Source organism: Pseudophryne corroboree, unplaced genomic scaffold (genome assembly GCF_028390025.1).
Source record: "Pseudophryne corroboree isolate aPseCor3 unplaced genomic scaffold, aPseCor3.hap2 scaffold_674, whole genome shotgun sequence".
In the NCBI taxonomy this organism is placed as follows: domain Eukaryota; kingdom Metazoa; phylum Chordata; class Amphibia; order Anura; family Myobatrachidae; genus Pseudophryne; species Pseudophryne corroboree.
In genome coordinates this window covers 97,330-169,418 of record NW_026970261.1, presented here as the reverse complement: position 1 = coordinate 169,418, position 72,089 = coordinate 97,330, and the positions used below count along the sequence as shown (strand labels likewise).

Below are 72,089 nucleotides of genomic sequence, written 5' to 3'. Positions count from 1 at the left end.
AAAAATATGCTGGCAGAAAAATCCAATTGAGTGATTAAACAGCTCTTTATTTTCTGGCTTTATTTTTATGCTAACAAATTTGTTCTCTGAAAAGTGTCCGCAAAGCCAAGTCTCTGATTAACACCTTTGTATGGATGGTTTTTCACCTATTACTAAATTAAACTTGCTTCATTGGAAAGGCAGCAAGATGCATCCTCATTTCAATGTCTACTGAAATAATACAGGTTGACACCAGGAAACATTAACGCCACTGCATCCTTGCTGCTTTCTCATGTGGAAGTCTGTTTAATGTGAAAACAAGGTGATATCTAATTAGCACACAGGTAAGGAATTAAGAAAATCTTTATTTAAGGGTGAAGATGTTTCTCACAAAATCGTTGCCCCAATGCATCATTGAAATTCAAGCTGGAAAGATGATTTTAATATATCACTTGTACATTTTGTATTGCTCTTCTGGTGACAATGTAGTTTGTTTTTGTCAATTACCATTTTAATAATAGGGTAAAGAAAATGAAGTGGATTTTTGAAAGAAAACAATACTGTCAATATACTATTAAAACAAATTAAAATGGTAAAAGTTATTGTACTTTAAGTAAAAATAAAAGAGCCAAAATATCAATCCCAGTTTTGGATTACTTTAATTAACAAAAAAAAATGCATATAGCAGAGGATAGTTTCAATCTGCCTACCTCTGGGTTATGGGCCCAGCATGCTTCCATTGCAGTACTCTGCTGCACATGTAAGTGCAAGAGATCCTGAAGCACTCACTCATCATGGGAAAGTACCAATGTGTTTCTTCGTTGGTTGATGGAAGAAACATCTTACAAAAACTCTCCAGATTATTGACTTTTTAAAGTTTTTCTAGGAAACGTTTTAGATGAATGCTTATTAGCCTTTGTCAGTATGAACTTTTGCAAAGTGTCTCTGTGGCGCAATCAGTTAGTATGTATGGCTATTAACCAAAAGGTTGGTGGTTCAATCCCACCCAGGGACCTAATTGACCTTGTTATCAGATTTTGGTGATCTTTAAGTAGACAAGTCAAATTTCATACCCCCTTTTATGGTGTAGGGTACCTGGCCTTCTCTGATGTAATCAGAGTTAGATTTGATTCAGTGATTTTATAAAAACATCTAGGAAGCACAATTTAGCAGTGGGTTGCAGAGAAAAAGAAATATGCTGGCAAAAAAATCAAATTGCGTGATTAAACAGCTCTTCATTTTCTGGCTTTATTTTTATGCTAACAAATTTGTTCTCTGAAAAGTGTCCACAAAGCCAAGTCTCTGATTAACACCTTTGTAGGGATGGTTTTTCACCTATTACTAAATTAAACTTGCTTCATTGGAAAGGCAGCAAGATGCATCCTCATTTCAATGTCTACTGAAATAATACAGGTTGACACCAGGAAACATTAACGCCACTGCATCCTTGCTGCTTTCTCATGTGGAAGTCTGTTTAATGTGAAAACAAGGTGATATCTAATTAGCACACAGGTAAGAAATTACGAAAATCTTTATTTAAGGGTGAAGATGTTTCTCACAAAATTGTTGCCCCAATGCATCATTGAAATTCAAGCTGGAAAGATGATTTTAATATATCACTTGTACATTTTGTATTGCACTTCTGGTGACAATGTAGTTTTTTTTGTCAATTACCATTTTAATAATAGGGTAAAGAAAATTAAGTGGATTTTTGAAAGAAAACTATACTGTCAATATACTATTAAAACAAATTAAAATGGTAAAAGTTATTGTACTTTAAGTAAAAATAAAAGAGCCAAAATATCAATCCCAGTTTTGATTACTTAAATTAACAAAAAAAAAATGCATATAGCAAAGGATAGTTTTAATCTGCCTACCTCTGGGTTATGGGTCCAGCATGCTTCCATTGCAGTACTCTGCTGCACATGTAAGTGCAAGAGATCCTGAAGCACTCACTCATCATGGGAAAGTACCAATGTGTTTATTCATTGGTTGATGGAAGAAACATCTTACAAAACCTCTCCAGATTATTGATTTTTTAATGTTTTTCTAGGAAACGTTCTAGATGTATGCTTATTAGCCTTTGTCAGTATGTACTTTTTGCAAAGTGTCTCTGTGGCGCAATCGGTTAGTGTGTTTGGCTATTAACCAAAAGGTTGGTGGTTCAATCCCACCCAGGGACGTAATTGACCTTGTGATCAGATTTTGGTGATATTTAAGTAGACAAGTCAAAATTTCAAACCCCCTCTTATTGTGTAGGGTACCTGGCCTTCTCTGATGTAATCAGAGTTAGATTTGATTCAGTGATTTTATAAAAAACAGCTAGGAAGCACAATTTAGCAGTGGGTTGCAGAGAAAAAAAATATGCTGGCAGAAAAATCCAATCGAGTGATTAAACAGCTCTTCATTTTCTGGCTTTTTTTTATGCTAACAAATTTGTTCTCTGAAAAGTGTCCACAAAGCCAAGTCTCTGATTAACACCTTTGTAAGGATGGTTTTTCACCTATTACTAAATTAAACTTGATTCATTGGAAAGGCAGCAAGATGCATCCTCATTTCAATGTCTACTGAAATAATACAAGTTGACACCAGGAAACATTAACGCCACTGCATCCTTGCTGCTTTCTCATGTGGAAGTCTGTTTAATGTGAAAACAAGGTGATATCTAATTAGCACACAGGTAAGGAATTAAGAAAATCTTTATTTAAGGGTGAAGATGTTTCTCACAAAATCGTTGCCCCAATGCATCATTGAAATTCAAGCTGGAAATATGATTTTAATATATCACTTGTACATTTTGTATTGCTCTTCTGGTGACAATGTAGTTTGTTTTTGTCAATTACCATTTTAATAATAGGGTAAAGAAAATGAAGTGGATTTTTGAAAGAAAACAATACTGTCAATATACTATTAAAACAAATTAAAATGGTAAAAGTTATTGTACTTTAAGTAAAAATAAAAGAGACAAAATATCAATCCCAGTTTTGGATTACTTTAATTAACAAAAAAAAATGCATATAGCAGAGGATAGTTTCAATCTGCCTACCTCTGGGTTATGGGCCCAGCATGCTTCCATTGCAGTACTCTGCTGCACATGTAAGTGCAAGAGATCCTGAAGCACTCACTCATCATGGGAAAGTACCAATGTGTTTCTTCGTTGGTTGATGGAAGAAACATCTTACAAAAACTCTCCAGATTATTGACTTTTTAAAGTTTTTCTAGGAAACGTTTTAGATGAATGCTTATTAGCCTTTGTCAGTATGGACTTTTGCAAAGTGTCTCTGTGGCGCAATCAGTTAGTATGTACGGCTATTAACCAAAAGGTTGGTGGTTCAATCGCACCCAGGGACCTAATTGACCTTGTTATCAGATTTTGGTGATCTTTAAGTAGACAAGTCAAAATTTCAAACCCCCTGTTATGGTGTAGGGTACCTGGCCTTCTCTGATGTAATCAGAGTTAGATTTGATTCAGTGATTTTATAAAAACATCTAGGAAGCACAATTTAGCAGTGGGTTGCAGAGAAAAAAAATATGCTGGCAGAAAAATCCAATTGAGTGATTAAACAGCTCTTTATTTTCTGGCTTTATTTTTATGCTAACAAATTTGTTCTCTGAAAAGTGTCCACAAAGCCAAGTCTCTGATTAACACCTTTGTAAGGATGGTTTTTCACCTATTACTAAATTAAACTTGCTTCATTGGAAAGGCAGCAAGATGCATCCTCATTTCAATGTCTACTGAAATAATACAGGTTGACACCAGGAAACATTAACGCCACTGCATCCTTGCTGCTTTCTCATGTGGAAGTCTGTTTAATGTGAAAACAAGGTGATATCTAATTAGCACACAGGTAAGGAATTAAGAAAATCTTTATTTAAGGGTGAAGATGTTTCTCACAAAATCGTTGCCCCAATGCATCATTGAAATTCAAGCTGGAAAGATGATTTTAATATATCACTTGTACATTTTGTATTGCTCTTCTGGTGACAATGTAGTTTGTTTTTGTCAATTACCATTTTAATAATAGGGTAAAGAAAATGAAGTGGATTTTTGAAAGAAAACAATACTGTCAATATACTATTAAAACAAATTAAAATGGTAAAAGTTATTGTACTTTAAGTAAAAATAAAAGAGCCAAAATATCAATCCCAGTTTTGGATTACTTTAATTAACAAAAAAAAATGCATATAGCAGAGGATAGTTTCAATCTGCCTACCTCTGGGTTATGGGCCCAGCATGCTTCCATTGCAGTACTCTGCTGCACATGTAAGTGCAAGAGATCCTGAAGCACTCACTCATCATGGGAAAGTACCAATGTGTTTCTTCGTTGGTTGATGGAAGAAACATCTTACAAAAACTCTCCAGATTATTGACTTTTTAAAATTTTTCTAGGAAACGTTTTAGATGAATGCTTATTAGCCTTTGTCAGTATGAACTTTTGCAAAGTGTCTCTGTGGCGCAATCAGTTAGTATGTATGGCTATTAACCAAAAGGTTGGTGGTTCAATCCCACCCAGGGACCTAATTGACCTTGTTATCAGATTTTGGTGATCTTTAAGTAGACAAGTCAAATTTCATACCCCCTGTTATGGTGTAGGGTACCTGGCCTTCTCTGATGTAATCAGAGTTAGATTTGATTCAGTGATTTTATAAAAACATCTATGAAGCACAATTTAGCAGTGGGTTGCAGAGAAAAAGAAATATGCTGGCAAAAAAATCAAATTGCGTGATTAAACAGCTCTTCATTTTCTGGCTTTATTTTTATGCTAACAAATTTGTTCTCTGAAAAGTGTCCACAAAGCCAAGTCTCTGATTAACACCTTTGTAGGGATGGTTTTTCACCTATTACTAAATTAAACTTGCTTCATTGGAAAGGCAGCAAGATGCATCCTCATTTCAATGTCTACTGAAATAATACAGGTTGACACCAGGAAACATTAACGCCACTGCATCCTTGCTGCTTTCTCATGTGGAAGTCTGTTTAATGTGAAAACAAGGTGATATCTAATTAGCACACAGGTAAGAAATTACGAAAATCTTTATTTAAGGGTGAAGATGTTTCTCACAAAATTGTTGCCCCAATGCATCATTGAAATTCAAGCTGGAAAGATGATTTTAATATATCACTTGTACATTTTGTATTGCACTTCTGGTGACAATGTAGTTTTTTTTGTCAATTACCATTTTAATAATAGGGTAAAGAAAATTAAGTGGATTTTTGAAAGAAAACTATACTGTCAATATACTATTAAAACAAATTAAAATGGTAAAAGTTATTGTACTTTAAGTAAAAATAAAAGAGCAAAAATATCAATCCCAGTTTTGATTACTTAAATTAACAAAAAAAAATGCATATAGCAAAGGATAGTTTCAATCTGCCTACCTCTGGGTTATGGGTCCAGCATGCTTCCATTGCAGTACTCTGCTGCACATGTAAGTGCAAGAGATCCTGAAGCACTCACTCATCATGGGAAAGTACCAATGTGTTTATTCATTGGTTGATGGAAGAAACATCTTACAAAAACTCTCCAGATTATTGATTTTTTAATGTTTTTCTAGGAAACGTTCTAGATGTATGCTTATTAGCCTTTGTCAGTATGTACTTTTTGCAAAGTGTCTCTGTGGCGCAATCGGTTAGTGTGTTCGGCTATTAACCAAAAGGTTGGTGGTTCAATCCCACCCAGGGACGTAATTGACCTTGTGATCAGATTTTGGTGATATTTAAGTAGACAAGTCAAAATTTCAAACCCCCTCTTATTGTGTAGGGTACCTGGCCTTCTCTGATGTAATCAGAGTTAGATTTGATTCAGTGATTTTATAAAAAACAGCTTGGAAGCACAATTTAGCAGTGGGTTGCAGAGAAAAAAAATATGCTGGCAGAAAAATCCAATCGAGTGATTAAACAGCTCTTCATTTTCTGGCTTTTTTTTATGCTAACAAATTTGTTCTCTGAAAAGTGTCCACAAAGCCAAGTCTCTGATTAACACCTTTGTAAGGATGGTTTTTCACCTATTACTAAATTAAACTTGCTTCATTGGAAAGGCAGCAAGATGCATCCTCATTTCAATGTCTACTGAAATAATACAAGTTGACACCAGGAAACATTAACGCCACTGCATCCTTGCTGCTTTCTCATGTGGAAGTCTGTTTAATGTGAAAACAAGGTGATATCTAATTAGCACACAGGTAAGGAATTAAGAAAATCTTTATTTAAGGGTGAAGATGTTTCTCACAAAATTGTTGACCCAATGCATCATTGAAATTCAAGCTGGAAAGATGATTTTAATATATCACTTGTACATTTTGTATTGCTCTTCTGGTGACAATGTAGTTTGTTTTTGTCAATTACCATTTTAATAATAGGGTAAAGAAAATGAAGTGGATTTTTGAAAGAAAACAATACTGTCAATATACTATTAAAACAAATTAAAATGGTAAAAGTTATTGTACTTTAAGTAAAAATAAAAGAGACAAAATATCAATCCCAGTTTTGGATTACTTTAATTAACAAAAAAAAATGCATATAGCAGAGGATAGTTTCAATCTGCCTACCTCTGGGTTATGGGCCCAGCATGCTTCCATTGCAGTACTCTGCTGCACATGTAAGTGCAAGAGATCCTGAAGCACTCACTCATCATGGGAAAGTACCAATGTGTTTCTTCGTTGGTTGATGGAAGAAACATCTTACAAAAACTCTCCAGATTATTGACTTTTTAAAATTTTTCTAGGAAACGTTTTAGATGAATGCTTATTAGCCTTTGTCAGTATGAACTTTTGCAAAGTGTCTCTGTGGCGCAATCAGTTAGTATGTATGGCTATTAACCAAAAGGTTGGTGGTTCAATCCCACCCAGGGACCTAATTGACCTTGTTATCAGATTTTGGTGATCTTTAAGTAGACAAGTCAAATTTCATACCCCCTGTTATGGTGTAGGGTACCTGGCCTTCTCTGATGTAATCAGAGTTAGATTTGATTCAGTGATTTTATAAAAACATCTATGAAGCACAATTTAGCAGTGGGTTGCAGAGAAAAAGAAATATGCTGGCAAAAAAATCAAATTGCGTGATTAAACAGCTCTTCATTTTCTGGCTTTATTTTTATGCTAACAAATTTGTTCTCTGAAAAGTGTCCACAAAGCCAAGTCTCTGATTAACACCTTTGTAGGGATGGTTTTTCACCTATTACTAAATTAAACTTGCTTCATTGGAAAGGCAGCAAGATGCATCCTCATTTCAATGTCTACTGAAATAATACAGGTTGACACCAGGAAACATTAACGCCACTGCATCCTTGCTGCTTTCTCATGTGGAAGTCTGTTTAATGTGAAAACAAGGTGATATCTAATTAGCACACAGGTAAGAAATTACGAAAATCTTTATTTAAGGGTGAAGATGTTTCTCACAAAATTGTTGCCCCAATGCATCATTGAAATTCAAGCTGGAAAGATGATTTTAATATATCACTTGTACATTTTGTATTGCACTTCTGGTGACAATGTAGTTTTTTTTGTCAATTACCATTTTAATAATAGGGTAAAGAAAATTAAGTGGATTTTTGAAAGAAAACTATACTGTCAATATACTATTAAAACAAATTAAAATGGTAAAAGTTATTGTACTTTAAGTAAAAATAAAAGAGCAAAAATATCAATCCCAGTTTTGATTACTTAAATTAACAAAAAAAAATGCATATAGCAAAGGATAGTTTCAATCTGCCTACCTCTGGGTTATGGGTCCAGCATGCTTCCATTGCAGTACTCTGCTGCACATGTAAGTGCAAGAGATCCTGAAGCACTCACTCATCATGGGAAAGTACCAATGTGTTTATTCATTGGTTGATGGAAGAAACATCTTACAAAAACTCTCCAGATTATTGATTTTTTAATGTTTTTCTAGGAAACGTTCTAGATGTATGCTTATTAGCCTTTGTCAGTATGTACTTTTTGCAAAGTGTCTCTGTGGCGCAATCGGTTAGTGTGTTCGGCTATTAACCAAAAGGTTGGTGGTTCAATCCCACCCAGGGACGTAATTGACCTTGTGATCAGATTTTGGTGATATTTAAGTAGACAAGTCAAAATTTCAAACCCCCTCTTATTGTGTAGGGTACCTGGCCTTCTCTGATGTAATCAGAGTTAGATTTGATTCAGTGATTTTATAAAAAACAGCTTGGAAGCACAATTTAGCAGTGGGTTGCAGAGAAAAAAAATATGCTGGCAGAAAAATCCAATCGAGTGATTAAACAGCTCTTCATTTTCTGGCTTTTTTTTATGCTAACAAATTTGTTCTCTGAAAAGTGTCCACAAAGCCAAGTCTCTGATTAACACCTTTGTAAGGATGGTTTTTCACCTATTACTAAATTAAACTTGCTTCATTGGAAAGGCAGCAAGATGCATCCTCATTTCAATGTCTACTGAAATAATACAAGTTGACACCAGGAAACATTAACGCCACTGCATCCTTGCTGCTTTCTCATGTGGAAGTCTGTTTAATGTGAAAACAAGGTGATATCTAATTAGCACACAGGTAAGGAATTAAGAAAATCTTTATTTAAGGGTGAAGATGTTTCTCACAAAATTGTTGACCCAATGCATCATTGAAATTCAAGCTGGAAAGATGATTTTAATATATCACTTGTACATTTTGTATTGCTCTTCTGGTGACAATGTAGTTTGTTTTTGTCAATTACCATTTTAATAATAGGGTAAAGAAAATGAAGTGGATTTTTGAAAGAAAACAATACTGTCAATATACTATTAAAACAAATTAAAATGGTAAAAGTTATTGTACTTTAAGTAAAAATAAAAGAGACAAAATATCAATCCCAGTTTTGGATTACTTTAATTAACAAAAAAAAATGCATATAGCAGAGGATAGTTTCAATCTGCCTACCTCTGGGTTATGGGCCCAGCATGCTTCCATTGCAGTACTCTGCTGCACATGTAAGTTCACGAGATCCTGAAGCACTCACTCATCATGGGAAAGTACCAATGTGTTTCTTCGTTGGTTGATGGAAGAAACATCTTACAAAAACTCTCCAGATTATTGACTTTTTAAAGTTTTTCTAGGAAACGTTTTAGATGAATGCTTATTATCCTTTGTCAGTATAGACTTTTGCAAAGTGTCTCTGTGGCGCAATCAGTTAGTATGTATGGCTATTAACCAAAAGGTTGGTGGTTCAATCCCACCCAGAGACCTAATTGACCTTGTTATTAGATTTTGGTGATCTTTAAGTAGACAAGTCAAATTTCATACCCCCTGTTATGGTGTAGGGTACCTGGCCTTCTCTGATGTAATCAGAGTTAGATTTGATTCAGTGATTTTATAAAAACATCTAGGAAGCACAATTTAGCAGTGGGTTGCAGAGAAAAAGAAATATGCTGGCAAAAAAATCAAATTGCGTGATTAAACAGCTCTTCATTTTCTGGCTTTATTTTTATGCTAACAAATTTGTTCTCTGAAAAGTGTCCACAAAGCCAAGTCTCTGATTAACACCTTTGTAAGAATGTTTTTTCACCTATTACTAAATTAAACTTGCTTCATTGGAAAGGCAGCAAGATGCATCCTCATTTCAATGTCTACTGAAATAATACAGGTTGACACCAGGAAACATTAACGCCACTGCATCCTTGCTGCTTTCTCATGTGGAAGTCTGTTTAATGTGAAAACAAGGTGATATCTAATTAGCACACAGGTAAGGAATTAAGAAAATCTTTATTTAAGGGTGAAGATGTTTCTCACAAAATCGTTGCCCCAATGCATCATTGAAATTCAAGCTGGAAAGATGATTTTAATATATCACTTGTACATTTTGTATTGCTCTTCTGGTGACAATGTAGTTTGTTTTTGTCAATTACCATTTTAATAATAGGGTAAAGAAAATGAAGTGGATTTTTGAAAGAAAACAATACTGTCAATATACTATTAAAACAAATTAAAATGGTAAAAGTTATTGTACTTTAAGTAAAAATAAAAGAGACAAAATATCAATCCCAGTTTTGGATTACTTTAATTAACAAACAAAAAATGCATATAGCAGAGGATAGTTTCAATCTGCCTACCTCTGGGTTATGGGCCCAGCATGCTTCCATTGCTGTACTCTGCTGCACATGTAAGTGCAAGAGATCCTGAAGCACTCACTCATCATGGGAAAGTAACAATGTGTTTCTTCGTTGGTTGATAGAAGAAACATCTTACAAAAACTCTCCAGATTATTGACTTTTTTAAGTTTTTCTAGGAAACGTTTTAGATGAATGCTTATTAGCATTTGTCAGTATGTACTTTTTGCAAAGTGTCTCTGTGGCGCAATCAGTTAGTGTGTACGGCTATTAACCAAAAGGTTGGTGGTTCAATCCCACCCAGGGACGTAATTGACATTGTTATCAGATTTTGGTGATCTTTAAGTAGACAAGTCAAATTTCATACCCCCTGTTATGGTGTAGGGTACCTGGCCTTCTCTGATGTAATCAGAGTTAGATTTGATTCAGTGATTTTATAAAAACATCTAGGAAGCACAATTTAGCAGTGGGTTGCAGAGAAAAAGAAATATGCTGGCAAAAAAACCAAATTGCGTGATTAAACAGCTCTTCATTTTCTAGCTTTATTTTTATGCTAACAAATTTGTTCTCTGAAAAGTGTCCACAAAGCCAAGTCTCTGATTAACACCTTTGTAGGGATGGTTTTTCACCTATTACTAAATTAAACTTGCTTCATTGGAAAGGCAGCAAGATGTATCCTCATTTCAATGTCTACTGAAATAATACAGGTTGACACCAGGAAACATTAACGCCACTGCATCCTTGCTGCTTTCTCATGTGGAAGTCTGTTTAATGTGAAAACAAGGTGATATCTAATTAGCACACAGGTAAGGAATTAAGAAAATCTTTATTTAAGGGTGAAGATGTTTCTCACAAAATCGTTGCCCCAATGCATCATTGAAATTCAAGCTGGAAAGATGATTTTAATATATCACTTGTACATTTTGTATTGCTCTTCTGGTGACAATGTAGTTTGTTTTTGTCAATCACCATTTTAATAATAGGGTAAAGAAAATGAAGTGGATTTTTGAAAGAAAACAATACTGTCAATATACTATTAAAACAAATTAAAATGGTAAAAGTTATTGTACTTTAAGTAAAAATAAAAGAGACAAAATATCAATCCCAGTTTTGGATTACTTTAATTAACAAAAAAAAATGCATATAGCAGAGGATAGTTTCAATCTGCCTACCTCTGGGTTATGGGCCCAGCATGCTTCCATTGCAGTACTCTGCTGCACATGTAAGTGTAGGAGATCCTGAAGCACTCACTCATCATGGGAAAGTACCAATGTGTTTCTTCGTTGGTTGATGGAAGAAACATCTTACAAAAACTCTCCAGATTATTGACTTTTTAAAGTTTTTCTAGGAAACGTTTTAGATGAATGCTTATTAGCCTTTGTCAGTATGGACTTTTGCAAAGTGTCTCTGTGGCGCAATCGGTTAGTATGTACGGCTATTAACCATAAGGTTGGTGGTTCAATCCCACCCAGGGACCTAATTGACCTTGTTATCAGATTTTGGTGATCTTTAAGTAGACAAGTCAAAATTTCAAACCCCCTGTTATGGTGTAGGGCACCTGGCCTTCTCTGATGTAATCAGAGTTAGATTTGATTCAGTGATTTTATAAAAACAGCTAGGAAGCACAATTTAGCAGTGGGTTGCAGAGAAAAAAAATATGCTGGCAGAAAAATCCAATTGAGTGATTAAACAGCTCTTCATTTTCTGGCTTTATTTTTATGCTAACAAATTTGTTCTCTGAAAAGTGTCCACAAAGCCAAGTCTCTGATTAACACCTTTGTAAGGATGGTTTTTCACCTATTACTAAATTAAACTTGATTCATTGGAAAGGCAGCAAGATGCATCCTCATTTCAATGTCTACTGAAATAATACAAGTTGACACCAGGAAACATTAACGCCACTGCATCCTTGCTGCTTTCTCATGTGGAAGTCTGTTTAATGTGAAAACAAGGTGATATCTAATTAGCACACAGGTAAGGAATTAAGAAAATCTTTATTTAAGGGTGAAGATGTTTCTCACAAAATCGTTGCCCCAATGCATCATTGAAATTCAAGCTGGAAAGATGATTTTAATATATCACTTGTACATTTTGTATTGCTCTTCTGGTGACAATGTAGTTTGTTTTTGTCAATTACCATTTTAATAATAGGGTAAAGAAAATGAAGTGGATTTTTGAAAGAAAACAATACTGTCAATATACTATTAAAACAAATTAAAATGGTAAAAGTTATTGTACTTTAAGTAAAAATAAAAGAGCCAAAATATCAATCCCAGTTTTGGATTACTTTAATTAACAAAAAAAAATGCATATAGCAGAGGATAGTTTCAATCTGCCTACCTCTGGGTTATGGGCCCAGCATGCTTCCATTGCAGTACTCTGCTGCACATGTAAGTGCAAGAGATCCTGAAGCACTCACTCATCATGGGAAAGTACCAATGTGTTTCTTCGTTGGTTGATGGAAGAAACATCTTACAAAAACTCTCCAGATTATTGACTTTTTAAAGTTTTTCTAGGAAACGTTTTAGATGAATGCTTATTAGCCTTTGTCAGTATGAACTTTTGCAAAGTGTCTCTGTGGCGCAATCAGTTAGTATGTATGGCTATTAACCAAAAGGTTGGTGGTTCAATCCCACCCAGGGACCTAATTGACCTTGTTATCAGATTTTGGTGATCTTTAAGTAGACAAGTCAAATTTCATACCCCCTGTTATGGTGTAGGGTACCTGGCCTTCTCTGATGTAATCAGAGTTAGATTTGATTCAGTGATTTTATAAAAACATCTAGGAAGCACAATTTAGCAGTGGGTTGCAGAGAAAAAGAAATATGCTGGCAAAAAAATCAAATTGCGTGATTAAACAGCTCTTCATTTTCTGGCTTTATTTTTATGCTAACAAATTTGTTCTCTGAAAAGTGTCCACAAAGCCAAGTCTCTGATTAACACCTTTGTAGGGATGGTTTTTCACCTATTACTAAATTAAACTTGCTTCATTGGAAAGGCAGCAAGATGCATCCTCATTTCAATGTCTACTGAAATAATACAGGTTGACACCAGGAAACATTAACGCCACTGCATCCTTGCTGCTTTCTCATGTGGAAGTCTGTTTAATGTGAAAACAAGGTGATATCTAATTAGCACACAGGTAAGAAATTACGAAAATCTTTATTTAAGGGTGAAGATGTTTCTCACAAAATTGTTGCCCCAATGCATCATTGAAATTCAAGCTGGAAAGATGATTTTAATATATCACTTGTACATTTTGTATTGCACTTCTGGTGACAATGTAGTTTTTTTTGTCAATTACCATTTTAATAATAGGGTAAAGAAAATTAAGTGGATTTTTGAAAGAAAACTATACTGTCAATATACTATTAAAACAAATTAAAATGGTAAAAGTTATTGTACTTTAAGTAAAAATAAAAGAGCAAAAATATCAATCCCAGTTTTGATTACTTAAATTAACAAAAAAAAAATGCATATAGCAAAGGATAGTTTCAATCTGCCTACCTCTGGGTTATGGGTCCAGCATGCTTCCATTGCAGTACTCTGCTGCACATGTAAGTGCAAGAGATCCTGAAGCACTCACTCATCATGGGAAAGTACCAATGTGTTTATTCATTGGTTGATGGAAGAAACATCTTACAAAAACTCTCCAGATTATTGATTTTTTAATGTTTTTCTAGGAAACGTTCTAGATGTATGCTTATTAGCCTTTGTCAGTATGTACTTTTTGCAAAGTGTCTCTGTGGCGCAATCGGTTAGTGTGTTCGGCTATTAAGCAAAAGGTTGGTGGTTCAATCCCACCCAGGGACGTAATTGACCTTGTGATCAGATTTTGGTGATATTTAAGTAGACAAGTCAAAATTTCAAACCCCCTCTTATTGTGTAGGGTACCTGGCCTTCTCTGATGTAATCAGAGTTAGATTTGATTCAGTGATTTTATAAAAAACAGCTAGGAAGCACAATTTAGCAGTGGGTTGCAGAGAAAAAAAATATGCTGGCAGAAAAATCCAATCGAGTGATTAAACAGCTCTTTATTTTCTGGCTTTATTTTTATGCTAACAAATTTGTTCTCTGAAAAGTGTCCACAAAGCCAAGTCTCTGATTAACACCTTTGTAAGGATGGTTTTTCACAAATTACTAAATTAAACTTGCTTCATTGGAAAGGCAGCAAGATGCATCCTCATTTCAATGTCTACTGAAATAATACAGGTTGACACCAGGAAACATTAACGCCACTGCATCCTTGCTGCTTTCTCATGTGGAAGTCTGTTTAATGTGAAAACAAGGTGATATCTAATTAGCACACAGGTAAGGAATTAAGAAAATCTTTATTTAAGGGTGAAGATGTTTCTCACAAAATCGTTGCCCCAATGCATCATTGAAATTCAAGCTGGAAAGATGATTTTAATATATCACTTGTACATTTTGTATTGCTCTTCTGGTGACAATGTAGTTTGTTTTTGTCAATTACCATTTTAATAATAGGGTAAAGAAAATGAAGTGGATTTTTGAAAGAAAACAATACTGTCAATATACTATTAAAACAAATTAAAATGGTAAAAGTTATTGTACTTTAAGTAAAAATAAAAGAGCCAAAATATCAATCCCAGTTTTGGATTACTTTAATTAACAAAAAAAAATGCATATAGCAGAGGATAGTTTCAATCTGCCTACCTCTGGGTTATGGGCCCAGCATGCTTCCATTTCAGTACTCTGCTGCACATGTAAGTTCAAGAGATCCTGAAGCACTCACTCATCATGGGAAAGTACCAATGTGTTTCTTCGTTGGTTGATGGAAGAAACATCTTACAAAAACTCTCCAGATTATTGACTTTTTAAAGTTTTTCTAGGAAACGTTTTAGATGAATGCTTATTAGCCTTTGTCAGTATGGACTTTTGCAAAGTGTCTCTGTGGCGCAATCAGTTAGTATGTACGGCTATTAACCAAAAGGTTGGTGGTTCAATCCCACCCAGGGACCTAATTGACCTTGTTATCAGATTTTGGTGATCTTTAAGTAGACAAGTCAAAATTTCAAACCCCCTGTTATGGTGTAGGGTACCTGGCCTTCTCTGATGTAATCAGAGTTAGATTTGATTCAGTGATTTTATAAAAACAGCTAGGAAGCACAATTTAGCAGTGGGTTGCAGAGAAAAAAAATATGCTGGCAGAAAAATCCAATTGAGTGATTAAACAGCTCTTTATTTTCTGGCTTTTTTTTTATGCTAACAAATTTGTTCTCTGAAAAGTGTCCACAAAGCCAAATCTCTGATTAACACCTTTGTAAGGATGGTTTTTCACCTATTACTAAATTAAACTTGCTTCATTGGAAAGGCAGCAAGATGCATCCTCATTTCAATGTCTACTGAAATAATACAGGTTGACACCAGGAAACATTAACGCCACTGCATCCTTGCTGCTTTCTCATGTGGAAGTCTGTTTAATGTGAAAACAAGGTGATATCTAATTAGCACACAGGTAAGGAATTAAGAAAATCTTTATTTAAGGGTGAAGATGTTTCTCACAAAATCGTTGCCCCAATGCATCATTGAAATTCAAGCTGGAAATATGATTTTAATATATCACTTGTACATTTTGTATTGCTCTTCTGGTAACAATGTAGTTTGTTTTTGTCAATTACCATTTTAATAATAGGGTAAAGAAAATGAAGTGGATTTTTGAAAGAAAACAATACTGTCAATATACTATTAAAACAAATTAAAATGGTAAAAGTTATTGTACTTTAAGTAAAAATAAAAGAGACAAAATATCAATCCCAGTTTTGGATTACTTTAATTAACAAAAAAAAAATGCATATAGCAGAGGATAGTTTCAATCTGCCTACCTCTGGGTTATGGGCCCAGCATGCTTCCATTGCAGTACTCTGCTGCACATGTAAGTGCAAGAGATCCTGAAGCACTCACTCATCATGGGAAAGTACCAATGTGTTTCTTCGTTGGTTGATGGAAGAAACATCTTACAAAAACTCTCCAGATTATTGACTTTTTAAAGTTTTTCTAGGAAACGTTTTAGATGAATGCTTATTAGCCTTTGTCAGTATGGACTTTTGCAAAGTGTCTCTGTGGCGCAATCGGTTAGTATGTACGACTATTAACCATAAGGTTGGTGGTTCAATCCCACCCAGGGACCTAATTGACCTTGTTATCAGATTTTGGTGATCTTTAAGTAGACAAGTCAAAATTTCAAACCCCCTGTTATGGTGTAGGGTACCTGGCCTTCTCTGATGTAATCAGAGTTAGATTTGATTCAGTGATTTTATAAAAACAGCTAGGAAGCACAATTTAGCAGTGGGTTGCAGAGAAAAAAAATATGCTGGCAGAAAAATCCAATTGAGTGATTAAACAGCTCTTCATTTTCTGGCTTTATTTTTATGCTAACAAATTTGTTCTCTGAAAAGTGTCCACAAAGCCAAGTCTCTGATTAACACCTTTGTAAGGATGGTTTTTCACCTATTTCTAAATTAAACTTGCTTCATTGGAAAGGCAGCAAGATGCATCCTCATTTCAATGTCTACTAAAATAATACAAGTTGACACCAGGAAACATTAACGCCACTGCATCCTTGCTGCTTTCTCATGTGGAAGTCTATTTAATATGAAAACAAGGTGATATCTAATTAGCACACAGGTAAGGAATTAAGAAAATCTTTATTTAAGGGTGAAGATGTTTCTCACAAAATCGTTGCCCCAATGCATCATTGAAATTCAAGCTGGAAATATGATTTTAATATATCACTTGTACATTTTGTATTGCTCTTCTGGTGACAATGTAGTTTGTTTTTGTCAATTACCATTTTAATAATAGGGTAAAGAAAATGAAGTGGATTTTTGAAAGAAAACAATACTGTCAATATACTATTAAAACAAATTAAAATGGTAAAAGTTATTGTACTTTAAGTAAAAATAAAAGAGACAAAATATCAATCCCAGTTTTGGATTACTTTAATTAACAAAAAAAAATGCATATAGCAGAGGATAGTTTCAATCTGCCTACCTCTGGGTTATGGGCCCAGCATGCTTCCATTGCAGTACTCTGCTGCACATGTAAGTGCAAGAGATCCTGAAGCACTCACTCATCATGGGAAAGTACCAATGTGTTTCTTCGTTGGTTGATGGAAGAAACATCTTACAAAAACTCTCCAGATTATTGACTTTTTAAAGTTTTTCTAGGAAACGTTTTAGATGAATGCTTATTAGCCTTTGTCAGTATGAACTTTTGCAAAGTGTCTCTGTGGCGCAATCAGTTAGTATGTATGGCTATTAACCAAAAGGTTGGTGGTTCAATCCCACCCAGGGACCTAATTGACCTTGTTATCAGATTTTGGTGATCTTTAAGTAGACAAGTCAAATTTCATACCCCCTGTTATGGTGTAGGGTACCTGGCCTTCTCTGATGTAATCAGAGTTAGATTTGATTCAGTGATTTTATAAAAACATCTAGGAAGCACAATTTAGCAGTGGGTTGCAGAGAAAAAGAAATATGCTGGCAAAAAAATCAAATTGCGTGATTAAACAGCTCTTCATTTTCTGGCTTTATTTTTATGCTAACAAATTTGTTCTCTGAAAAGTGTCCACAAAGCCAAGTCTCTGATTAACACCTTTGTAGGGATGGTTTTTCACCTATTACTAAATTAAACTTGCTTCATTGGAAAGGCAGCAAGATGCATCCTCATTTCAATGTCTACTGAAATAATACAGGTTGACACCAGGAAACATTAACGCCACTGCATCCTTGCTGCTTTCTCATGTGGAAGTCTGTTTAATGTGAAAACAAGGTGATATCTAATTAGCACACAGGTAAGAAATTACGAAAATCTTTATTTAAGGGTGAAGATGTTTCTCACAAAATTGTTGCCCCAATGCATCATTGAAATTCAAGCTGGAAAGATGATTTTAATATATCACTTGTACATTTTGTATTGCACTTCTGGTGACAATGTAGTTTTTTTTGTCAATTACCATTTTAATAATAGGGTAAAGAAAATTAAGTGGATTTTTGAAAGAAAACTATACTGTCAATATACTATTAAAACAAATTAAAATGGTAAAAGTTATTGTACTTTAAGTAAAAATAAAAGAGCAAAAATATCAATCCCAGTTTTGATTACTTAAATTAACAAAAAAAAATGCATATAGCAAAGGATAGTTTCAATCTGCCTACCTCTGGGTTATGGGTCCAGCATGCTTCCATTGCAGTACTCTGCTGCACATGTAAGTGCAAGAGATCCTGAAGCACTCACTCATCATGGGAAAGTACCAATGTGTTTATTCATTGGTTGATGGAAGAAACATCTTACAAAAACTCTCCAGATTATTGATTTTTTAATGTTTTTCTAGGAAACGTTCTAGATGTATGCTTATTAGCCTTTGTCAGTATGTACTTTTTGCAAAGTGTCTCTGTGGCGCAATCGGTTAGTGTGTTCGGCTATTAACCAAAAGGTTGGTAGTTCAATCCCACCCAGGGACGTAATTGACCTTGTGATCAGATTTTGGTGATATTTAAGTAGACAAGTCAAAATTTCAAACCCCCTCTTATTGTGTAGGGTACCTGGCCTTCTCTGATGTAATCAGAGTTAGATTTGATTCAGTGATTTTATAAAAACAGCTAGGAAGCACAATTTAGCAGTGGGTTGCAGAGAAAAAAAATATGCTGGCAGAAAAATCCAATTGAGTGATTAAACAGCTCTTTATTTTCTGGCTTTATTTTTATGCTAACAAATTTGTTCTCTGAAAAGTGTCCACAAAGCCAAGTCTCTGATTAACACCTTTGTAAGGATGGTTTTTCACCTATTACTAAATTAAACTTGCTTCATTGGAAAGGCAGCAAGATGCATCCTCATTTCAATGTCTACTGAAATAATACAGGTTGACACCAGGAAACATTAACGCCACTGCATCCTTGCTGCTTTCTCATGTGGAAGTCTGTTTAATGTGAAAACAAGGTGATATCTAATTAGCACACAGGTAAGGAATTAAGAAAATCTTTATTTAAGGGTGAAGATGTTTCTCACAAAATCGTTGCCCCAATGCATCATTGAAATTCAAGCTGGAAAGATGATTTTAATATATCACTTGTACATTTTGTATTGCTCTTCTGGTGACAATGTAGTTTGTTTTTGTCAATTACCATTTTAATAATAGGGTAAAGAAAATGAAGTGGATTTTTGAAAGAAAACAATACTGTCAATATACTATTAAAACAAATTAAAATGGTAAAAGTTATTGTACTTTAAGTAAAAATAAAAGAGCCAAAATATCAATCCCAGTTTTGGATTACTTTAATTAACAAACAAAAAAATGCATATAGCAGAGGATAGTTTCAATCTGCCTACCTCTGGGTTATGGGCCCAGCATGCTTCCATTGCTGTACTCTGCTGCACATGTAAGTGCAAGAGATCCTGAAGCACTCACTCATCATGGGAAAGTACCAATGTGTTTCTTCGTTGGTTGATAGAAGAAACATTTTACAAAAACTCTCCAGATTATTGACTTTTTTAAGTTTTTCTAGGAAACGTTTTAGATGAACGCTTATTAGCCTTTGTCAGTATGAACTTTTGCAAAGTGTCTCTGTGGTGCAATCAGTTAGTATGTACGGCTATTAACCAAAAGGTTGGTGGTTCAATCCCACCCAGGGACCTAATTGACCTTGTTATCAGATTTTGGTGATCTTTAAGTAGACAAGTCAAATTTCATACCCCCTGTTATGGTGTAGGGTACCTGGCCTTCTCTGATGTAATCAGAGTTAGATTTGATTCAGTGATTTTATAAAAACATCTAGAAAGCACAATTTAGCAGTGGGTTGCAGAGAAAAAGAAATATGCTGGCAAAAAAATCAAATTGCGTGATTAAACAGCTCTTCATTTTCTGGCTTTATTTTTATGCTAACAAATTTGTTCTCTGAAAAGTGTCCACAAAGCCAAGTCTCTGATTAACACCTTTGTAGGGATGGTTTTTCACCTATTACTAAATTAAACTTGCTTCATTGGAAAGGCAGCAAGATGCATCCTCATTTCAATGTCTACTGAAATAATACAGGTTGACACCAGGAAACATTAACGCCACTGCATCCTTGCTGCTTTCTCATGTGGAAGTCTGTTTAATGTGAAAACAAGGTGATATCTAATTAGCACACAGGTAAGGAATTAAGAAAATCTTTATTTAAGGGTGAAGATGTTTCTCACAAAATCGTTGACCCAATGCATCATTGAAATTCAAGCTGGAAAGATGATTTTAATATATCACTTGTACATTTTGTATTGCTCTTCTGGTGACAATGTAGTTTGTTTTTGTCAATTACCATTTTAATAATAGGGTAAAGAAAATGAAGTGGATTTTTGAAAGAAAACAATACTGTCAATATACTATTAAAACAAATTAAAATGGTAAAAGTTATTGTACTTTAAGTAAAAATAAAAGAGACAAAATATCAATCCCAGTTTTGGATTACTTTAATTAACAAAAAAAAATGCATATAGCAGAGGATAGTTTCAATCTGCCTACCTCTGGGTTATGGGCCCAGCATGCTTCCATTTCAGTACTCTGCTGCACATGTAAGTTCAAGAGATCCTGAAGCACTCACTCATCATGGGAAAGTACCAATGTGTTTCTTCGTTGGTTGATGGAAGAAACATCTTACAAAAACTCTCCAGATTATTGACTTTTTAAAGTTTTTCTAGGAAACGTTTTAGATGAATGCTTATTAGCCTTTGTCAGTATGGACTTTTGCAAAGTGTCTCTGTGGCGCAATCAGTTAGTATGTACGGCTATTAACCAAAAGGTTGGTGGTTCAATCCCACCCAGGGACCTAATTGACCTTGTTATCAGATTTTGGTGATCTTTAAGTAGACAAGTCAAAATTTCAAACCCCCTGTTATGGTGTAGGGTACCTGGCCTTCTCTGATGTAATCAGAGTTAGATTTGATTCAGTGATTTTATAAAAAACAGCTAGGAAGCACAATTTAGCAGTGGGTTGCAGAGAAAAAGAAATATGCTGGCAAAAAAATCCAATTGAGTGATTAAACAGCTCTTCATTTTCTGGCTTTATTTTTATGCTAACAAATTTGTTCTCTGAAAAGTGTCCACAAAGCCAAGTCTCTGATTAACACCTTTGTAAGGATGGTTTTTCACCTATTACTAAATTAAACTTGCTTCATTGGAAAGGCAGCAAGATGCATCCTCATTTCAATGTGTACTGAAATAATACAAGTTGACACCAGGAAACATTAACGCCACTGCATCCTTGCTGCTTTCTCATGTGGAAGTCTGTTTAATGTGAAAACAAGGTGATATCTAATTAGCACACAGGTAAGGAATTAAGAAAATCTTTATTTAAGGGAGAAGATGTTTCTCACAAAATTGTTGACCCAATGCATCATTGAAATTCAAGCTGGAAAGATGATTTTAATATATCACTTGTACATTTTGTATTGCTCTTCTGGTGACAATGTAGTTTGTTTTTGTCAATTACCATTTTAATAATAGGGTAAAGAAAATGAAGTGGATTTTTGAAAGAAAACAATACTGTCAATATACTATTAAAACAAATTAAAATGGTAAAAGTTATTGTACTTTAAGTAAAAATAAAAGAGACAAAATATCAATCCCAGTTTTGGATTACTTTAATTAACAAAAAAAATGCATATAGCAGAGGATAGTTTCAATCTGCCTACCTCTGGGTTATGGGCCCAGCATGCTTCCATTGCAGTACTCTGCTGCACATGTAAGTTCAAGAGATCCTGAAGCACTCACTCATCATGGGAAAGTACCAATGTGTTTCTTCGTTGGTTAATGGAAGAAACATCTTACAAAAACTCTCCAGATTATTGACTTTTTAAAGTTTTTCTAGGAAACGTTTTAGATGAATGCTTATTAGCCTTTGTCAGTATGGACTTTTGCAAAATGTCTCTGTGGCGCAATCAGTTAGTATGTACGGCTATTAACCAAAAGGTTGGTGGTTCAATCGCACCCAGGGACCTAATTGACCTTGTTATCAGATTTTGGTGATCTTTAAGTAGACAAGTCAAAATTTCAAACCCCCTGTTATGGTGTAGGGTACCTGGCCTTCTCTGATGTAATCAGAGTTAGATTTGATTCAGTGATTTTATAAAAACAGCTAGGAAGCACAATTTAGCAGTGGGTTGCAGAGAAAAAAAATATGCTGGCAGAAAAATCCAATTGAGTGATTAAACAGCTCTTTATTTTCTGGCTTTATTTTTATGCTAACAAATTTGTTCTCTGAAAAGTGTCCACAAAGCCAAGTCTCTGATTAACACCTTTGTAAGGATGGTTTTTCACCTATTACTAAATTAAACTTGCTTCATTGGAAAGGCAGCAAGATGCATCCTCATTTCAATGTCTACTGAAATAATACAGGTTGACACCAGGAAACATTAACGCCACTGCATCCTTGCTGCTTTCTCATGTGGAAGTCTGTTTAATGTGAAAACAAGGTGATATCTAATTAGCACACAGGTAAGGAATTAAGAAAATCTTTATTTAAGGGTGAAGATGTTTCTCACAAAATCGTTGCCCCAATGCATCATTGAAATTCAAGCTGGAAAGATGATTTTAATATATCACTTGTACATTTTGTATTGCTCTTCTGGTGACAATGTAGTTTGTTTTTGTCAATTACCATTTTAATAATAGGGTAAAGAAAATGAAGTGGATTTTTGAAAGAAAACAATACTGTCAATATACTATTAAAACAAATTAAAATGGTAAAAGTTATTGTACTTTAAGTAAAAATAAAAGAGCCAAAATATCAATCCCAGTTTTGGATTACTTTAATTAACAAACAAAAAAATGCATATAGCAGAGGATAGTTTCAATCTGCCTACCTCTGGGTTATGGGCCCAGCATGCTTCCATTGCTGTACTCTGCTGCACATGTAAGTGCAAGAGATCCTGAAGCACTCACTCATCATGGGAAAGTACCAATGTGTTTCTTCGTTGGTTGATAGAAGAAACATCTTACAAAAACTCTCCAGATTATTGACTTTTTTAAGTTTTTCTAGGAAACGTTTTAGATGAATGCTTATTAGCATTTGTCAGTATGTACTTTTGCAAAGTGTCTCTGTGGCGCAATCAGTTAGTGTGTACGGCTATTAACCAAAAGGTTGGTGGTTCAATCCCACCCAGGGACGTAATTGACCTTGTTATCAGATTTTGGTGATCTTTAAGTAGACAAGTCAAATTTCATACCCCCTGTTATGGTGTAGGGTACCTGGCCTTCTCTGATGTAATCAGAGTTAGATTTGATTCAGTGATTTTATAAAAACATCTAGGAAGCACAATTTAGCATTGGGTTGCAGAGAAAAAGAAATATGCTGGCAAAAAAATCAAATTGCGTGATTAAACAGCTCTTCATTTTCTGGCTTTATTTTTATGCTAACAAATTTGTTCTCTGAAAAGTGTCCACAAAGCCAAGTCTCTGATTAACACCTTTGTAGGGATGGTTTTTCACCTATTACTAAATTAAACTTGCTTCATTGGAAAGGCAGCAAGATGTATCCTCATTTCAATGTCTACTGAAATAATACAGGTTGACACCAGGAAACATTAACGCCACTGCATCCTTGCTGCTTTCTCATGTGGAAGTCTGTTTAATGTGAAAACAAGGTGATATCTAATTAGCACACAGGTAAGGAATTAAGAAAATCTTTATTTAAGGGTGAAGATGTTTCTCACAAAATTGTTGACCCAATGCAACATTGAAATTCAAGCTGGAAAGATGATTTTAATATATCACTTGTACATTTTGTATTGCTCTTCTGGTGACAATGTAGTTTGTTTTTGTCAATTACCATTTTAATAATAGGGTAAAGAAAATGAAGTGGATTTTTGAAAGAAAACAATACTGTCAATATACTATTAAAACAAATTAAAATGGTAAAAGTTATTGTACTTTAAGTAAAAATAAAAGAGACAAAATATCAATCCCAGTTTTGGATTACTTTAATTAACAAAAAAAAAATGCATATAGCAGAGGATAGTTTCAATCTGCCTACCTCTCGGTTATGAGCCCAGCATGCTTCCATTGCAGTACTCTGCTGCACATGTAAGTTCAAGAGATCCTGAAGCACTCACTCATCATGGGAAAGTACCAATGTGTTTCTTCGTTGGTTGATGGAAGAAACATCTTACAAAAACTCTCCAGATTATTGACTTTTTAAAGTTTTTCTAGGAAACGTTTTAGATGAATGCTTATTAGCCTTTGTCAGTATGGACTTTTGCAAAGTGTCTCTGTGGTGCAATCAGTTAGTATGTACGGCTATTAACCAAAAGGTTGGTGGTTCAATCCCACCCAGGGACCTAATTGACCTTGTTATCAGATTTTGGTGATCTTTAAGTAGACAAGTCAAATTTCATACCCCCAGTTATGGTGTAGGGTACCTGGCCTTCTCTGATGTAATCAGAGTTAGATTTGATTCAGTGATTTTATAAAAACATCTAGGAAGCACAATTTAGCATTGGGTTGCAGAGAAAAAGAAATATGCTGGCAAAAAAATCAAATTGCGTGATTAAACAGCTCTTCATTTTCTGGCTTTATTTTTATGCTAACAAATTTGTTCTCTGAAAAGTGTCCACAAAGCCAAGTCTCTGATTAACACCTTTGTAGGGATGGTTTTTCACCTATTACTAAATTAAACTTGCTTCATTGGAAAGGCAGCAAGATGTATCCTCATTTCAATGTCTACTGAAATAATACAGGTTGACACCAGGAAACATTAACGCCACTGCATCCTTGCTGCTTTCTCATGTGGAAGTCTGTTTAATGTGAAAACAAGGTGATATCTAATTAGCACACAGGTAAGGAATTAAGAAAATCTTTATTTAAGGGTGAAGATGTTTCTCACAAAATTGTTGACCCAATGCATCATTGAAATTCAAGCTGGAAAGATGATTTTAATATATCACTTGTACATTTTGTATTGCTCTTCTGGTGACAATGTAGTTTGTTTTTGTCAATTACCATTTTAATAATAGGGTAAAGAAAATGAAGTGGATTTTTGAAAGAAAACAATACTGTCAATATACTATTAAAACAAATTAAAATGGTAAAAGTTATTGTACTTTAAGTAAAAATAAAAGAGACAAAATATCAATCCCAGTTTTGGATTACTTTAATTAACAAAAAAAATGCATATAGCAGAGGATAGTTTCAATCTGCCTACCTCTGGGTTATGGGCCCAGCATGCTTCCATTGCAGTACTCTGCTGCACATGTAAGTGCAAGAGATCCTGAAGCACTCACTCATCATGGGAAAGTACCAATGTGTTTCTTCGTTGGTTGATGGAAGAAACATCTTACAAAAACTCTCCAGATTATTGACTTTTTAAAGTTTTTCTAGGAAACGTTTTAGATGAATGCTTATTAGCCTTTGTCAGTATGGACTTTTGCAAAGTGTCTCTGTGGCGCAATCGGTTAGTGTGTTTGGCTATTAACCAAAAGGTTGGTGGTTCAATCCCACCCAGGGACGTAATTAACCTTGTGATCAGATTTTGGTGATATTTAAGTAGACAAGTCAAAATTTCAAACCTCCTCTTATGGTGTAGGGTACATGGCCTTCTTTGATGTAATCAGAGTTAGATTTGATTCAGTGATTTTATAAAAAACAGCTAGGAAGCACAATTTAGCAGTGGGTTGCAGAGAAAAAGAAATATGCTGGCAAAAAAATCCAATTGAGTGATTAAACAGCTCTTCATTTTCTGGCTTTATTTTTATGCTAACAAATTTGTTCTCTGAAAAGTGTCCACAAAGCCAAGTCTCTGATTAACACCTTTGTAAGGATGGTTTTTCACCTATTACTAAATTAAACTTGCTTCATTGGAAAGGCAGCAAGATGCATCCTCATTTCAATGTGTACTGAAATAATACAAGTTGACACCAGGAAACATTAACGCCACTGCATCCTTGCTGCTTTCTCATGTGGAAGTCTGTTTAATGTGAAAACAAGGTGATATCTAATTAGCACACAGGTAAGGAATTAAGAAAATCTTTATTTAAGGGTGAAGATGTTTCTCACAAACTTGTTGACCCAATGCAACATTGAAATTCAAGCTGGAAAGATGATTTTAATATATCACTTGTACATTTTGTATTGCTCTTCTGGTGACAATGTAGTTTGTTTTTGTCAATTACCATTTTAATAATAGGGTAAAGAAAATGAAGTGGATTTTTGAAAGAAAACAATACTGTCAATATACTATTAAAACAAATTAAAATGGTAAAAGTTATTGTACTTTAAGTAAAAATAAAAGAGACAAAATATCAATCCCAGTTTTGGATTACTTTAATTAACAAAAAAAAAATGCATATAGCAGAGGATAGTTTCAATCTGCCTACCTCTCGGTTATGAGCCCAGCATGCTTCCATTGCAGTACTCTGCTGCACATGTAAGTTCAAGAGATCCTGAAGCACTCACTCATCATGGGAAAGTACCAATGTGTTTCTTCGTTGGTTGATGGAAGAAACATCTTACAAAAACTCTCCAGATTATTGACTTTTTAAAGTTTTTCTAGGAAACGTTTTAGATGAATGCTTATTAGCCTTTGTCAGTATGGACTTTTGCAAAGTGTCTCTGTGGTGCAATCAGTTAGTATGTACGGCTATTAACCAAAAGGTTGGTGGTTCAATCCCACCCAGGGACCTAATTGACCTTGTTATCAGATTTTGGTGATCTTTAAGTAGACAAGTCAAAATTTCAAACCCCCTGTTATGGTGTAGGGTACCTGGCCTTCTCTGATGTAATCAGAGTTAGATTTGATTCAGTGATTTTATAAAAACAGCTAGGAAGCACAATTTAGCAGTGGGTTGCAGAGAAAAAAAATATGCTGGCAGAAAAATCCAATTGAGTGATTAAACAGCTCTTTATTTTCTGGCTTTATTTTTATGCTAACAAATTTGTTCTCTGAAAAGTGTCCACAAAGCCAAGTCTCTGATTAACACCTTTGTAAGGATGGTTTTTCACCTATTACTAAATTAAACTTGCTTCATTGGAAAGGCAGCAAGATGCATCCTCATTTCAATGTCTACTGAAATAATACAAGTTGACACCAGGAAACATTAACGCCACTGCATCCTTGCTGCTTTCTCATGTGGAAGTCTGTTTAATGTGAAAACAAGGTGATATATAATTAGCACACAGGTAAGGAATTAAGAAAATCTTTATTTAAGGGTGAAGATGTTTCTCACAAAATTGTTGACCCAATGCATCATTGAAATTCAAGCTGGAAAGATGATTTTAATATATCACTTGTACATTTTGTATTGCTCTTCTGGTGACAATGTAGTTTGTTTTTGTCAATTACCATTTTAATAATAGGGTAAAGAAAATGAAGTGGATTTTTGAAAGAAAACAATACTGTCAATATACTATTAAAACAAATTAAAATGGTAAAAGTTATTGTACTTTAAGTAAAAATAAAAGAGACAAAATATCAATCCCAGTTTTGGATTACTTTAATTAACAAAAAAAAAATGCATATAGCAGAGGATAGTTTCAATCTGCCTACCTCTGGGTTATGGGCCCAGCATGCTTCCATTGCAGTACTCTGCTGCACATGTAAGTTCAAGAGATCCTGAAGCACTCACTCATCATGGGAAAGTACCAATGTGTTTCTTCATTGGTTGATGGAAGAAACATCTTACAAAAACTCTCCAGATTATTGACTTTTTAAAGTTTTTCTAGGAAACGTTTTAGATGAATGCTTATTAGCCTTTGTCAGTATGGACTTTTGCAAAGTGTCTCTGTGGCGCAATCAGTTAGTATGTACGGCTATTAACCAAAAGGTTGGTGGTTCAATCCCACCCAGGGACCTAATTGACCTTGTTATCAGATTTTGGTGATCTTTAAGTAGACAAGTCAAAATTTCAAACCCCCTGTTATGGTGTAGGGTACCTGGCCTTCTCTGATGTAATCAGAGTTAGATTTGATTCAGTGATTTTATAAAAACAGCTAGGAAGCACAATTTAGCAGTGGGTTGCAGAGAAAAAAAATATGCTGGCAGAAAAATCCAATTGAGTGATTAAACAGCTCTTCATTTTCTGGCTTTATTTGTATGCTAACAAATTTGTTCTCTGAAAAGTGTCCACAAAGCCAAGTCTCTGATTAACACCTTTGTAAGGATGGTTTTTCACCTATTACTAAATTAAACTTGCTTCATTGGAAAGGCAGCAAGATGCATCCTCATTTCAATGTCTACTGAAATAATACAAGTTGACACCAGGAAACATTAACGCCACTGCATCCTTGCTGCTTTCTCATGTGGAAGTCTGTTTAATGTGAAAACAAAGTGATATATAATTAGCACACAGGTAAGGAATTAAGAAAATCTTTATTTAAGGGTGAAGATGTTTCTCACAAAATTGTTGACCCAATGCATCATTGAAATTCAAGCTGGAAAGATGATTTTAATATATCACTTGTACATTTTGTATTGCTCTTCTGGTGACAATGTAGTTTGTTTTTGTCAATTACCATTTTAATAATAGGGTAAAGAAAATGAAGTGGATTTTTGAAAGAAAACAATACTGTCAATATACTATTAAAACAAATTAAAATGGTAAAAGTTATTGTACTTTAAGTAAAAATAAAAGAGACAAAATATCAATCCCAGTTTTGGATTACTTTAATTAACAAACAAAAAAATGCATATAGCAGAGGATAGTTTCAATCTGCCTACCTCTGGGTTATGGGCCCAGCATGCTTCCATTGCTGTACTCTGCTGCACATGTAAGTGCAAGAGATCCTGAAGCACTCACTCATCATGGGAAAGTACCAATGTGTTTCTTCGTTGGTTGATAGAAGAAACATCTTACAAAAACTCTCCAGATTATTGACTTTTTTAAGTTTTTCTAGGAAACGTTTTAGATGAATGCTTATTAGCATTTGTCAGTATGTACTTTTGCAAAGTGTCTCTGTGGCGCAATCAGTTAGTGTGTACGGCTATTAACCAAAAGGTTGGTGGTTCAATCCCACCCAGGGACGTAATTGACCTTGTTATCAGATTTTGGTGATCTTTAAGTAGACAAGTCAAATTTCATACCCCCTGTTATGGTGTAGGGTACCTGGCCTTCTCTGATGTAATCAGAGTTAGATTTGATTCAGTGATTTTATAAAAACATCTAGGAAGCACAATTTAGCATTGGGTTGCAGAGAAAAAGAAATATGCTGGCAAAAAAATCAAATTGCGTGATTAAACAGCTCTTCATTTTCTGGCTTTATTTTTATGCTAACAAATTTGTTCTCTGAAAAGTGTCCACAAAGCCAAGTCTCTGATTAACACCTTTGTAGGGATGGTTTTTCACCTATTACTAAATTAAACTTGCTTCATTGGAAAGGCAGCAAGATGTATCCTCATTTCAATGTCTACTGAAATAATACAGGTTGACACCAGGAAACATTAACGCCACTGCATCCTTGCTGCTTTCTCATGTGGAAGTCTGTTTAATGTGAAAACAAGGTGATATCTAATTAGCACACAGGTAAGGAATTAAGAAAATCTTTATTTAAGGGTGAAGATGTTTCTCACAAAATTGTTGACCCAATGCAACATTGAAATTCAAGCTGGAAAGATGATTTTAATATATCACTTGTACATTTTGTATTGCTCTTCTGGTGACAATGTAGTTTGTTTTTGTCAATTACCATTTTAATAATAGGGTAAAGAAAATGAAGTGGATTTTTGAAAGAAAACAATACTGTCAATATACTATTAAAACAAATTAAAATGGTAAAAGTTATTGTACTTTAAGTAAAAATAAAAGAGACAAAATATCAATCCCAGTTTTGGATTACTTTAATTAACAAAAAAAAAATGCATATAGCAGAGGATAGTTTCAATCTGCCTACCTCTCGGTTATGAGCCCAGCATGCTTCCATTGCAGTACTCTGCTGCACATGTAAGTTCAAGAGATCCTGAAGCACTCACTCATCATGGGAAAGTACCAATGTGTTTCTTCGTTGGTTGATGGAAGAAACATCTTACAAAAACTCTCCAGATTATTGACTTTTTAAAGTTTTTCTAGGAAACGTTTTAGATGAATGCTTATTAGCCTTTGTCAGTATGGACTTTTGCAAAGTGTCTCTGTGGTGCAATCAGTTAGTATGTACGGCTATTAACCAAAAGGTTGGTGGTTCAATCCCACCCAGGGACCTAATTGACCTTGTTATCAGATTTTGGTGATCTTTAAGTAGACAAGTCAAATTTCATACCCCCTGTTATGGTGTAGGGTACCTGGCCTTCTCTGATGTAATCAGAGTTAGATTTGATTCAGTGATTTTATAAAAACATCTAGGAAGCACAATTTAGCATTGGGTTGCAGAGAAAAAGAAATATGCTGGCAAAAAAATCAAATTGCGTGATTAAACAGCTCTTCATTTTCTGGCTTTATTTTTATGCTAACAAATTTGTTCTCTGAAAAGTGTCCACAAAGCCAAGTCTCTGATTAACACCTTTGTAGGGATGGTTTTTCACCTATTACTAAATTAAACTTGCTTCATTGGAAAGGCAGCAAGATGTATCCTCATTTCAATGTCTACTGAAATAATACAGGTTGACACCAGGAAACATTAACGCCACTGCATCCTTGCTGCTTTCTCATGTGGAAGTCTGTTTAATGTGAAAACAAGGTGATATCTAATTAGCACACAGGTAAGGAATTAAGAAAATCTTTATTTAAGGGTGAAGATGTTTCTCACAAAATTGTTGACCCAATGCATCATTGAAATTCAAGCTGGAAAGATGATTTTAATATATCACTTGTACATTTTGTATTGCTCTTCTGGTGACAATGTAGTTTGTTTTTGTCAATTACCATTTTAATAATAGGGTAAAGAAAATGAAGTGGATTTTTGAAAGAAAACAATACTGTCAATATACTATTAAAACAAATTAAAATGGTAAAAGTTATTGTACTTTAAGTAAAAATAAAAGAGACAAAATATCAATCCCAGTTTTGGATTACTTTAATTAACAAAAAAAATGCATATAGCAGAGGATAGTTTCAATCTGCCTACCTCTGGGTTATGGGCCCAGCATGCTTCCATTGCAGTACTCTGCTGCACATGTAAGTGCAAGAGATCCTGAAGCACTCACTCATCATGGGAAAGTACCAATGTGTTTCTTCGTTGGTTGATGGAAGAAACATCTTACAAAAACTCTCCAGATTATTGACTTTTTAAAGTTTTTCTAGGAAACGTTTTAGATGAATGCTTATTAGCCTTTGTCAGTATGGACTTTTGCAAAGTGTCTCTGTGGCGCAATCGGTTAGTGTGTTTGGCTATTAACTAAAAGGTTGGTGGTTCAATCCCACCCAGGGACGTAATTAACCTTGTGATCAGATTTTGGTGATATTTAAGTAGACAAGTCAAAATTTCAAACCTCCTCTTATGGTGTAGGGTACATGGCCTTCTTTGATGTAATCAGAGTTAGATTTGATTCAGTGATTTTATAAAAAACAGCTAGGAAGCACAATTTAGCAGTGGGTTGCAGAGAAAAAGAAATATGCTGGCAAAAAAATCCAATTGAGTGATTAAACAGCTCTTCATTTTCTGGCTTTATTTTTATGCTAACAAATTTGTTCTCTGAAAAGTGTCCACAAAGCCAAGTCTCTGATTAACACCTTTGTAAGGATGGTTTTTCACCTATTACTAAATTAAACTTGCTTCATTGGAAAGGCAGCAAGATGCATCCTCATTTCAATGTGTACTGAAATAATACAAGTTGACACCAGGAAACATTAACGCCACTGCATCCTTGCTGCTTTCTCATGTGGAAGTCTGTTTAATGTGAAAACAAGGTGATATCTAATTAGCACACAGGTAAGGAATTAAGAAAATCTTTATTTAAGGGTGAAGATGTTTCTCACAAAATTGTTGACCCAATGCAACATTGAAATTCAAGCTGGAAAGATGATTTTAATATATCACTTGTACATTTTGTATTGCTCTTCTGGTGACAATGTAGTTTGTTTTTGTCAATTACCATTTTAATAATAGGGTAAAGAAAATGAAGTGGATTTTTGAAAGAAAACAATACTGTCAATATACTATTAAAACAAATTAAAATGGTAAAAGTTATTGTACTTTAAGTAAAAATAAAAGAGACAAAATATCAATCCCAGTTTTGGATTACTTTAATTAACAAAAAAAAAATGCATATAGCAGAGGATAGTTTCAATCTGCCTACCTCTCGGTTATGAGCCCAGCATGCTTCCATTGCAGTACTCTGCTGCACATGTAAGTTCAAGAGATCCTGAAGCACTCACTCATCATGGGAAAGTACCAATGTGTTTCTTCGTTGGTTGATGGAAGAAACATCTTACAAAAACTCTCCAGATTATTGACTTTTTAAAGTTTTTCTAGGAAACGTTTTAGATGAATGCTTATTAGCCTTTGTCAGTATGGACTTTTGCAAAGTGTCTCTGTGGTGCAATCAGTTAGTATGTACGGCTATTAACCAAAAGGTTGGTGGTTCAATCCCACCCAGGGACCTAATTGACCTTGTTATCAGATTTTGGTGATCTTTAAGTAGACAAGTCAAAATTTCAAACCCCCTGTTATGGTGTAGGGTACCTGGCCTTCTCTGATGTAATCAGAGTTAGATTTGATTCAGTGATTTTATAAAAACAGCTAGGAAGCACAATTTAGCAGTGGGTTGCAGAGAAAAAAAATATGCTGGCAGAAAAATCCAATTGAGTGATTAAACAGCTCTTTATTTTCTGGCTTTATTTTTATGCTAACAAATTTGTTCTCTGAAAAGTGTCCACAAAGCCAAGTCTCTGATTAACACCTTTGTAAGGATGGTTTTTCACCTATTACTAAATTAAACTTGCTTCATTGGAAAGGCAGCAAGATGCATCCTCATTTCAATGTCTACTGAAATAATACAAGTTGACACCAGGAAACATTAACGCCACTGCATCCTTGCTGCTTTCTCATGTGGAAGTCTGTTTAATGTGAAAACAAGGTGATATATAATTAGCACACAGGTAAGGAATTAAGAAAATCTTTATTTAAGGGTGAAGATGTTTCTCACAAAATTGTTGACCCAATGCATCATTGAAATTCAAGCTGGAAAGATGATTTTAATATATCACTTGTACATTTTGTATTGCTCTTCTGGTGACAATGTAGTTTGTTTTTGTCAATTACCATTTTAATAATAGGGTAAAGAAAATGAAGTGGATTTTTGAAAGAAAACAATACTGTCAATATACTATTAAAACAAATTAAAATGGTAAAAGTTATTGTACTTTAAGTAAAAATAAAAGAGACAAAATATCAATCCCAGTTTTGGATTACTTTAATTAACAAAAAAAAAATGCATATAGCAGAGGATAGTTTCAATCTGCCTACCTCTGGGTTATGGGCCCAGCATGCTTCCATTGCAGTACTCTGCTGCACATGTAAGTTCAAGAGATCCTGAAGCACTCACTCATCATGGGAAAGTACCAATGTGTTTCTTCATTGGTTGATGGAAGAAACATCTTACAAAAACTCTCCAGATTATTGACTTTTTAAAGTTTTTCTAGGAAACGTTTTAGATGAATGCTTATTAGCCTTTGTCAGTATGGACTTTTGCAAAGTGTCTCTGTGGCGCAATCAGTTAGTATGTACGGCTATTAACCAAAAGGTTGGTGGTTCAATCCCACCCAGGGACCTAATTGACCTTGTTATCAGATTTTGGTGATCTTTAAGTAGACAAGTCAAAATTTCAAACCCCCTGTTATGGTGTAGGGTACCTGGCCTTCTCTGATGTAATCAGAGTTAGATTTGATTCAGTGATTTTATAAAAACAGCTAGGAAGCACAATTTAGCAGTGGGTTGCAGAGAAAAAAAATATGCTGGCAGAAAAATCCAATTGAGTGATTAAACAGCTCTTCATTTTCTGGCTTTATTTGTATGCTAACAAATTTGTTCTCTGAAAAGTGTCCACAAAGCCAAGTCTCTGATTAACACCTTTGTAAGGATGGTTTTTCACCTATTACTAAATTAAACTTGCTTCATTGGAAAGGCAGCAAGATGCATCCTCATTTCAATGTCTACTGAAATAATACAAGTTGACACCAGGAAACATTAACGCCACTGCATCCTTGCTGCTTTCTCATGTGGAAGTCTGTTTAATGTGAAAACAAAGTGATATATAATTAGCACACAGGTAAGGAATTAAGAAAATCTTTATTTAAGGGTGAAGATGTTTCTCACAAAATTGTTGACCCAATGCATCATTGAAATTCAAGCTGGAAAGATGATTTTAATATATCACTTGTACATTTTGTATTGCTCTTCTGGTGACAATGTAGTTTGTTTTTGTCAATTACCATTTTAATAATAGGGTAAAGAAAATGAAGTGGATTTTTGAAAGAAAACAATACTGTCAATATACTATTAAAACAAATTAAAATGGTAAAAGTTATTGTACTTTAAGTAAAAATAAAAGAGACAAAATATCAATCCCAGTTTTGGATTACTTTAATTAACAAAAAAAAAATGCATATAGCAGAGGATAGTTTCAATCTGCCTACCTCTGGGTTATGGGCCCAGCATGCTTCCATTGCAGTACTCTCCTGCACATGTAAGTTCAAGAGATCCTGAAGCACTCACTCATCATGGGAAAGTACCAATGTGTTTCTTCATTGGTTGATGGAAGAAACATCTTACAAAAACTCTCCAGATTATTGACTTTTTAAAGTTTTTCTAGGAAACGTTTTAGATGAATGCTTATTAGCCTTTGTCAGTATGGTCTTTTGCAAAGTGTCTCTGTGGCGCAATCAGTTAGTATGTATGGCTATTAACCAAAAGGTTGGTGGTTCAATCCCACCCAGGGACCTAATTGACCTTGTTATCAGATTTTGGTGATCTTTAAGTAGACAAGTCAAAATTTCAAACCCCCTGTTATGGTGTAGGGTACCTGGCCTTCTCTGATGTAATCAGAGTTAGATTTGATTCAGTGATTTTATAAAAACAGCTAGGAAGCACAATTTAGCAGTGGGTTGCAGAAAAAAAAAATATGCTGGCAGAAAAATCCAATTGAGTGATTAAACAGCTCTTTATTTTCTGGCTTTATTTTTATGCTAACAAATTTGTTCTCTGAAAAGTGTCCACAAAGCCAAGTCTCTGATTAACACCTTTGTAAGGATGGTTTTTCACCTATTACTAAATTAAACTTGCTTCATTGGAAAGGCAGCAAGATGCATCCTCATTTCAATGTCTACTGAAATAATACAGGTTGACACCAGGAAACATTAACGCCACTGCATCCTTGCTGCTTTCTCATGTGGAAGTCTGTTTAATGTGAAAACAAGGTGATATCTAATTAGCACACAGGTAAGGAATTAAGAAAATCTTTATTTAAGGGTGAAGATGTTTCTCACAAAATTGTTGACCCAATGCATCATTGAAATTCAAGCTGGAAAGATGATTTTAATATATCACTTGTACATTTTGTATTGCTCTTCTGGTGACAATGTAGTTTGTTTTTGTCAATTACCATTTTAATAATAGGGTAAAGAAAATGAAGTGGATTTTTGAAAGAAAACAATACTGTCAATATACTATTAAAACAAATTAAAATGGTAAAAGTTATTGTACTTTAAGTAAAAATAAAAGAGACACAATATCAATCCCAGTTTTGGATTACTTTAACAAAAAAAATGCATATAGCAGAGGATAGTTTCAATCTGCCTACCTCTGGGTTATGGGCCCAGCATGCTTCCATTGCAGTACTCTGCTGCACATGTAAGTGCAAGAGATCCTGAAGCACTCACTCATCATGGGAAAGTACCAATGTGTTTCTTCGTTGGTTGATGGAAGAAACATCTTACAAAAACTCTCCAGATTATTGACTTTTTAAAGTTTTTCTAGGAAACGTTTTAGATGAATGCTTATTAGCCTTTGTCAGTATGGACTTTTGCAAAGTGTCTCTGTGGCGCAATCGGTTAGTGTGTTTGGCTATTAACCAAAAGGTTGGTGGTTCAATCCCACCCAGGGATGTAATTAACCTTGTGATCAGATTTTGGTGATATTTAAGGAGACAAGTCAAAATTTCAAACCTCCTCTTATGGTGTAGGGTACATGGCCTTCTCTGATGTAATCAGAGTTAGATTTGATTCAGTGATTTTATAAAAAACAGCTAGGAAGCACAATTTAGCAGTGGGTTGCAGAGAAATAAAATATGCTGGCAGAAAAATCCAATCGAGTGATTAAACAGCTCTTCATTTTCTGGCTTTATTTTTATGCTAACAAATTTGTTCTCTGAAAAGTGTCCACAAAGCCAAGTCTCTGATTAACACCTTTGTAAGGATGGTTTTTCACCTATTACTAAATTAAACTTGATTCATTGGAAAGGCAGCAAGATGCATCCTCATTTCAATGTCTACTGAAATAATACAAGTTGACACCAGGAAACATTAACGCCACTGCATCCTTGCTGCTTTCTCATGTGGAAGTCTGTTTAATGTGAAAACAAGGTGATATCTAATTAGCACACAGGTAAGGAATTAAGAAAATCTTTATTTAAGGGTGAAGATGTTTCTCACAAAATTGTTGACCCAATGCAACATTGAAATTCAAGCTGGAAAGATGATTTTAATATATCACTTGTACATTTTGTATTGCTCTTCTGGTGACAATGTAGTTTGTTTTTGTCAATTACCATTTTAATAATAGGGTAAAGAAAATGAAGTGGATTTTTGAAAGAAAACAATACTGTCAATATACTATTAAAACAAATTAAAATGGTAAACGTTATTGTACTTTAAGTAAAAATAAAAGAGACAAAATATCAATCCCAGTTTTGGATTACTTTAACAAAAAAAAATGCATATAGCAGAGGATAGTTTCAATCTGCCTACCTCTCGGTTATGAGCCCAGCATGCTTCCATTGCAGTACTCTGCTGCACATGTAAGTTCAAGAGATCCTGAAGCACTCACTCATCATGGGAAAGTACCAATGTGTTTCTTCGTTGGTTGATGGAAGAAACATCTTACAAAAACTCTCCAGATTATTGACTTTTTAAAGTTTTTCTAGGAAACGTTTTAGATGAATGCTTATTAGCCTTTGTCAGTATGGACTTTTGCAAAGTGTCTCTGTGGTGCAATCAGTTAGCGTGTACGGCTATTAACCAAAAGGTTGGTGGTTCAATCCCACCCAGGGACCTAATTGACCTTGTTATCAGATTTTGGTGATCTTTAAGTAGACAAGTCAAATTTCATACCCCCTGTTATGGTGTAGGGTACCTGGCCTTCTCTGATGTAATCAGAGTTAGATTTGATTCAGTGATTTTATAAAAACAGCTAGGAAGCACAATTTAGCAGTGGGTTGCAGAAAAAAAAAATATGCTGGCAGAAAAATCCAATTGAGTGATTAAACAGCTCTTTATTTTCTGGCTTTATTTTTATGCTAACAAATTTGTTCTCTGAAAAGTGTCCACAAAGCCAAGTCTCTGATTAACACCTTTGTAAGGATGGTTTTTCACCTATTACTAAATTAAACTTGCTTCATTGGAAAGGCAGCAAGATGCATCCTCATTTCAATGTCTTCTGAAATAATACAGGTTGACACCAGGAAACATTAACGCCACTGCATCCTTGCTGCTTTCTCATGTGGAAGTCTGTTTAATGTGAAAACAAGGTGATATCTAATTAGCACACAGGTAAGGAATTAAGAAAATTTTTATTTAAGGGTGAAGATGTTTCTCACAAAATCGTTGCCCCAATGCATCATTGAAATTCAAGCTGGAAAGATGATTTTAATATATCACTTGTACATTTTGTATTGCTCTTCTGGTGACAATGTAGTTTGTTTTTGTCAATTACCATTTTAATAATAGGGTAAAGAAAATTAAGTGGATTTTTGAAAGAAAACAATACTGTCAATATACTATTAAAACAAATTAAAATGGTAAAAGTTATTGTACTTTAAGTAAAAATAAAAGAGCCAAAATATCAATCCCAGTTTTGGATTACTTTAATTAACAAACAAAAAAATGCATATAGCAGAGGATAGTTTCAATCTGCCTACCTCTGGGTTATGGGCCCAGCATGCTTCCATTGCTGTACTCTTCTGCACATGTAAGTGCAAGAGATCCTGAAGCACTCACTCATCATGGGAAAGTACCAATGTGTTTCTTCGTTGGTTGATAGAAGAAACATCTTACAAAAACTCTCCAGATTATTGATTTTTTTAAGTTTTTCTAGGAAACGTTTTAGATGAATGCTTATTAGCATTTGTCAGTATGGACTTTTGCAAAGTGTCTCTGTGGCGCAATCAGTTAGCGTGTACGGCTATTAACCAAAAGGTTGGTGGTTCAATCCCACCCAGGGACGTAATTGACCTTGTTATCAGATTTTGGTGATCTTTAAGTAGACAAGTCAAATTTCATACCCCCTGTTATGGTGTAGGGTACCTGGCCTTCTCTGATGTAATCAGAGTTAGATTTGATTCAGTGATTTTATAAAAACATCTAGGAAGCACAATTTAGCAGTGGGTTGCAGAGAAAAAGAAATATGCTAGCAAAAAAATCAAATTGCGTGATTAAACAGCTCTTCATTTTCTGGCTTTATTTTTATGCTAACAAATTTGTTCTCTGAAAAGTGTCCACAAAGCCAAGTCTCTGATTAACACCTTTGTAGGGATGGTTTTTCACCTATTACTAAATTAAACTTGCTTCATTGGAAAGGCAGCAAGATGTATCCTCATTTCAATGTCTACTGAAATAATACAGGTTGACACCAGGAAACATTAACGCCACTGCATCCTTGCTGCTTTCTCATGTGGAAGTCTGTTTAATGTGAAAACAAGGTGATATCTAATTAGCACACAGGTAAGGAATTAAGAAAATCTTTATTTAAGGGTGAAGATGTTTCTCACAAAATTGTTGACCCAATGCATCATTGAAATTCAAGCTGGAAAGATGATTTTAATATATCACTTGTACATTTTGTATTGCTCTTCTGGTGACAATGTAGTTTGTTTTTGTCAATTACCATTTTAATAATAGGGTAAAGAAAATGAAGTGGATTTTTGAAAGAAAACAATACTGTCAATATACTATTAAAACAAATTAAAATGGTAAAAGTTATTGTACTTTAAGTAAAAATAAAAGAGACACAATATCAATCCCAGTTTTGGATTACTTTAATTAACAAAAAAAATGCATATAGCAGAGGATAGTTTCAATCTGCCTACCTCTGGGTTATGGGCCCAGCATGCTTCCATTGCAGTACTCTGCTGCACATGTAAGTGCAAGAGATCCTGAAGCACTCACTCATCATGGGAAAGTACCAATGTGTTTCTTCGTTGGTTGATGGAAGAAACATCTTACAAAAACTCTCCAGATTATTGACTTTTTAAAGTTTTTCTAGGAAACGTTTTAGATGAATGCTTATTAGCCTTTGTCAGTATGGACTTTTGCGAAGTGTCTCTGTGGCGCAATCGGTTAGTGTGTTTGGCTATTAACCAAAAGGTTGGTGGTTCAATCCCACCCAGGGATGTAATTAATCTTGTGATCAGATTTTGGTGATATTTAAGGAGACAAGTCAAAATTTCAAACCTCCTCTTATGGTGTAGGGTACATGGCCTTCTCTGATGTAATCAGAGTTAGATTTGATTCAGTGATTTTATAAAAAACAGCTAGGAAGCACAATTTAGCAGTGGGTTGCAGAGAAATAAAATATGCTGGCAGAAAAATCCAATCGAGTGATTAAACAGCTCTTCATTTTCTGGCTTTATTTTTATGCTAACAAATTTGTTCTCTGAAAAGTGTCCACAAAGCCAAGTCTCTGATTAACACCTTTGTAAGGATGGTTTTTCACCTATTACTAAATTAAACTTGATTCATTGGAAAGGCAGCAAGATGCATCCTCATTTCAATGTCTACTGAAATAATACAAGTTGACACCAGGAAACATTAACGCCACTGCATCCTTGCTGCTTTCTCATGTGGAAGTCTGTTTAATGTGAAAACAAGGTGATATCTAATTAGCACACAGGTAAGGAATTAAGAAAATCTTTATTTAAGGGTGAAGATGTTTCTCACAAAATTGTTGACCCAATGCAACATTGAAATTCAAGCTGGAAAGATGATTTTAATATATCACTTGTACATTTTGTATTGCTCTTCTGGTGACAATGTAGTTTGTTTTTGTCAATTACCATTTTAATAATAGGGTAAAGAAAATGAAGTGGATTTTTGAAAGAAAACAATACTGTCAATATACTATTAAAACAAATTAAAATGGTAAACGTTATTGTACTTTAAGTAAAAATAAAAGAGACAAAATATCAATCCCAGTTTTGGATTACTTTAACAAAAAAAATGCATATAGCAGAGGATAGTTTCAATCTGCCTACCTCTCGGTTATGAGCCCAGCATGCTTCCATTGCAGTACTCTGCTGCACATGTAAGTTCAAGAGATCCTGAAGCACTCACTCATCATGGGAAAGTACCAATGTGTTTCTTCGTTGGTTGATGGAAGAAACATCTTACAAAAACTCTCCAGATTATTGACTTTTTAAAGTTTTTCTAGGAAACGTTTTAGATGAATGCTTATTAGCCTTTGTCAGTATGGACTTTTGCAAAGTGTCTCTGTGGTGCAATCAGTTAGCGTGTACGGCTATTAACCAAAAGGTTGGTGGTTCAATCCCACCCACGGACCTAATTGACCTTGTTATCAGATTTTGGTGATCTTTAAGTAGACAAGTCAAATTTCATACCCCCTGTTATGGTGTAGGGTACCTGGCCTTCTCTGATGTAATCAGAGTTAGATTTGATTCAGTGATTTTATAAAAACATCTAGGAAGCACAATTTAGCAGTGGGTTGCAGAGAAAAAGAAATATGCTGGCAAAAAAATCAAATTGCGTGATTAAACAGCTCTTCATTTTCTGGCTTTATTTTTATGCTAACAAATTTGTTCTCTGAAAAGTGTCCACAAAGCCAAGTCTCTGATTAACACCTTTGTAGGGATGGTTTTTCACCTATTACTAAATTAAACTTGCTTCATTGGAAAGGCAGCAAGATGTATCCTCATTTCAATGTCTACTGAAATAATACAGGTTGACACCAGGAAACATTAACGCCACTGCATCCTTGCTGCTTTCTCATGTGGAAGTCTGTTTAATGTGAAAACAAGGTGATATCTAATTAGCACACAGGTAAGGAATTAAGAAAATCTTTATTTAAGGGTGAAGATGTTTCTCACAAAATTGTTGACCCAATGCATCATTGAAATTCAAGCTGGAAAGATGATTTTAATATATCACTTGTACATTTTGTATTGCTCTTCTGGTGACAATGTAGTTTGTTTTTGTCAATTACCATTTTAATAATAGGGTAAAGAAAATGAAGTGGATTTTTGAAAGAAAACAATACTGTCAATATACTATTAAAACAAATTAAAATGGTAAAAGTTATTGTACTTTAAGTAAAAATAAAAGAGACACAATATCAATCCCAGTTTTGGATTACTTTAATTAACAAAAAAAATGCATATAGCAGAGGATAGTTTCAATCTGCCTACCTCTGGGTTATGGGCCCAGCATGCTTCCATTGCAGTACTCTGCTGCACATGTAAGTGCAAGAGATCCTGAAGCACTCACTCATCATGGGAAAGTACCAATGTGTTTCTTCGTTGGTTGATGGAAGAAACATCTTACAAAAACTCTCCAGATTATTGACTTTTTAAAGTTTTTCTAGGAAACGTTTTAGATGAATGCTTATTAGCCTTTGTCAGTATGGACTTTTGCAAAGTGTCTCTGTGGCGCAATCGGTTAGTGTGTTTGGCTATTAACCAAAAGGTTGGTGGTTCAATCCCACCCAGGGATGTAATTAACCTTGTGATCAGATTTTGGTGATATTTAAGGAGACAAGTCAAAATTTCAAACCTCCTCTTATGGTGTAGGGTACATGGCCTTCTCTGATGTAATCAGAGTTAGATTTGATTCAGTGATTTTATAAAAAACAGCTAGGAAGCACAATTTAGCAGTGGGTTGCAGAGAAAAAAAATATGCTGGCAGAAAAATCCAATCGAGTGATTAAACAGCTCTTCATTTTCTGGCTTTATTTTTATGCTAACAAATTTGTTCTCTGAAAAGTGTCCACAAAGCCAAGTCTCTGATTAACACCTTTGTAAGGATGGTTTTTCACCTATTACTAAATTAAACTTGCTTCATTGGAAAGGCAGCAAGATGCATCCTCATTTCAATGTCTACTGAAATAATACAAGTTGACACCAGGAAACATTAACGCCACTGCATCCTTGCTGCTTTCTCATGTGGAAGTCTGTTTAATGTGAAAACAAGGTGATATCTAATTAGCACACAGGTAAGGAATTAAGAAAATCTTTATTTAAGGGTGAAGATGTTTCTCACAAAATTGTTGACCCAATGCAACATTGAAATTCAAGCTGGAAAGATGATTTTAATATATCACTTGTACATTTTGTATTGCTCTTCTGGTGACAATGTAGTTTGTTTTTGTCAATTACCATTTTAATAATAGGGTAAAGAAAATGAAGTGGATTTTTGAAAGAAAACAATACTGTCAATATACTATTAAAACAAATTAAAATGGTAAACGTTATTGTACTTTAAGTAAAAATAAAAGAGACAAAATATCAATCCCAGTTTTGGATTACTTTAACAAAAAAAAAATGCATATAGCAGAGGATAGTTTCAATCTGCCTACCTCTCGGTTATGAGCCCAGCATGCTTCCATTGCAGTACTCTGCTGCACATGTAAGTTCAAGAGATCCTGAAGCACTCACTCATCATGGGAAAGTACCAATGTGTTTCTTCGTTGGTTGATGGAAGAAACATCTTACAAAAACTCTCCAGATTATTGACTTTTTAAAGTTTTTCTAGGAAACGTTTTAGATGAATGCTTATTAGCCTTTGTCAGTATGGACTTTTGCAAAGTGTCTCTGTGGCGCAATCAGTTAGTATGTACGGCTATTAACCAAAAAGTTGGTGGTTCAATCCCACCCAGTGACCTAATTTACCTTGTTATCAGATTTTGGTGATCTTTAAGTAGACAAGTCAAAATTTCAAACCCCCTGTTATGGTGTAGGGTACCTGGCCTTCTCTGATGTAATCAGAGTTAGATTTGATTCAGTGATTTTATAAAAACAGCTAGGAAGCACAATTTAGCAGTGGGTTGCAGAGAAAAAAAATATGCTGGCAGAAAAATCCAATTGCGTGATTAAACAGCTCTTTATTTTCTGGCTTTATTTTTATGCTAACAAATTTGTTCTCTGAAAAGTGTCCACAAAGCCAAGTCTCTGATTAACACCTTTGTAAGGATGGTTTTTCACCTATTACTAAATTAAACTTGCTTCATTGGAAAGGCAGCAAGATGCATCCTCATTTCAATGTCTACTGAAATAATACAGGTTGACACCAGGAAACATTAACGCCACTGCATCCTTGCTGCTTTCTCATGTGGAAGTCTGTTAAATGTGAAAACAAGGTGATATCTAATTAGCACACAGGTAAGGAATTAAGAAAATCTTTATTTAAGGGTGAAGATGTTTCTCACAAAATCGTTGCCCCAATGCATCATTGAAATTCAAGCTGGAAAGATGATTTTAATATATCACTTGTACATTTTGTTTTGCTCTTCTGGTGACAATGTAGTTTGTTTTTGTCAATTACCATTTTAATAATAGGGTAAAGAAAATGAAGTGGATTTTTGAAAGAAAACAATACTGTCAATATACTATTAAAACAAATTAAAATGGTAAAAGTTATTGTACTTTAAGTAAAAATAAAAGAGCCAAAATATCAATCCCAGTTTTGGATTACTTTAATTAACAAACAAAAAAATGCATATAGCAGAGGATAGTTTCAATCTGCCTACCTCTGGGTTATGGGCCCAGCATGCTTCCATTGCTGTACTCTGCTGCACATGTAAGTGCAAGAGATCCTGAAGCACTCACTCATCATGGGAAAGTACCAATGTGTTTCTTCGTTGGTTGATAGAAGAAACATCTTACAAAAACTCTCCAGATTATTGACTTTTTTAAGTTTTTCTAGGAAACGTTTTAGATGAATGCTTATTAGCATTTGTCAGTATGTACTTTTTGCAAAGTGTCTCTGTGGCGCAATCAGTTAGTGTGTACGGTTATTGACCAAAAGGTTGGTGGTTCAATCCCACCCAGGGACGTAATTGACCTTGTTATCAGATTTTGGTGATCTTTAAGTAGACAAGTCAAATTTCATACCCCCTGTTATGGTGTAGGGTACCTGGCCTTCTCTGATGTAATCAGAGTTAGATTTGATTCAGTGATTTTATAAAAACATCTAGGAAGCACAATTTAGCAGTGGGTTGCAGAGAAAAAGAAATATGCTGGCAAAAAAACCAAATTGCGTGATTAAACAGCTCTTCATTTTCTGGCTTTATTTTAATGCTAACAAATTTGTTCTCTGAAAAGTGTCCACAAAGCCAAGTCTCTGATTAACACCTTTGTAGGGATGGTTTTTCACCTATTACTAAATTAAACTTGCTTCATTGGAAAGGCAGCAAGATGTATCCTCATTTCAATGTCTACTGAAATAATACAGGTTGACACCAGGAAACATTAACGCCACTGCATCCTTGCTGCTTTCTCATGTGGAAGTCTGTTTAATGTGAAAACAAGGTGATATCTAATTAGCACACAGGTAAGGAATTAAGAAAATCTTTATTTAAGGGTGAAGATGTTTCTCACAAAATTGATGACCCAATGCAACATTGAAATTCAAGCTGGAAAGATGATTTTAATATATCACTTGTACATTTTGTTTTGCTCTTCTGGTGACAATGTAGTTTGTTTTTGTCAATTACCATTTTAATAATATGGTAAAGAAAATGAAGTGGATTTTTGAAAGAAAACAATACTGTCAATATACTATTAAAACAAATTAAAATGGTAAAAGTTATTGTACTTTAAGTAAAAATAAAAGAGCCAAAATATCAATCCCAGTTTTGGATTACTTTAATTAACAAACAAAAAAATGCATATAGCAGAGGATAGTTTCAATCTGCCTACCTCTGGGTTATGGGCCCAGCATGCTTCCATTGCTGTACTCTGCTGCACATGTAAGTGCAAGAGATCCTGAAGCACTCACTCATCATGGGAAAGTACCAATGTGTTTCTTCGTTGGTTGATAGAAGAAACATCTTACAAAAACTCTCCAGATTATTGATTTTTTTAAGTTTTTCTAGGAAACGTTTTAGATGAATGCTTATTAGCATTTGTCAGTATGTACTTTTGCAAAGTGTCTCTGTGGCGCAATCAGTTAGTGTGTACGACTATTAACCAAAAGGTTGGTGGTTCAATCCCACCCAGGGACATAATTGACCTTGTTATCAGATTTTGGTGATCTTTAAGTAGACAAGTCAAATTTCATACCCCCTGTTATGGTGTAGGGTACCTGGCCTTCTCTGATGTAATCAGAGTTAGATTTGATTCAGTGATTTTATAAAAACATCTAGGAAGCACAATTTAGCAGTGGGTTGCAGAGAAAAAGAAATATGCTGGCAAAAAAATCAAATTGCGTGATTAAACAGCTCTTCATTTTCTGGCTTTATTTTTATGCTAACAAATTTGTTCTCTGAAAAGTGTCCACAAAGCCAAGTCTCTGATTAACACCTTTGTAGGGATGGTTTTTCACCTATTACTAAATTAAACTTGCTTCATTGGAAAGGCAGCAAGATGTATCCTCATTTCAATGTCTACTGAAATAATACAGGTTGACACCAGGAAACATTAACGCCACTGCATCCTTGCTGCTTTCTCATGTGGAAGTCTGTTTAATGTGAAAACAAGGTGATATCTAATTAGCACACAGGTAAGGAATTAAGAAAATCTTTATTTAAGGGTGAAGATGTTTCTCACAAAATTGTTGACCCAATGCATCATTGAAATTCAAGCTGGAAAGATGATTTTAATATATCACTTGTACATTTTGTATTGCTCTTCTGGTGACAATGTAGTTTGTTTTTGTCAATTACCATTTTAATAATAGGGTAAAGAAAATGAAGTGGATTTTTGAAAGAAAACAATACTGTCAATATACTATTAAAACAAATTAAAATGGTAAAAGTTATTGTACTTTAAGTAAAAATAAAAGAGACAAAATATCAATCCCAGTTTTGGATTACTTTAATTAACAAAAAAAATGCATATAGCAGAGGATAGTTTCAATCTGCCTACCTCTGGGTTATGGGCCCAGCATGCTTCCATTGCAGTACTCTGCTGCACATGTAAGTGCAAGAGATCCTGAAGCACTCACTCATCATGGGAAAGTACCAATGTGTTTCTTCGTTGGTTGATGGAAGAAACATCTTACAAAAACTCTCCAGATTATTGACTTTTTAAAGTTTTTCTAGGAAACGTTTTAGATGAATGCTTATTAGCCTTTGTCAGTATGGACTTTTGCAAAGTGTCTCTGTGGCGCAATCGGTTAGTGTGTTTGGCTATTAACCAAAAGGTTGGTGGTTCAATCCCACCCAGGGACGTAATTAACCTTGTGATCAGATTTTGGTGATATTTAAGTAGACAAGTCAAAATTTCAAACCTCCTCTTATGGTGTAGGGTACATGGCCTTCTCTGATGTAATCAGAGTTAGATTTGATTCAGTGATTTTATAAAAAACAGCTAGGAAGCACAATTTAGCAGTGGGTTGCAGAGAAAAAAAATATGCTGGCAGAAAAATCCAATCGAGTGATTAAACAGCTCTTCATTTTCTGGCTTTATTTTTATGCTAACAAATTTGTTCTCTGAAAAGTGTCCACAAAGCCAAGTCTCTGATTAACACCTTTGTAAGGATGGTTTTTCACCTATTACTAAATTAAACTTGCTTCATTGGAAAGGCAGCAAGATGCATCCTCATTTCAATGTCTACTGAAATAATACAGGTTGACACCAGGAAACATTAACGCCACTGCATCCTTGCTGCTTTCTCATGTGGAAGTCTGTTTAATGTGAAAACAAGGTGATATCTAATTAGCAAACAGGTAAGGAATTAAGAAAATCTTTATTTAAGGGTGAAGATGTTTCTCACAAAATCGTTGCCCCAATGCATCATTGAAATTCAAGCTGGAAAGATGATTTTAATATATCACTTGTACATTTTGTATTGCTCTTCTGGTGACAATGTAGTTTGTTTTTGTCAATTACCATTTTAATAATAGGGTAAAGAAAATGAAGTGGATTTTTGAAAGAAAACAATACTGTCAATATACTATTAAAACAAATTAAAATGGTAAAAGTTATTGTACTTTAAGTAAAAATAAAAGAGCCAAAATATCAATCCCAGTTTTGGATTACTTTAATTAACAAAAAAAAAATGCATATAGCAGAGGATAGTTTTAATCTGCCTACCTCTGGGTTATGGGCCCAGCATGCTTCCATTGCTGTACTCTGCTGCACATGTAAGTGCAAGAGATCCTGAAGCACTCACTCATCATGGGAAAGTACCAATGTGTTCCTTCGTTGGTTGATAGAAGAAACATCTTACAAAAACTCTCCAGATTATTGACTTTTTTAAGTTTTTCTAGGAAACGTTTTAGATGAATGCTTATTAGCATTTGTCAGTATGTACTTTTTGCAAAGTGTCTCTGTGGCGCAATCAGTTAGTATGTACGGCTATTAACCAAAAGGTTGGTGGTTCAATCCCACCCAGGGACCTAATTGACCTTGTTATCAGATTTTGGTGATCTTTAAGTAGACAAGTCAAAATTTCAAACCCCCTGTTATGGTGTAGGGTACCTGGCCTTCTCTGATGTAATCAGAGTTAGATTTGATTCAGTGATTTTATAAAAACAGCTAGGAAGCACAATTTAGCAGTGGGTTGCAGAGAAAAAAAATATGCTGGCAGAAAAATCCAATTGAGTGATTAAACAGCTCTTTATTTTCTGGCTTTATTTTTATGCTAACAAATTTGTTCTCTGAAAAGTGTCCACAAAGCCAAGTCTCTGATTAACACCTTTGTAAGGATGGTTTTTCACCTATTACTAAATTAAACTTGCTTCATTGGAAAGGCAGCAAGATGCATCCTCATTTCAATGTCTACTGAAATAATACAAGTTGACACCAGGAAACATTAACGCCACTGCATCCTTGCTGCTTTCTCATGTGGAAGTCTGTTTAATGTGAAAACAAGGTGATATATAATTAGCACACAGGTAAGGAATTAAGAAAATCTTTATTTAAGGGTGAAGATGTTTCTCACAAAATCGTTGCCCCAATGCATCATTGAAATTCAAGCTGGAAAGATGATTTTAATATATCACTTGTACATTTTGTATTGCTCTTCTGGTGACAATGTAGTTTGTTTTTGTCAATTACCATTTTAATAATAGGGTAAAGAAAATTAAGTGGATTTTTGAAAGAAAACAATACTGTCAATATACTATTAAAACAAATTAAAATGGTAAAAGTTATTGTACTTTAAGTAAAAATAAAAGAGCCAAAATATCAATCCCAGTTTTGGATTACTTTAATTAACAAACAAAAAAATGCATATAGCAGAGGATAGTTTCAATCTGCCTACCTCTGGGTTATGGGCCCAGCATGCTTCCATTGCTGTACTCTGCTGCACATGTAAGTGCAAGAGATCCTGAAGCACTCACTCATCATGGGAAAGTACCAATGTGTTTCTTCGTTGGTTGATAGAAGAAACATCTTACAAAAACTCTCCAGATTATTGATTTTTTTAAGTTTTTCTAGGAAACGTTTTAGATGAATGCTTATTAGCATTTGTCAGTATGTACTTTTGCAAAGTGTCTCTGTGGCGCAATCAGTTAGTGTGTACGGCTATTAACCAAAAGGTTGGTGGTTCAATCCCACCCAGGGACGTAATTGACCTTGTTATCAGATTTTGGTGATCTTTAAGTAGACAAGTCAAATTTCATACCCCCTGTTATGGTGTAGGGTACATGGCCTTCTTTGATGTAATCAGAGTTAGATTTGATTCAGTGATTTTATAAAAAAACAGCTAGGAAGCACAATTTAGCAGTGGGTTGCAGAGAAAAAGAAATATGCTGGCAAAAAAATCCAATTGAGTGATTAAACAGCTCTTCATTTTCTGGCTTTATTTTTATGCTAACAAATTTGTTCTCTGAAAAGTGTCCACAAAGCCAAGTCTCTGATTAACACCTTTGTAAGGATGGTTTTTCACCTATTACTAAATTAAACTTGCTTCATTGGAAAGGCAGCAAGATGCATCCTCATTTCAATGTGTACTGAAATAATACAAGTTGACACCAGGAAACATTAACGCCACTGCATCCTTGCTGCTTTCTCATGTGGTCATGTGGAAGTCTGTTTAATGTGAAAACAAGGTGATATCTAATTAGCACACAGGTAAGGAATTAAGAAAATCTTTATTTAAGGGTGAAGATGTTTCTCACAAAATTGTTGACCCAATGCAACATTGAAATTCAAGCTGGAAAGATGATTTTAATATATCACTTGTACATTTTGTATTGCTCTTCTGGTGACAATGTAGTTTGTTTTTGTCAATTACCATTTTAATAATAGGGTAAAGAAAATGAAGTGGATTTTTGAAAGAAAACAATACTGTCAATATACTATTAAAACAAATTAAAATGGTAAAAGTTATTGTACTTTAAGTAAAAATAAAAGAGACAAAATATCAATCCCAGTTTTGGATTACTTTAATTAACAAAAAAAAAAAATGCATATAGCAGAGGATAGTTTCAATCTGCCTACCTCTCGGTTATGAGCCCAGCATGCTTCCATTGCAGTACTCTGCTGCACATGTAAGTTCAAGAGATCCTGAAGCACTCACTCATCATGGGAAAGTACCAATGTGTTTTTTCGTTGGTTGATGGAAGAAACATCTTACAAAAACTCTCCAGATTATTGACTTTTTAAAGTTTTTCTAGGAAACGTTTTAGATGAATGCTTATTAGCCTTTGTCAGTATAGACTTTTGCAAAGTGTCTCTGTGGTGCAATCAGTTAGTATGTACGGCTATTAACCAAAAGGTTGGTGGTTCAATCCCACCCAGGGACCTAATTGACCTTGTTATCAGATTTTGGTGATCTTTAAGTAGACAAGTCAAATTTCATACCCCCTGTTATGGTGTAGGGTACCTGGCCTTCTCTGATGTAATCAGAGTTAGATTTGATTCAGTGATTTTATAAAAACATCTAGGAAGCACAATTTAGCATTGGGTTGCAGAGAAAAAGAAATATGCTGGCAAAAAAATCAAATTGCGTGATTAAACAGCTCTTCATTTTCTGGCTTTATTTTTATGCTAACAAATTTGTTCTCTGAAAAGTGTCCACAAAGCCAAGTCTCTGATTAACACCTTTGTAGGGATGGTTTTTCACCTATTACTAAATTAAACTTGCTTCATTGGAAAGGCAGCAAGATGTATCCTCATTTCAATGTCTACTGAAATAATACAGGTTGACACCAGGAAACATTAACGCCACTGCATCCTTGCTGCTTTCTCATGTGGAAGTCTGTTTAATGTGAAAACAAGGTGATATCTAATTAGCACACAGGTAAGGAATTAAGAAAATCTTTATTTAAGGGTGAAGATGTTTCTCACAAAATTGTTGACCCAATGCATCATTGAAATTCAAGCTGGAAAGATGATTTTAATATATCACTTGTACATTTTGTATTGCTCTTCTGGTGACAATGTAGTTTGTTTTTGTCAATTACCATTTTAATAATAGGGTAAAGAAAATGAAGTGGATTTTTGAAAGAAAACAATACTGTCAATATACTATTAAAACAAATTAAAATGGTAAAAGTTATTGTACTTGTACCCGGGGACTAGTGTGTGAGTGGTGCTGGCTCCTGCACAGTGACAGAAACTGGGTGTTGCACGTAATGTCACAGTGAAACACCCATATTCTGTCACTGAAGAGGAGCCGGCACTTTGGTGTCACCCCCCTTGGCGGGTGACACTCGGGTGTGGGCCGCAACCCCGTTGTGATGCCACTGACCAATGGGAAGCTTTACGTGGCTTACCCATGTGTTAGTAGCCCCAAGCATCTTTTGTGTTAGTCCCTGAAGAAAAACTTCAAATATTTACAAATAAATTTTGTAATCAATGGGCCTAATTCAGTAAGGATTGCAAATTCTGCTAAGTAACAGAATTTGCAATCCTTTGGTTCGCATGCTGGGGCCACCCAGCATGCCGCCTCCCTTCTTGACCACGCTGAAATTGCAGTCGCAGTGCAGTTCAGCGTGATCATAAAAAATGGGTTAGCCTCCTGTTGGTGCAGACTGTATGTGTGCGCAGGAAGCCGCCACCATTTTTGTGATCGCAGCTGCTGCATGTGATGTCATGCAACCGCTCTGACCACGCCTCCTGTTTCTCCGTTGCCGACCCCATTTTGAAGCCCTGCCCACGCACCGCTCCATCTCCGACTTGGAAATGGAGTGTTGCTGACCCCCCCCCCCAGCACCGATTGACAGTCAGAGGCGATTGCATTAACTGCGGGGTGCCGCAGAAAATGCAGGCGCATGCGTATGCTCTTAGCAATTTTTGCAGTTGGACTGCTTATTGCGATTGCAATCCAACCTGAATCAGGCTCTATTACCTATCACAATGCACTGCGGGTAGTACAAAATGGGGTTAATATAAGAGAAAACCCCCCAGAGCTGTGCTCCTTAACTGTCCCTGGTGGCTAGTGGAGCGGCTGCCCAGTAATCAGTGTCCACGCCAGTGCGCACATGGCCCGCCCCCTACAGCCACGCTGGATCACGGTATAGTGTGGGCACAGAAGTCCCTTACCTCCCTTTCATCAGCGGCCTCGTGATCCCGGAGGGCGGTGTGTGTGTGACTGACCTTAGGAAGAAACCGGAGCCTCCGCTGCAGTGACCCAGCAACCAGGGCGCGGGAGTATACTGCGCCGCTGGGAGTGATGGAGCTGCAGTAAAGATGTCTATTAGACCTAGCCTGCTGCAGCCCTTGTAGATTCTTATAAAAAAAGTTCTTCTTTTCTTGTCAAAATTAATAGCTAAGAATAGGCTGCCTGAGGCAGCCCCCTCTTAAGTGGCCTGCTACTGAAGGCACCAACTACAAACTGAGCTCCCTTGTTCATGGAAGCGAGGTTATAGAGGAGGGGGCGCTGAGCATCTTGGGAACAGTCAAAAGCTTTGAGCCTGTTGGTGCCTCAGATCAAGATCCTACTCTACACCCCAATGTGAATCCTTGTGGAGTCCAGTGTATCCCACAGAAGAAATGAATGTGTCACACCCATTGGCAGCAACATTAGAATAGCTGCTGATGGGCACAATTGAGAAAGGAAGGGGGGAAAACATTTGAATCCAGCACATATATGTAATTTGAATATGTAATTTGTACCTTCCTACTTTAAAATGTAATGGATGAACCTCACCCTGTGAGAACTATCTTCATGATCAAGAGATCTCATATGCAAGATAAGTATGTGTTGGCAGAGGCGCTCACTGGGCAGAGATGCTGATCGCATCTCTGGCATGTGCCGGTGCACTGCGGCACCAGCACACACACACACACACTTCAGACCTGATCTCCTGTTGTGTGAATATGCACAGCAGAGATCAGGTCTGAATTAGGCCCTATATACAGCTGTCAGTAAGGCAGGGATCTGCTGCTGCCAGTGAGGCAGGGATGTGCTGCTGTCAGTGAAGCAGTGATCTGCTGCTGCCAGTGAGGCAGGGATCTGCTGCTGCCAGTGAGGCAGGGATGTGCTGCTATAAGTGAGGCAGGTATGTGCTGCTGTCAATGAGGCAGGGATGTGCTGCTGTCAGTGAAGCAGGGATGTGCTGCTGTCAGCGAGGCAGTGATCTGCTGCCCACTATCTCCCTATCACCCCTGCCTGAGTCACACACTTTCCCTGTCACCCCTGCCCCAGTTACCCACTATCTCCCAGTCACCGCTGCCTCAGTTAACCACTATACCTGCGACCCCTGCCTCAGTCACCCACTATACCAGTCACCCCTGCTTTAGTCACCCACTATCTCTGTCACCCCTGCCTCAGTCAACCACTATCTCCATATCACCCCTACCTCAGTCACCCACTATCCCTGTCACCTCTGCCTCAGTCACCCACTGTCACCCTATCACCCCTGCCTCAGTCACCCACTATCCCTGTCACCCCTGCCTCAGTCTCCTACTGTCCCTGTCACCCCTGCCACAGTCATCCACTATATCCCTATCACCCCTGCCTTAGTCACTGACTATCTCCCAGTCACCCCGGCCTCAGTCACCCACTATCTCCCAGTCATACATGCTTCAGTCACCCACTATCTCCCAGTCATCCCTGCCTCAGTCACCTACTGACACCAGTGCAGACATTTCTGCTGCGGCCTCTCCACTCTCCAGCGTGAACGTACTGACGACTGAGGAAATCCGCTTCCCAGTTGAGGACTCCGGGAATGAACACTGCCGATATTGCTGGCAGATGACGTTCTACCCAACTGAGGATTTTTGATACTTCCAGCTTTGCCATGCAATTTCGAGTGCCGCCTTGATGATTTGTGTACACTACCGTGGTGTCGTTGTCCGATTGTACTTGAACAGGCCTGTTCTGTACTAGAGGCAGGGCCAGTGTCAATGAATTGAACACTGCCCGCAATTCCAGAATGTTTATCGGGAGGAGAGATTCCTCCCTGGTCCACCGATGGTGAAGGGTCGTCATCACGGCCATGACCTTGGTGAATTTCCGAGGTGCCGTGGCCAAACCAGAAGGCAGGACCTGAAATCCAAAAACTAACCAGGCACAACACTGCTTAGCTTCCAACATCAGATGAGATTGGACATATCCAGTGTGATGCGGCTGTAGATGATTTTTGCTGTTTCTAACTTCTACTTCTAACTACTGGTACATCAATGAATAAGTTTCAAAATATAATGCATCAAGAGAACGGTGTTGGTAGTATAAAACTACCTACAGCACCTGGTATTCCCAGGTGGTCTCACATCCAAGAACAAACCAGGCCTAAAATCAGGTGATATTGGGCACATACAGTGTGGTGTGGCTGTAGATGAGCTTGTGGTTTCTGTTAGAGTTCTTCTACTTCTAACTACTCGTACATAAATGAGTAAGCAGCCGATTTATTAAACCTGGTGAAATGATAATTTGCATGGTGATAAAGTACCAGCCAATCAGCTCCTAATTGCCATGTCACAGGCTGGGTTTGAAAAATGACAGTTAGGAGCTGTCTGGCTGGTACTTTATCACCTTGCACTTTATCAGTTCACCAGGCTTAATAGATCTGCCCCAATGTTTCAAAATGGAATGCATCAAGAGAACGGTGTTAGTATTGTAAAAATACACACAGCTCCTGGTATTTCCTTTTGGTCTCCCATCCAAGTACTAAAACCAGGACCAACACTGCTCAGCTTCCATGATCAGGAGAGATTGGGCAAATCCAGTGTGCTGTGGCTGTAGATGAGCTGGTGGTTTCTGTTACAGCTCTTCTACTTCTAACTTCTGGTACATAAAAGAATACATGTAAAAATTAAATGTACCAAGAAAATGGTGTTGGTAGTTTAAAAACACCTAAAGAATCTGATACTACCAAGCAGTCTCCCATCCATGTATTAACAAAGTCCAATACTGCTTTGCTTCAAAAATCAAATGAGATTGGGCATATCCAGTGTGGTGTGGCTTTAGATAAGCTTTGTGGTTTCTGTTAGAGCTCTTCTGCTTCTAACTACTGGTACATTAATGAATATGTATAAGGTTGTAGTTTATCCAATATGCCTTTACTACCTTACCTTTCAACCCCCCCTCCCTCCCCTCTTCTCCTTATAGCTTCCTTAGTTCTCTCCTCCTCGTGTGTGCGTTATTTGTTTTCTCATACGTCCTAGAGGATGCTGGGGTCACATTAAGAACCATGGGGTATAGACGGGATCCGCAGGAGACATGGGCACTTTAAGACTTTCAAAGGGTGTGAACTGTCTCCTCCCTCTATGCCCCTCCTCCAGACTCCAGTTTTAGTATTGTGCGCAGTGATACTGGATGCACTACAGGGGAGCTCTACTGAGTTTCTCTGAAAAGACTTGTTAGTTTTTTTTATTTTCAGGGAGGCTGCTGGCAACAGTCTCCCTGCTTCGTGGGACTTAGGGGAGAGAAGTATGACCAACTTCTAGTGAGTTCAATGGCTCTGCTTCAGGCTGACAGGACACCATTAGCTCCTGAGGGTGCTGATCGCTGGGTACGCCTAGATGCACACTCCCGCAGCCTGCCGTCACCCCCTTACAGAGCCAGAAGACAGGTGAGTAGCAGAAGAACAGAAGACTTCTTCTTCAGTGACGGCATTCTGAGGTACCGAGCAGCGAGCGGAACGCTGCGCGCCATGCTCACACACAAACACAGGCACTGCAGGGTGCAGGGCACGGGGGGGGGGGGCACCCTGGGCAGCATAAATTCCTCACAAAAGGCTGGAAAAAGTGGACATTAGTGCCTGGGCACTGTCCTTACCCCGCTAGCGTAATTAATTATTTCTGAGCGGGACAGATATGCGCCATTACAGCGGCGGGGCTTCTTCCTCACCTCACCAGAACATCTTTAGAGCATTACAAGTCTATCACTATAGAGTTTATTATTTCCCAGACTGTGTACTTTTGGCGCTGGATTGTGAGCTGAAAAATCCTCTGTGTCCCTCTGACAGATTTACTGACGGTCTGTCCCCCATAAGCCGGTGTGTCTGTGGGTACTTGGTATATGTGTGTCAACATGTCGGTGGCTGAATGTTTTTCCCAAGAGGAAACTATATTAGGAATGCAGACATATGATGGTGGCCCTGTTGGCACCACCAATAACTGACTGGGTAAATGTTTCAGTAATATCAGAGTAAGGTTGGATAAATCTGTGTCCCAGACACAGACGTAGAGAATAGATGTGATATTCATGGCTATGTTTCTTTTCCCTCAGGCCCCGCTGGGTCGCAAAAATGTTATTTTGCCCAGTTACTACACACTGATACTGACACGGATACTGATACTTATGTCGACCATAATGTTTCCTGATTAGATCCAATATTGGCAAGGAGCATTCAGTACATGATTGTGGATATTAAGGACATATTAAAATCACTGAAGACCCTGCTGTTCCTGACAAAGGGGTCTATATGTATGTATATATAGATATATAATGAAAGCTGATGTAACGTTCCTCCATCTCTGTTTGAGAAAGTCTGGGCCAGCTCGACAAGATGGTTTCAAATCCCCAAAAGGATTCTGGTTGTTTATTCATTTCCCGCCGCGGACAGAATAAAGTGGGAGTCACCCCCTGTTCTGCACGGGGCCCTGTCACAAATCCAGCGGATCGTATGCAGGAAGCTACATTATTTCTAGTTATGTAACCACGGGTACATTACTTAGACCTGCCATTACATGTGCATGGGTGAGTAGTAGTATTCAAGAATTGGTCGAATACCTTGTCATCCGATATAGATACCCTGGAGAGATGGGATACTCCTTACGTTGTATCATATCAAGGACACTGCAGCATACTTACGTGAGACTGCAAGGGATATAGGACTCTTGAGTTCACGGGCCAATTTCATGGCAGTGTCGGATAGGAGGGCATTGTGGATTCACCAAGAGAATGCTGATGCTGACTCCAAGAAGAAAGGGAGTCTCTTCCCTATGAAGGTGAAGCCTTGTTTGGTGACTGCCTAGTTAATTTGATCTCGGCAGCTCCCGCAGGTAAGTCAACCTTCTTGCCCTATGTTCCCTCCCAACGGATGAAGACGCATCATTATCTGATGCAGTCATTTCGGCCCAATAGATATGCAAGAAGTTAAGATTCCCCTTTCTTTGCAGGTAGAGGAAGGAGAAGAGAGAAGAGGTCTGCATCCTCTTCAAGATCGCAGGAGCAGAGATCATCCTCTGCTTCTGCCAAATCCACTGCATGACGCTGGGGCTCTCTTGCAGGAGCCCGCACCAGTGGGGGCACGTCTAAAACTCTTCAGTCAGTTCTGGATTCATTCGGACATGGACTCGTGTGTTTTACAAATAGTGTCCCAAGGGTACAAACTGGGGTTTCAAGATGTTCCCCCTCACCGATTGTTCAAACATTAAGTTACTGTGCTATTCCTGGGTTATATAGCGCTGGGGTATGTGCTGGCATACTCTCTCTCTGTCTCTCCAAAGGGCCTTGTGGGGGAAATGTCTTCAGTAAAAGTATTCCCTGTGTGTGTGGTGTGTCGGTACGCGTGTGTCGACATGTCTGAGGAAGAAGGCTATATTAGAGAGGAGCGGGAGCAAATGAACGTGGTGTCTCCGCCGACACCTGATTGGATGGATATGTGGAATGTTTTAAATGCTAGTGTAAACTCATTGCACAAAAGATTAGACAAGGCAGAAGCTTTGGGACAGTCAGGGTCTCAACCAATGCCTAATCCTATGTCGCAGGGACTGTCAGGGTCTCATAAGCGCCCACTATCCAGATTGTTGACACAGATACCGACACGGATTCTGACTCCAGTGTCGATTACGATGATGCAAAGTTACAGCCAAAATTGGCAAAATACATTTGATATATGATTATGGCAATAAAAGATGTTTTGCACATCACAGAGGAGCCCCCTATCCCTGACAAGAGGGTACATATGTACAAGGGAAAGAAGCCTGAGGTAACCTTTCCCCCCTCACACGAGCTGAACGAGTTATGTGAAAAAGCTTGGGAATCTCCTGCAGATTTCCAAAAGGATTCCCCTTTCCCATCAACGGATAGGTTACGATGGGAATCCTCCCCTTGGGTGGACAAAGCATTAACACGCTTATCCAAGAAGGTAGCCCTCCCATCCCAGGATACGGCTACCCTCAAAGAGTCTGCTGACCGCAAACAGGAGATTACCCTGAAGTCCATTTATACACATTCAGGTACCTTACTCAGACCGGCAATTGCGTCGGCCTGGGTGTGTAGTGCTGTAGCGGCATGGACGGATACCCTAGATAAGGCTACTATTTTATTGCCCCTGGGGCATATAAGAGATGCTGTCCTATATATGTGTGTATGCAAACTACAGGTGGTGCTGCAGGGCTCACACCCTTTTACTTGTCTTGTAGAGCAACTCTGGAGCTGTTACTGGGTCCAGCTGCTGCAAGAAATCAGCTTGAATGCTTCAGGGGCTTGGGCATGGCCAACATGAGCCCCACACTGATGGGGGTGTATAAAGCGATCTAGGGGTCATCCAAGCGCAACCCCACAAAGGCCGCCATGCCCTGCGTGACCATTTTCTCTTTTCATATGCAGACGAGGGTTGCAGCCAACTATGCCCATTGCTTGGATGACATCACCGTATGCAAATCCGTCTGCTGCAGACCTTTCCCCAGGAATGCTTGTACTAGTTGTTGCATATGGTTTGATGTTTGAGGGTGCTTCAGTATTAGGCAGCCTTCCGCCCTCTCATGTTCATCTGAAAATATGTGGTCTCCCTGCAGTTCCCTTGTGCTTCCTCAGTTGAATCTCCTTAACTTGACGGGTGTGTGCCCGAGCAGCCGCCCTCCACAGCCCTATCCCAGCACATGCTTTTCTTGCGTATGAGATCTCTTGATCATGAAGATAGTTCTCACAGGGTGAGGTTCATCCATTACATTTTAAAGTAGGAAGGTACAAATTACATATTCAAATTACATATATGTGCTGGATTCAAATGTTTTCCCCCCTTCCTTTCTCAATTGTGCCCATCAGCAGCTATTCTAATGTTGCTGCCAATGGGTGTGACACATTAATTTCTTCTGTGGGATACACTGGACTCCACAAGGATTCACATTGGGGTGTAGAGTAGGATCTTGATCTGAGGCACCAACAGGCTCAAAGCTTTTGACTGTTCCCAAGATGCTCAGCGCCCCCTCCTCTATAACCTCGCTTCCATGAACAAGGGAGCTCAGTTTGTAGTTGGTGCCTTCAGTAGCAGGCCACTTAAGAGGGGGCTGCCTCAGGCAGCCTATTCTTAGCTATTAATTTTGACAAGAAAAGAAGAACTTTTTTTTATAAGAATCTACAAGGGCTGCAGCAGGCTAGGTCTAATAGACATCTTTACTGCAGCTCCATCACTCCCAGCGGCGCAGTATACTCCCGCGCCCTGGTTGCTGGGTCACTGCAGCGGAGGCTCCGGTTTCTTCCTAAGGTCAGTCACACACACACCGCCCTCCGGGATCACGAGGCCGCTGATGAAAGGGAGGTAAGGGACTTCTGTGCCCACACTATACCGTGATCCAGCGTGGCTGTAGGGGGCGGGCCATGTGCGCACTGGCGTGGACACTGATTACTGGGCAGCCGCTCCACTAGCCACCAGGGACAGTTAAGGAGCACAGCTCTGGGGGGTTTTCTCTTATATTAACCCCATTTTGTACTACCCGCAGTGCATTGTGATAGGTAATAGAGCCTGATTCAGGTTGGATTGCAATCGCAATAAGCAGTCCAACTGCAAAAATTGCTAAGAGCATACGCATGCGCCTGCATTTTCTGCGGCACCCCGCAGTTAATGCAATCGCCTCTGACTGTCAATCGGTGCTGGGGGGGGGGGTCAGCAACACTCCATTTCCAAGTCGGAGATGGAGCGGTGCGTGGGCAGGGCTTCAAAATGGGGTCGGCAACGGAGAAACAGGAGGCGTGGTCAGAGCGGTTGCATGACATCACATGCAGCAGCTGCGATCACAAAAATGGTGGCGGCTTCCTGCGCACACATACAGTCTGCACCAACAGGAGGCTAACCCATTTTTTATGATCACGCTGAACTGCACTGCGACTGCAATTTCAGCGTGGTCAAGAAGGGAGGCGGCATGCTGGGTGGCCCCAGCATGCGAACCAAAGGATTGCAAATTCTGTTACTTAGCAGAATTTGCAATCCTTACTGAATTAGGCCCATTGATTACAAAATTTATTTGTAAATATTTGAAGTTTTTCTTCAGGGACTAACACAAAAGATGCTTGGGGCTACTAACACATGGGTAAGCCACGTAAAGCTTCCCATTGGTCAGTGGCATCACAACGGGGTTGCGGCCCACACCCGAGTGTCACCCGCCAAGGGGGGTGACACCAAAGTGCCGGCTCCTCTTCAGTGACAGAATATGGGTGTTTCACTGTGACATTACGTGCAACACCCAGTTTCTGTCACTGTGCAGGAGCCAGCACCACTCACACACTAGTCCCCGGGTGCAGCACTCAACCCCCGGGATACCCGGAGCAACAAAATGGAGATTCAGGCCAACAGGCCACACCCCTACCTATGAGACCATGCCTCCATTTTACCATTGCGCTGCTTATCTGCGTGCACTGCATTACAATCTCCCTCGCTGCCTCTCTGGGTGTCACCAATGATAGTGACACCTTTGCCATGCTTGTAGCAGCTGGTCCTAAGATCTACGCCTCCAGCCCTGAGTGTTTGCCCTTGTGACTTGTTGATCATCATAGCGAAGCAGATTCTTACAGAAAACTGCAGGGGCTTAGATTGAAAAGAAAAACATTGACGAACCCATCATTTCAGCAACAGGGTCTGCCACACGGCTGACTGAAATGACTGGTTGGTTTGGACCCCCACCAAAAAAGAAGCAATCAATCTCTCCTTGCACAAACTGGCTCTACAGAGGCAAGATGTCCACCTCATCATCCTCCGATTCCTCACCCCTTTCACTGTGTACATCGCCCTCCTCACAGATTATTAATTCGTCCCCACTGGAATCCACCATCTCAGATCCCTGTGTACTTTCTGGAGGCAATTGCTGGTGAATGTCTCCACGGAGGAATTGATTATAATTCATTTTGATGATCATCATCTTCTCCACATTTTCTGGAAGTAACCTCGTACGCCGATTGCTGACAAGGTGAGCGGCTGCACTAAACACTCTTTTGGAGTACACACTGGAGGGAGGGCAACTTAGGTAGAATAAAGCCAGTTTGTGCAAGGGCCTCCAAATTGCCTCTTTTTCCTGCCAGTATACATACGTGCCTACCTGGATGCGGTCACTCATATAATCCTCCACCATTCTTTCAAAGGTGACAGAATCATATGCAGTGACAGTAGACGACATGTCAGTAATCGTTGCCAGGTCCTTCAGTCCTGACCAGATGTCAGCACTCACTCCAGACTGCCCTGCATCACCGCCAGCGGGCGGGCTCGGAATTCTTAGCCTTTTCCTCGCACCCCCAGTTGCGGGAGAATGTGAAGGAGGAGCTGTTGACGGGTCACGTTCCGCTTGACTTGACAATTTTCTCACCAGCAGGTCTTTGAACCTCTGCAGACTTGTGTCTGCAGGAAAGAGAGATACAATGTAGGTTTTAAATCTAGGATCGAGCACGGTGGCCAAAATTTATTGCTCTGATTTCAACAGATTGAATCCTGGTTAAGCGAATTAAGGGCTCCATCCACAAGTCCCACATGCCTAGCGGAATCGCTCTGTTTTAGCTCCTCCTTCAATGTCTCCAGCTTCTTCTGCAAAAGCCTGATGAGGGGAATGACCTGACTCAGGCTGGCAGTGTCTGAACTGACTTCACGTGTGGCAAGTTCAAAGGATTGCAGAACCTTGCACAACGTTGAAATCATTCTCCACTGCGCTTGAGTCAGGTGCATTCCCCCTCCTTTGCCTATATCGTGGGTAGATGTATAGGCTTGAATGGCCTTTTGCTGCTCCTCCATCTTCTGAAGCATATAGAGGGTTGAATTCCACCTCGTTACCACCTCTTGCTTCAGAGGATGGCAGGGCAGGTTCAGGAATGTTTGGTGGTGCTCCAGTCTTCGGCACGCGGTGGCTGAATGCAGAAAGTGGCCCGCAATTCTTCGGGCCACCGACAGCATCTCTTGCATGCCCCTGTCGTTTTTTAAATAATTCTGCACCACCAAATTCAATGTATGTGCAAAACATGGGACGTGCTGGAATTTGCCCAGATGTAATGCACGCACAATATTGGTGGCGTTGTCCGATGTCACAAATCCCCAGGAGAGTCAAATTGGGGTAAGCCATTCTGCGATGATGTTCCTCAGTTTCCGTAAGAGGTTGTCAGCTGTGTGCCTCTTATGGAAAGCGGTGATACAAAGCGTAGCCTGCCTAGGAACGAGTTGGCATTTGCGAGATGCTGCTACTGGTGCCGCCGCTGCTGTCCTTGCTGCGGGAGGCAATACATCTACCCAGTGGGCTGTCACAGTCATATAGTCCTGAGTCTGCCCTGCTCCACTTAACCACGGACATGTGGACTAGTGGACATTGGGTACAACTGCATTTTTTAGGACACTGGTGACTCTTTTTCTGAGGTCTGTGTACATTTTCGGTATCGCCTGCCTAGAGAAATGGAACCTAGATGGCATTTGGTACCGGGGACACAGTACCTCAATCAAGTCTCTAGTTGCCTCTGAATTAACGATGGATACCGGAACCACGTTTCTCACCACCCAGGCTGACAAGACCTGAGTTATCCGCTTTGCAGCAGGATGACTGCTGTGATATTTCATTTTCCTCGCAAAGGACTGTTGGACAGTCAATTGCCTACTGGAAGTAGTACAAGTGGTCTTCCGACTTCCCCTCTGGGATGACGATCGACTCCCAGCAGCAACAACAGCAGCGCCAGCAGCAGTAGGCGTTACACTCAAGGATGCATCGGAGGAATCCCAGGCAGGAGAGGACTCGTCAGACTTGCCAGTGACATGGCCTGCAGGACTATTGGCTCTCCTGTCTAAGGAGGAAATTGACACTGAGGGAGTTGGTGGTGTGGTTTGCAGGAGCTTGGTTACAAGAGGAAGGGATTTAGTGGTCAGTGGACTGCTTCCGCTGTCATCCAAAGTTTTTGAACTTGTCACTGACTTATGATTAATGCGCTGCAGGTGACGTATAAGGGAGGATGTTCTGAGGTGGTTAACGTCCTTACCCCTACTTATTACAGCTTGACAAAGGCAACACACGGCTTGACACCTGTTGTCCGCATTTGTGTACAGGATGCATACCTTCATGTCCAAATTTATCCATCTCATCAGTCGTACCTCAGATTTGCGGTACAGGACTGTCATTGCCAATTTCAGACGTTGCTGTTTGGTCTCTCCACTGCCCAGAGAATTTTCACCAAGGTAATGGTGGAAATGATGGTTTTCCTGCGCAAGCAAGGTGTCACAATTATCCCGTACTTGAGCGATCTCATAAAAGCGAGATCAAGAGAGCAGTTGCTGAACAGCGTATCACTTTCACTGAAAGTGTTACAGCAACACGGCTGGATTTTCAATATCCCAAAGTCGCAGTTGGTTCCTACGACTCATCTGTCTTTCTTGGGCATGATTCTGGACACAGACCAGAAGAGGGTTTATCTCCTGATAGAAAAGGCCCAGGAACTCATGACTCTTGTCAGGAACCTATTGAAACCAAAACTTGTGTCAGTGCATCACTGCACTCGAGTCCTGGGAAAGATGGTGGCATCATACAAAGCCACTCCATTCGGCAGGTTCCATGCGAATACTTTCCAATGGGACCTACTGGACAAGTGGTCTGGGTCACATTTACAGATGCATTGGTTGATCACCCTGTCCCCCAGGGTCAGGGTATCACTCCTGTGGTGGCTGCAGAGTGCTCACCTTCTCGAGTGACGCAGATTCGGCATTCAGGACTGGATCCTGGTGACCACAGATGCAAGCCTCCAAGGTTGGGGAGCAGTCACACAGGGAAGAAATTTCCAAGGTCTTTGGTCAAGTCAAGAGACTTGTCTTCACATCAACATCCTGAAACTAGGGGCCATATACAATGCCCTACGTCAAGCGGAGACCTTACTTTGCGACCAACCGGTTCTGATCCAGTCAGACAACGTCACCGCAGTGGCTCATGTAAACCGCCAAGGCGGCACAAGGAGCAGAGTGGCGATGGCACAAGCTACCTTTGCATTTTTCTCCCAAACGAAGGACACTAGAATGAAAATTTTAAAGCCTCCTGTTAGTGCTTCATCTACACGGTATAGCCCTGAATTTTCCAATGCGTAGCTCTTTGCAAAAGAGAGATATTGGCAAGGAAAAGCTGTCTTGTACCTTTGCATTTTTCTCCCAAACGAAGGACACTAGAAAGAAAATTTTAAAGCCTCCTGTTAGGCCATCATCTACACGGCTTAGCCCTGAATTTTCCAATGCGTAGCTCTTTGCAAAAGAGAGATATTGGCAAGGAAAAGCTGTCTTGTACCTTTGCATTTTTCTCCCAAACGAAGGACACTAGAAAGAAAATTTTAAAGCCTCCTGTTAGGCCATCATCTACACGGCATAGCCCTGAATTTTCCAATGTGCAGCTCTTTGCAAAAGAGAGATATTGGCAAGGAAAAGCTGTCTTGTACCTTTGCATTTTTCTCCCAAACGAAGGAAACTAGAATGAAAATTTTAAAGCCTCCTGTTAGTGCTTCATCTACACGGTATAGCCCTGAATTGTCCAATGCGTAGCTCTTTGCAAAAGAGAGATATTGGCAAGTAAAAGCTGTCTTTCAACTCTTCCACAACTGAAAAACAGATAGTGTTCCCAAGCCTTCCATCCTGTAATATCTTCAGTCTCTCGTCAATGAAGAAAACAATCCCTCCAGCAGACTCTTCAACCACGATACAAGATCACAGCCAAAAGGGCGAGAAGCAACTACACTTGCGTTTAACCAAAATGGCTAAAACTTAGTGGAGGAAAGTGCAGTGCACCAAAACATAAGCTGACACAATCATGGAGAATGCGCCAGCATATATGCTCTTCTATCTATATTTTGCAAACCTGCTCTTGTCCCCTCCAGCTGCTCCATGTAGATTTGACGCCTGGCAAGGTGCATAACCCACTGACAAGCAGGCACACTCCTGCATGAGTTTTCACTCTCACTAGCAGGATGATACACATTCATTTGCATGTGCTCCACCTCTGACACACCGCCCACCCAACCACCCAGTCACCAGAGCCACCCACAAGCCAACTGGCTCCGTGATTTAATTTGCACAGTGCAGTCATCCAGGCAGCATGTCCTTCTCAATGGAATAATCTCTGGTTCCATGGAATCTTCCGCATTGGAATGCTGCGGAACAAAAAGGATTTAAACATTCAGCTTGCTAGCATTCAATGTACCTGCGGCTTGGCTCTAGCACATGGGTCTTCATCCTGTGGCCCTCCAGCTGCTGTGAAACTACACATCCCAGCATGCCCTGCCACAGTTTTGCTATTAAGGTATGCTAAAACTGAGGCAGGGCATGCTGGTATATGTAGTTCCACAGCAGCTGGAGGGTCGCAGGTTGAAGACCCATATTCTGGCATGCCTGTTCTATGATGCATGTTCCGTGATGTCACAATCAGCTTGGAATGGGGTGTCTAGCATGCATTTGCTGACAGCCACTTGAGGGAGACACACATCAGGAGATGCAGCATATCGGAGGTCTTCGATGCCTTTCCAGCAAATGCACACCACCAGCTGCTGGTCTGGACACAAAACAATACCCACAATTGAAGGCTCAAAATGCTCAACTACAGGATTAATGTAAGTAGTGAATTTAGGAATGAATTTAGAAGTAGGAAATTAAGTTAGTTCACAAGTACATTCAAATTCCGATCTAAAGTCTAGGTAGGCCTCACGTCCTGGCAGCCCCCAGCATTTAAAAATGCCTTGATTAGAGGTAGGTAATTAAATGTAGATAAGAAGTAGACACAAAATAACACTCCACAGAGCAATTATCAGGTGTCTTTATCAATTGTTGCATTTAAAAAATCAAGCAATTAGGGAACACAATGTTGCGACAATGTAACCCTATTTGCAAAATAGTACTAAATAAGTTTGTCGATGTAAGACATTTGCAAAGGCGCAAACAAAACACGCTGGAAAATGCAACTGAATCTGTTTTTGGAGGTTAGAATAGATGCAGGATCAAGTAGCTCAATGGGTAGGGTGTTTGATTAGAATTCAACAGGTTATAGATTTGAATCCTGGGTATGATAGTTTGAGGTGTTATTTAATAAAGTATGTTTATATATTAGTCACACATGGCTTACTTGTACAAATGGCATGTCACCAGTTAGTGCTGACTGCTGATATGCCATTTGCACAAACACGCCATGTGTGACTGTATATGCATTTAAGGAGGGCACCCCGGCAATACCACAAACCATTGAGTGTCAAGTATACTAGATATATCTTCATATCTCATGTGCTTTCTCTGAGACCAATCTTGTTATGCCCCTTCCCCACAAGGCATGCGCCTTTTGTCCATATTGCAAAAATGGGGAGGGGAGGGGGGGGCATATAATTCTCTGTCACAGGGCACCAAAAAGTCTAGTTATGGCTCTGGTATGCATTATGTAATCTGGCAGACCATATCTCCAACACTGGCTGGTTGGAATAGAAATCCGGTTATCTATGTGAGCAAATGACCATCAACGATTTACTCTCAAACACTAGAAAATGGACAAACATGGTCCCCTAAACAAATTGGTTAAATTTTGGGTTTAACCAATTTGTGTAATGACCATTTTTGACCACTTTTCTAGTGTTTGGGAGCAAATGGTTAATTGACATTTGCTACTATACATTACCAGATCAGATTTTCATTCCATCCATCCAGACTGGATAGATAGCCTGACAGATAATTGTGTAGTGTACGCCCAGGATAACTGTCAGTTGTGCTTTCTTTTATGACGGCACATAAATGGGTGGGCAGATCCAGAGCAAGCACTGCCCACTCATGCATAGTTGTCAACTGATGTGAAGTTCCAGGGGGCAATCTCAGTTATAAAGAAAAGTATCTGGAAATTGTCCCAAGTTTAAAAAAAAAATAAAAAAAAATTGATCAACTCCATTTATTTAGTATGATATCCCAGCAGTCAGAACAACATACTTTATTAAATAACACATCTCAAACTACCATACCCAGGATTCAAACCTATAACCTGTTGAATTCTAATCAAACACCCTACCTATTGAGCTATTTGATCCTGCATAAAAATTGTGAACATTATATGAAGCTATTGGTACTTTGCAAAAAAAAAGTATCAGCATTACAACGCAGCAGATCCATGCAGTTTGCAGCCACACACTACATGTATCTGCTCAGCCACAATGCTGATTATTTCTTCACAAAGTACAAGGTGAGCTCCAAACAGAATTCTCTAGCTTAGAATTATACCTTTCTATGCCAAACCTAGAAGTCGGGCCCCCCACCATGGGATCCCCCAGAGGGAGGCCTGCACCGTCATGCGGCAGGCTTGTCCGTTTTGGAAGCAGGCTGATGGGCAGCCCAGGCTTGCTTCAGTCTGGGCTTGGCAGGTCTGGAAGCATGAGCTTGCTTTGGGTATGCCTGACCTTGGGTACGCTTTACCTGAGGGATGAAAGGGCCAAGGGAAAGTACTTTTAGCCTTCTGCGTGGTAGGAGTCATACGAGGTAGGCAAGCTGTTTTAGCAGTAGCCAGATCAGCTACAATCTTATTGAGGTCTTCTCCAAAGAGAGTGTCTCCCTTGAAAGGAAGCACCTCCAGGGTTTTCTTGGAATCCATATCCACCGACCAGGATCTCAACCAGCTGTATAAAGTATTACCTTGGAACTGGCTCTCCACTCCCCATTATCTGGTTATCATGGCTTCCTCCGCCAGTGTCCAGACTCGCTTGCTGAAGCTCGGCCACTTCTTCCTAGCAGCAGGCTCCTGGATCACTGGGCAGCAGAGGTGCTTGGGAGCCGGAAGGGGGCGGAGCAATCAGGCAGGCAGTTGCAGTGCTGCCCAGCTATCTGTGGTGTGAGAAGAAGCAGGGGCACCCCACCGCTGGCAGTGCTGCAGCTAGCGGTGGTGGCAGCGGCGAGGCTGCTGGGCTAGGTCTTGAAAAAGGTGGAAAGAAGGGTGTTACGGCATGGAATGTACAAACTGCGAGACCCTGCTGGTAGCGCCTTTGTCTATTTAGTAGGAAGGGCACGTAACAGCCGGGGGGCAATGGAGGAAGCCCCTTTAGGGCTGGAGCCCCTTCAGGGCTGGAGCCCGGCGGCAACTGACTCCGTTGTCTCTGGCAGTTCTGCCCCTGGACTAGAGGAATGGTCAAGAACATGGCAACATTTAATGCCAAAAAATGCAAAATCATACACGTCTCAAAAATGCAAAGGCTAACTATAATATTAAGGGCATTATAATGGCAAGAGGAAAGCTATCTAAGTATTACTATTTCAGGTGAGCAATGTAACAAAGCAATAGGAAAGGCAAGTCAGATGCTTGTTTGCATAGGTTAAAGAACCAGTAGCAGAAAAAAGTAATACAGGTTGAGTATCCCATATGCAAATATTCTGAAATACGGAATATTCCGAAATACGGACTTTTTTGAGTGAGACTGAGATAGTGAAACCTTTGTTTTTTGATGGCTCAGTGTACACAAACTTTGTTTAATACTCAAAGTTATTAAAAATATTGTATTAAATGAACTTCAGACTGTGTGTATAAGGTGTATATGACACATGAATGAATTCTGTGAATGTACACACACTTTGTTTAATGCACAAAGTTATAAAAAATATTGGCTAAAATGACCTTCAGGCTGTGTGTATAAGGTGTATATGAAACATAAATGCATTCTGTGCTTAGATTTAGGTCCCATCACCATAATATCTCGTTATGGTATGCAATTATTCCAAAATACAGAAAAATCCGATATCCAAAATTCCTCTGGTCCCAAGCATTTTGGATAAGGGATACTCAACCTGTAATGCCACTGTATAGGTCCTTGGTACAGCCACATTTAGAATCCTGTGTTCAGTTCCAGAAGCCATATCTCCAGAAGGCTGTAAATACATTAGGGCAACTAAAATTGTGCATGGCCTACATCACAAAACTTACCTGGAAATACTAAAAGATTATGTGTATAGTTTGGAGAAGGGAAGAGGGAACATACAGTAATAGAAACATTTAAATATATAGGGAGGAATGTAATAGGGTGTGAGAATCAGAAAGTGAGAGATTTTGTGTTTTTTCCTGTTGTTTTTTTTTTTTTTATTGTTTGTTTTTTAAAGTGGCAATCCTTTACATGGCAAAACCAGGTTGATATTTGCCATGTAAAGGATTGCCACCGTGGGCATGTGTAGAAGGGGCACTGCTACTGTTGGCATTATGTGTGTAAGCTGCACTGATATGGTGGTTATGTGTATAAAGGGCACTGCGACTGTGGGTATTATTATTATTATTATTATTATTATTACATGCGGTGTAATGACAATAAGATAGTGCTACTGTGTGGCGTATTTTGATTTGGGGTGCTATTGTGTGGCCATGCCCCTTCCTTGTGATACCACACCGTCTTTTTTTAAGGAGCGCACTGTCCCTTTATTAAGTATTGGAGAGAGGGCCCAAATTAATAGTTTGCAGGGAGGCGCCAAACACCCTAGCACTGGCCCTTTGGTAGGGGACAGGATTTGCTTCTGCTTGTGCACATATGTTATGATTGCCAGCCAACAGCACTGGTTTTGCCTATAACACTAACTATAAATATTTTGAATTGGTCCTGGACCACCAATCCAAGGCACCCCTGCAAGTGTCCTGAGGCACCCCAGGGTGCAGTTTGAGAACCACTGGTCTAGTGAGTACCCAGGATAATTATTGTAGCTGGTCTGCGGGTAACAGCTCTCAGATCCACTTCTAGAAAAAATGCAGCAATGTAATTTGAGTGACAAACTGCAGAGATGAACCCTTTCTGTGACTGCTGCACAGGGATCACACAAACTCTATTCATAGGGCTGACTTCACTTAGGGGAGATGTTCTCACCCCGCAAAGAAGTGCGAGTATATACCGCACTTACGGTACCATTGGATTTACAGATATTTTCTTGCAATACACTATGGGGTTCATTCTGAGTTGATTGCTCGCTAGCAGTTTTTAGCAGCCATGCAAACGCATTGTCGCTGCCCACTGGAGAGTGTATATTCACTTTGGAGAAGTGCGAACACTTGAGCAGCAGAGCGCCTGCAAAATCGTTTCAAAATAAGACCAGCACTGTAGTTACACTTCGTGTGCGTTGATTCTAACAACCGAGGGACGGCTTTTGATGTCACACACCCATCCAGCGAATGCCCAGCCACGTCTGCATTTCTTCTGCCACGCCTGCATTTTTCCAAGCACTCCCTGAAAACGGTCAGTTGACACCCAGAAACGCCCTCTTTCTGTCAATCTCCTTGTGGCCTGTTCTGTGATTGGAATAATCGCTAGAACTAGTGCAAAACCACAATGGACTTTGTACCCGTACGATGCGCATGCACATTACGGAGCATGCGCATGCACAGATTAGCCATTTTTTTTCAACTGATTGCTACGCAGCGAACAACGGCAGCAAGCGATCAACTCGGAATGACCCCCTATATACATAGAAACATGGATTTTTACTGCAGGAATTATGGTTAGTTTAGGGGTATCGGTTAGGGTCAACAGAGGTGTAGCTAGGGGTCCAAGCGCCCCTGGCAAAGTAAGGGACTAGCGCCCCCCCTTTCGATAAAGCATTGCAGTCCATTGGCGGTTACCATGTTGGAGCCACAGCAACTGACCCCCTCCCCCACACGCTGCCCTACATCATCGGCTGGGATTCACTGTTGGTGTGAAGCCACTGGGAACATTCTGGTAGCATTAGCAGCAGTCTGTGTCATAGATAGGGAAGGCAGAGGGTTAACTAGCTAAAAGCAGTCTGTTGGCAGCAGAGGCTGGGCGGGGGGCTGAGAATGAGCCAACGCTGATCAGTGTCCAGTCTGCTCAGACAAAAATATTTTGTGATCAGGGCTGGTTCTAGACCAAAGGAGCCAATGGCAAAAAATTCCTTTGGCACCCCCCCCCCCCCCACACACACACACATACACACACACACACACACACACACACCAAAAAAGAACATATCCCAGTTTAACATAATGCTATGTGGTGCAAGGTGTGGAGCTGGTCACTTGTATCAGACCTCTGACATTTGCCTTTTCACCCATATTGCATACTTTTTCTTGCAGGTTGTGTCTTAATTCAAGAAGTGTTCTAAGTACTTCAGCTTAGTATCTTTACTGACCCCTCTTTACCCCACACTACATAACTGACCCCTCTATACCCTACACTACATCACTGACCTTTCTATAACCATCACTGCATTACTGACCCCTCTATACAGTACACTGACCTCTATATACCTGCTAGTACATCCCTGATGCCTATATTCCCTAAGCTAAATCCCTGACGCCTCTATTCCCTACGCTACATTCCTGATGCCTCTATAACCTACGCTACATCCCTGACGCCTCTATACCCTACGCTACATCCCTGACGCCTCTATACAGTACAATGCATTACTGATCCCTCTAGACCATACATCCTCATTACATCAGAGAGATAGTGAAACACTGGAAAAAATAAGGATAAAGTGGACTACAGAAACTGATGCTCTAAACAAAGGAGAGAGAGAGAAAAGCACAAGGGAAAGTGGGCAATCGGAACACCATAGAGAGAGGAGAGATAGAAATGCCTGAAAAAGTAAAGGGGGTTGGGTATGGCATCCGGCGCTCGGGATTCCAGCAGTCACATGATACCTAATCCTAATCCTAACCCTCTGGGGGGGGTGGCGGATAGGGCTAACCCTCAGGGGGTGGCAGCTAGGACTAACCCCCCCCCTCCTAGTGCCTTCCCTAACACCCCCTCCCCCGGTCCTAACCCTCCCTCTAATACTCGCCTTCGGGATGTTGGCTGTCTGTGTGCCGGCACCAGTCTCCCAAGTGGTGTCAGGATTCCAACATCGGTCAAATGACCGCCGGTATACCGTCTGCCGGGATGGTAAATGTATCCTGAGGACAGGTAGTGAGTGTGGAGGGATAGGTGGTTCAGTAAAATGTAACAGCTCAAACTGCGATCATTCACTGATAAATTGATTTATAGCTCTCCCTTTTTAACCATTGCAGTCATAAAAGCAATGTTTTTTAAACTTTTAAATGAAGCTTGTTAGCATCCCCAGCACACTGTATATGCTGGGAGATGTAGTTCTCAATATGAAAACATTTAATTACTGTATGAACTCTAATTCCCCAACTAAAACCTCTCACAAACACACACTCCTAAATCTAATACACACACACACACATTTCCCCAGTACTGACAACTCTCAT

At 38.3% G+C, this 72,089-nt stretch overlaps 7 non-coding genes across 7 annotated transcripts; all 7 read left to right on the top strand.

Moving 5' to 3' along the window:
* The first annotated feature begins 2,088 nt into the window (after positions 1–2,088).
* TRNAN-AUU (transfer RNA asparagine (anticodon AUU)) lies at positions 2,089–2,162 on the top strand. Its single transcript has one exon. It is a non-coding gene; the product is annotated as a tRNA-Asn (tRNA).
* A 23,292-nt stretch (positions 2,163–25,454) lies between these two features.
* Positions 25,455–25,528, top strand: TRNAN-AUU (transfer RNA asparagine (anticodon AUU)). Its single transcript has one exon. It is a non-coding gene; the product is annotated as a tRNA-Asn (tRNA).
* A 5,772-nt stretch (positions 25,529–31,300) lies between these two features.
* TRNAN-AUU (transfer RNA asparagine (anticodon AUU)) lies at positions 31,301–31,374 on the top strand. Its single transcript has one exon. It is a non-coding gene; the product is annotated as a tRNA-Asn (tRNA).
* A 4,598-nt stretch (positions 31,375–35,972) lies between these two features.
* TRNAN-AUU (transfer RNA asparagine (anticodon AUU)) lies at positions 35,973–36,046 on the top strand. Its single transcript has one exon. It is a non-coding gene; the product is annotated as a tRNA-Asn (tRNA).
* Positions 36,047–39,473: 3,427 nt separating this feature from the next.
* On the top strand, positions 39,474–39,547 carry TRNAN-AUU (transfer RNA asparagine (anticodon AUU)). The gene has a single exon. It is a non-coding gene; the product is annotated as a tRNA-Asn (tRNA).
* Positions 39,548–41,804: 2,257 nt separating this feature from the next.
* Positions 41,805–41,878, top strand: TRNAN-AUU (transfer RNA asparagine (anticodon AUU)). Its single transcript has one exon. It is a non-coding gene; the product is annotated as a tRNA-Asn (tRNA).
* A 4,600-nt stretch (positions 41,879–46,478) lies between these two features.
* On the top strand, positions 46,479–46,552 carry TRNAN-AUU (transfer RNA asparagine (anticodon AUU)). Its single transcript has one exon. It is a non-coding gene; the product is annotated as a tRNA-Asn (tRNA).
* The last annotated feature ends 25,537 nt before the right edge of the window (positions 46,553–72,089 follow it).